The sequence below is a fragment of the Aquarana catesbeiana genome, linkage group LG09 (genome assembly GCF_042186555.1).
Source record: "Aquarana catesbeiana isolate 2022-GZ linkage group LG09, ASM4218655v1, whole genome shotgun sequence".
Taxonomy (NCBI): domain Eukaryota; kingdom Metazoa; phylum Chordata; class Amphibia; order Anura; family Ranidae; genus Aquarana; species Aquarana catesbeiana.
The window spans coordinates 320,907,011-320,979,099 of record NC_133332.1 but is presented as its reverse complement, the minus strand read 5'-3'; the positions used below and the strand labels follow the sequence as shown (position 1 = coordinate 320,979,099).

General features: G+C 45.5%; 2 protein-coding genes and 1 pseudogene across 3 annotated transcripts in view; all 3 read left to right on the top strand.

Moving 5' to 3' along the window:
• Positions 1 to 16,897: 16,897 nt before the first annotated feature.
• SLC7A3 (solute carrier family 7 member 3) lies at positions 16,898 to 47,420 on the top strand. The gene is made up of 11 exons (XM_073600791.1): positions 16,898 to 17,409; positions 22,414 to 22,572; positions 30,033 to 30,204; positions 31,777 to 31,886; positions 32,544 to 32,766; positions 33,340 to 33,479; positions 35,843 to 35,945; positions 38,277 to 38,488; positions 38,972 to 39,138; positions 40,098 to 40,206; positions 42,588 to 47,420. The coding sequence occupies exons 1-11, from the start codon at positions 17,040 to 17,042 to the stop codon at positions 42,725 to 42,727; spliced, it is 1,905 nt and encodes a 634-aa protein (XP_073456892.1). The 5' UTR covers positions 16,898 to 17,039; the 3' UTR covers positions 42,728 to 47,420.
• Positions 47,421 to 54,093: 6,673 nt separating this feature from the next.
• LOC141109057 (U2 spliceosomal RNA) lies at positions 54,094 to 54,226 on the top strand (annotated as a pseudogene).
• Positions 54,227 to 56,565: 2,339 nt separating this feature from the next.
• The window catches only part of LOC141108831 (serine protease 23-like), an 18,094-nt gene continuing 2,570 nt past the window's right edge, over positions 56,566 to 72,089 (top strand). Inside the window, exons 1-3 of one of the 2 annotated variants that reach the window (XM_073600789.1) lie at positions 56,566 to 56,680; positions 59,650 to 59,788; positions 68,519 to 68,586. The gene's annotated coding sequence lies outside the window, so the exon portion shown is untranslated. Of the gene's footprint in view, positions 56,681 to 59,649; positions 59,789 to 64,726; positions 64,865 to 68,518; positions 68,587 to 72,089 lie in introns of those variants that run through there. The other variant, XM_073600790.1, reaches the window with a different exon arrangement.

The following is a 72,089-nucleotide window of genomic DNA, read 5'->3' as shown; positions in this document are numbered from 1 at the left end:
CCATTCTATTTGTATCTATTATATTTATTTTGATTATTTCTATGTTATCAGATTTTCATTTAGAGTATATTTTTATCTATTGGATTTTTTTTTTTTTATTATTAAGCTTTTAAATTTTAAGATGCCAAATTTAAATGTAGGATACCAAAGCCTTTTGGGCATATCCAGGCTTATACGGTGTACACAAAAAGCAAAAGAGAAAAAAATAAACACAAAACCCTGCTTAACCCAACTATTCTTTGGCAACCAAAGTGTTTTTTTTTTTTGATACAGCCCAATGGCAATAGGCATAACCAAGGACAACATTGATCAATCTTCCTCCACAATACAGGTGCTCTCAATGGGACAATGTGTTTTTCTTTTTAATATATATTATTAATAATAATAATATTATTATTATTATTATTGTCTCTTATATTTTCAATTATATTTTATCTATTATATATATCTTTCTTTAATTTTCATTTTATTTATTATATTTATATTTGGATGGTATTTATTCCTCATTTTATTTAGGTTATATTTTTACCTAATTATTATATTTTTATTTAGATTATAGTTTTACTCCTCTGTTATATTTTTTTTATATATAAATATATAAAAAACATATTTATTTTTTTTGTCCCCTGTGATCGCTAAAGCTCTGTGAAGGATCTTGAGGCCCCTTTAACATTGTGCACTTGCTGCAACGCAAGGCAGTAGAACCCCCCCCCCCCCATGCACCTGGGCAGGTCCGCACAGGGCACTTGGACCATCTGTGCATTGTGGTGAACTACATACAAAAAAAAAAGTTCATGTCTATTTTTCTGTGCGTAAGGGTGTGCCGCCATCCCCAAATGAATGGGCTGCCCCAACACGGCATGTCACATTGCATCAACGTTTAGTGTGAATATGATTTTCGGCAGTGGAAGTTTTTGTATATTTTCCTGTCTGTAGGGGTGGTGTCCATCGGGACATAATTTTATAGAGTCCGGGAACATTAAACTTTCCTATAAATGTGGGTGAGTTCTATGTGTTCGGGGTGGGGGATCCTTGAGGAGATGTCATTATTCTAAAGAGTTCATTGTGTGGCCTGTTCTCTTTCTGATTGGTGGATTTCTCTGGTTACGAGGGAGCGCACCAGTCAGTGTGTGTGCAGTATGATGCAGTATGGTGAAGTTCTAAGTGGTGGTGGTTGGAGGCCCAGATAGGAAGTCACCTTGTAGTCATTGTTTGGGTTCTATCATCCTGGAGATTGGCCATGTTTGCCTTGGTGTTTGCAGGTGTGCCTCTTCTATGGGATTGGAGGGAGAGTTCCTGGTCCTCCATGCAGAGTGAAGAACCCAAAGAGTAGGGCTTAATAATGGCTGAATAAAGGCCTATGGTAGTTGGTTTATGTAGTGGAAGAGAACACGGTAACTGAGTCGACCAGATCTGGTGACCATCTTGGATAGGGCTGACAATGGATGAAGATAGAGCTAGGATGTTGAATTTAGAAGTCTGGGAACAAGCAAGGTGAAGAGAACATGGTGGAGTCCACCAGATCCGGGCACCATCTTGGATAGGAATTGTTAGGTTCCACCCCTGAAGCCTGGAGAGAGATGGATGGTTGATGTCCTTAACTAGAGTCATGAGAGGCAAGTATTGGGCCCAGGGCTTTATGAAGTTCTGCCAGTGAGGACAGAGGAAGCATTTGAAGTGGGGTGCACTGAGGGAAGGCTGTGTCCCTGGGGACCTGTGGTACCCATCCGTCGCTGCTGTTGTGAGGTGCTAATGAAGAGCATCCAGTGTGTGTGTTAATAAAGATCCCACTTTACCTTGGTAGGCCTTCTCCCTCTCTTGTGTAGTAAACTCCCTCTAAACCCCAATCACCCTCTGCATTATCCATATTCTCCTCACATATGTACTTGATCTCACCTGACATTCTTTGGAGGATGTTCCCGTTTTTTATTTATTTCAGAATTGGGATCCAGTTAACCTTCTTTAGCCTTTTCCTCTTGACCATTGTGGAAGCCTTCACTATGCCATACAGCCCACTCTGTCAATAGTAAATAACTCTCCAATGCAAGGTAAAAGGGGTTGACTACAAAAATGGACTGTCCTGAAGGTAAAGTGGGTAGGGGTTGACTGAATAAAGGCCTAGGGTAGTTGGTTGAGGTAGTGGAAGAAGCAAGGCCAAGAGAACATGGTAACCAAGTCGACCAGATCTGGTGACTATCTTTTGGATAGGGTTCAGAATGGATGAAGAAAGAGCTAGGGTCTGGGAAGAAGCAAGGTGAAGAGGACATGGTGATAGAGTCCACCAGATCCAGTGACCATCTTGGATAGGAATTGTTCCTTTGCACTCATGAAGCCTGGAGAGAGATGGATGGTTGACATCCCTAACTAGGGTCATTAGAGGGCAAGTAAGAGTGGTTTGGGCCTTTATGAGGTTCTGCCCGTGAAGACAGAGGAAGCATTTTGAAGCGGGTGCACTGAAGGAAGAGTGTGTCACAGGGGGACCTTTGGTACCCAACTACCACTGCTGTTGTGGGGTGCTAATGGAGAGCATCCAGTGTGTTGATAAAGATATCACTTTACCTTGGTAGGCCTTCTCCCTCTCTTGTGTAGTAAACTCCCTCTGAACCTCAATCGCCCTATTATCCATACTCTCCTCAAATATGCACTTGATCTCACCTGACATTCTTTGGAGGATGTTCCCGTTTTTTTTTTTTAACAGAAATGTTCCCGTTTTTTTTATTTCATAACTGGGCTTCAGTTATCCTGATAAATATCTCACTTTACCTTTAGTAGGCCTTCTCCCTCTATTGGGTGTTACTCCTCTGTGTGAACCCCAATCCCTATATCATTCATATTGTCCTCATATATATACTTGGTCTCACCTGACACACTTGGGAGGATGTTCCTCTACTCCATTTTGTTTGTGATACAGTTGTCCTTCTTTAGAATGTCCACCTTGACTATCCATTAAACCTTCATTATGTCATACGGCCTACTCCATCAATGGTAATTATTTTGCTTTTCAGTTATAATTTCCTGCTATACAATTTCCCTTTTACCTATAGCTGGACCTCATGGTGGAGGGCTTCTGCTGTCAGGCAGGATGTGGCTTTCCTGTTTAGCAGTAATAAGCCTCTGATGCCTTCATTTTTCCAGCCACAGTTACAGATGAGCTTCTGTTTCCTGTATGAGCTGCTCCTTCACCCGTTCTAGGCAGGAGATGTCCAGGATACATCCAGATGCAATTACCGCTTTTTGGCAATGACAGATTGCATCTAATTTTACATCTGTGCCGTGTTTCTGTTCCTCTGTATTTGGAACTGAAGATACAAATGGTATCCATGCCAGATATTCTGGTCCCCAATGTATGAGGGGACCAGCGATGTCCATTGCCTATTTCTTTCTATCTGTGTGATGTATGGAGAATGGATAGGCTTTAACCAGCGCTGCTAAAGTATAATTACCAGGCAGGTGGAACGGGCTCGGAGTTCTGGGATCTTTAATTTTGTTATTCCGTATCCAGTGCTAGATTACTAAAGCCTTCTGCTGCTGAAGTTCCGCAGAGCAGTGACAGCTGGATGGATGCTGACCGAGGCCCTCCCTTGTGATTTGTGCGTCTTATCTTCCTAGGATTTTGCTGCAGGGCTAAATTAAAGTGTATTTAACCTCCCCAATAAACTTCTCCTATTTACTAACTTTTGGTTTGTTAGAAAAAAACTCTTTCAGTGCTATGTTTAGTTGGTAAGTACAAAACATACTTGCTGATCCTGCCAGAAATCCAGTGCTGTGACTTGTGTGCTGTGTAGTCTGTGGGAGTTTGTGCCCATTTTTAGGTTTGGTACAGATGTGAGCTAGGTCTTCTCATCCAACATGTTGGGCTTTACGTTGGGCACCAAAAAAGACCTGGCTCACAATTGGCGTTCCTGTTGATCCCAAAGGTGTGCAGTAGGTTTGAGGTCAGGGCTCTGTGCAAGACACTAAAGTTCCAACACCCATCATACCTTTATGAGCTTGTTGGAAGTCCCATTCCAAAACCATGCCCATTAATATGGAGCTGCCCCTTGTAACAGGCTCCACTCCTATGAGAAGGCTTTCCACAATATTTTAGAGGGCGTTTGTGCCCATTTGTGAGATCAGGTACTAATGTTGGATGAGAAGACCTGACTCCCCATTGGCATTCCAATTCACCCCAAAGGTGTTCACCGGGGTTGAGTTTAGGGCTCTGTGCAGGACCCTTGAGTTCCTCCTCCCATCCCACCTACATAAGCTTGTTGGACATCCCATTCCAAAACCATATCCATAAATATGGTGTTTCCCACCACCTTCAAGTCCATTAATATGGCGTTTCCCCCCCCCCCCACCTTCAAGGCCATTAATATGGAGTTGCTCCCCTTTGTGACTGTACCATCCTACATTCTTCTTGGCAGGCTTTCCACAAGATTTGGGGGGGTGTCTGTGGGAATTTGTGCCCATTTGTGAGGTCAGGTACTAATGTTGGATGAGAAGACCTGACTCCACATTGGCATTCCAGTTCACCCCAAAGGTGTTCACCGGGGTTGAGTTTAGGGCTCTGTGCAGGACACTTGAGTTCCTCCTCCCATCCCACCTACATAAGCTTGTTGGACATCCCATTCCAAAACCATAGCCATTAATATGGTGTTTCCTACCACCTTCAAGTCCATTTATATGGCGTTTCCCCGCCACACCTTTAAAGGCCATTATTATGGAGTTTCCCCCACCATCAAGGCCATTAATATGGCATTTCCCCCCACCTTCAAGGCCATTAATATGGAGTTGCTCCCCCTTGTGACTGTTTTATCCTCCATTCTTCTTGGCAGGCTTTCTACAAGATTTGGGAGGATGTCTGTGGGAATTTGTGCCCATTTGTGAGGTCAGGTACTGATGTTTTATGGGAAGACCTGGCTCACTACCAGCATTCCATTTCATCCCAAAGGTTGTTAGTAGGGTTCGGGTCAAGTCTCTGTGCAGGACACTGGAGTTCCTCCACCCCAAACTGGTCACACCATGTCTTTATGGAGCTGACTTTGTACATGGGGGGTGGGGTGGGGGGACATAGTCATGCTGGAACACACCGGGGGGGGGCATAGTCATGCTGGAACACACCGGGGGGGGGGGGGGGCATAGTCATGCTGGAACACACCGGGGGGGCATAGTCATGCTGGAACACACCGGGGGGGGGGGCATAGTCATGCTGGAACAGAAAAGGGTCTTCACCAAACTGTTACCACAAGGCTGGAAGAGACCAATTGTCTACAGCAATGCCCTCAAGTACCCCCAACAGGCCATGTTTTGGGAATTTCTCTTAGATGAAATAGATGTCCAAAATACCAAGCCATTGACTCCGATTTTAAAGCACCTGTGCAAGATAAAGTAGAACCTGCAAACATGGCCTGTTGGGGGGGAAACTTGAGGAGAGGGTTGAGAACCACTGGTCTACAATGTCTTTGTATTGGGGAATATTCACAGGACCCATCACTGGAAACACCTGGACTTGGTCAATTGGGGGGGGGGGGGTTCAAGTTATTTTGGGTCATAGTGTGTGATGTCCCAAGTTGGGGGAAGAGTTTAGAGCTGGACCTTCCCTATGGTGTGACGGTGTTGCTTCTCGTGTATACAACAAAAACACACAAAATGTTGAAGCAGTTCAGCTTGCTGGAGATTTTTCATATTGAATATACCCCCCCCCCCCCCCCCATGGGGCACCTTCTTCTCTTTGTGCTTGTTCTATAACCAGCTGCCATTTTTGTGTGTTTTTTTTTTTTTTTTTTTTCCTATCGGTGTGCTGGTCATACACGATCTGGTGCTGAGGAGATGATTGACGTCTCTAGGAAACCGTGGGATGACATTTTTTCATCTGACGATCAGCGGCCTGCAGCCACTTTTTCACAGGAGGAGCAGAAGCCACGTAGAAATGATTGAATTTTTCAGAGACTCGAGGAGCCCAAAAAAACGCCGACATGAGATATTGAACGCCGTTCCATCCTCACATCTGTAACGTTTTATACACATTTCATAACCGGAAGAACTAGATGTTCCTAATTGGCAATAATTGGGTCATCTGGTACCACATTGTGAGCGTGGACTTATTATTTATTTATTTATTTATTTATTTTCTTAGTAAATTATATTCTACAATGGCTCCCCCCCCCCCCTTTTCTACGGCGATATTTTTCTTCCTGTCCAGAATAGGTGAAGTCTATTAGCCGGCTTATGACAAATTAGTCCGCCAAGCTTTTCTGCGGCTTTCCAGCTCATATCCCGTCTTCATTTACAGGTTCGGAATTCAAGAAATAAAAAAATGAGAAAACCTTTTTTACATGGTGGTGTTTTTATTTTTTTTTTTTCATTAGGTGCGTGTCCAGCCATTAAAGTGGAACTTCACTCTCTCAATCAATATTAACCACTTCAGCTCCGGAAGATTTACCCCCCCCCCCCCCGCCCCCATGACCAGGACATTTTTTGCCATATGGCACTGCGTTACTTTAACCACTTCCATACCGGGGCCTATTCTGGCACTCCTCTCCTACATGTAAAAATCATAATTTTTTTTTTGCTAGAAAATTACTCAGAAGCCCCCAAACATTGTATATGTGTTTTTTTTTTTTTTTTTTTTTAGCAGACGCCCCTAGGGAATAAAATGGCGGTCGTTGCAACTTTTTATCTCGCACGGTATTTGAGCAACAGCTTTTCAAACGCGTTTTTTTTTTTTTTTTTTTTGGAAAAAAAAACAAAACAGTTTCACGAATTAAAAAACAACAAAACAGTAAAGTTAGCCCAATTTTTTTTTTTGTATAATGTGAAAGATGATGTTGGGCCGAGTAAATAGATACCCAACATGTCACGCTTTTAAAATTGCGCACCCTTGTAGAATGGCGCCAAAGTTCGGTACTTAAAAATCCCCATAGGTGACGCTTTAAAACTTTTGTACAGGTTACCAGTTTAGAGTTACAGAGGAGGTCTAGCGCTAGAATTGTTGCTCGTGCTCTGACGCACGCGGCGATACCTCACATGTGTGTTTTGGACAGCGTTTACATATGTGGGCGGGACTTGCTTGTGCGTTCGCATCTGAGCGCGAGCTACCGGGGACAGGGGCATTACAAGGAATGTAAACAGCCCTTGTAATAGGAATAGTTGGTGACGTTGGTAAGATTCTCTTACCGTATATACTCGAGTATAAGTCGTTCCGAGTATAAGTCGAGGCCCTAATTTACCACAAAAAAATGGGAAAAACTTAGTGACCCGAGTATAAGACGAGGGTGAGAAATGCACAGCTACTGTAAGTGGAAAAGAGGGTCAACAATGCCCATTTGCAGTCTCACTGTGCCCATTTGCAGCCTCACTGTGCCCATTTGCAGCCTCACTGTGCCCATTTGCAGCCATAGGTCCCCTGAACTTCAAACTCAGTAGTTAAGGGTTCCTAGATGCCCCCCTAGCTGCAGCCAAAATTTGGGGTCTCTGTACCCAAAGGGTTCCGAAATGACATTGCTGCAGATGGACACAGTTAACCAACTTTGGGGCCCCGTATCTTTGGCACCCCAAATTTGGTGTGAAAACTCAGTGTAGCTAGCACCATACAATATCCAAATCTGAGGTTTTTCGCACTAGGTGTCTCCGAGATCCAGGGCCCCAAACATCGGTTCAGAAAATGTCAAGCACTTTTCTGCAGCAGAGAATGAGATTTTCCAAACCGACTTTGGGGCCCCGTATCTCGGGGCCACTTGGCTCTAGAAACCCCAGCTTTGGATATGTTATGGTACCAGATCCACTGGGTTTGCACACCAAATTTGGGGTTCCTAGCACAAAGTGGCCCTGAGATACGGGGCCCCAAAGTCAGTTCGGAAAATGAAATTTTTTGCTGCAGAAAAGTGCTTGACTCGAGTATAAGTCGAGGGGGGCACTTTCAACACAAAAAAATGTGCTGAAAAACTCAACTTATACTCGAGTATATACGGTAATTATTATTATAATACAGGATTTATATAGCGCCAACAGTTTACGCAGCGCTTTACAACATGAGGGCAATTATGGAGAGATGCGGGGGTCAATAAGACCTGGAGGTGGGGAAAAAGACTGCGCTAAATTAGAACACAAGCTGCTAACACTCAAACATACAAAGGTCAAAGTGAATAATATAATAATAGTGTAGCGCTACTAAAAAGTGAAAATAAATCACAAAAAATAGAAAATAAATAACACATCTAAAAAGAAACCAAAAAACAATATAAATTGGCTATGCTGAATATAAACCAGTGGGGGGTGTGAGAATGTAAATGGTATATTCCTCTGGTGAGAGTAATCCCAATGGTGAGATAATCAGTGTAAGGCTTGTCTGTAGTCAACAACAGCGGGACTCAAGATATAAATGGGGACTCTTACCAGCTGGGATGGACCCCAAATGCCATACGACAGAGGGATCAGACAGGCTTGGCATCTTATATTATGTATATCAGATGTTGTTGTATTGATCAGATGTCGCTCAGATACTGGACACAGATGGAAGAACCCGTTCAAGGTGGTATCCTCAGCTCCTGGACCGTGAAGGCTCCAAGTACTCCCCTGTTGAATAGCCGTCTTCAACGATGTTCTGTGAGGGCTCCAGGGAATGATCATTGCAGAAGGAAGGAGAAGGACTCCAATGGTGCCGGTCAAAAACCAATGAGGTTTATTTAAGAATAAAAGTTCAGATGATGAACGCCAATCAATAAAAATGATCACAGGAACAGGTAAAAATTAAATAAAAGCAATGTGGGATACAAGAAATGCTAGCCAGACCGGTTTCGACACTAAGGGGTCTTCAACTGGGGCCCCTTAGTTGCCCTGAAAAAAAAAAAAAAAAAGCTCTTGTGTGCCCGATGTGCCTTATGTGCTCCATGTACCCTGATGTGCCCTGATGTGCTGAATGTGCCCCATGGACCCTGAATGTACCCTGATGTGCCTCATGTGCTCTGATGTACCCTGATGTGCCCCATGTACCCTGATGTGCCTCATGTGCTCTGATGTACCCTGATGTGCCCCATGTACCCTGATGTGCCCAGATTGCCCTGAATGTGCCCTGAATGTACTCTGATGTGCCCTGATTTGCCCCATGTGCTCTGATGTGCCCCATGTACCCTGATGTGTTCTGATGTGCCCCATGTACCCTGCTGCCCCCTATGTCTCCAGAATGTGCCCTGATGTGCCCCATGTGCTCTGATGTGCCCCATGTGCTCTGATGTGCCCCATGTACCCTGATGTGCCCCATGTGCTCTGATGTGCCCCATGTACCCTGATGTGCCCCATGTGCTCTGATGTGCCCCATGTGCTCTGATGTGCCCCATGTGCTCTGATGTGCCCCATGTACCCTGATGTGCCCCATGTGCTCTGATGTGCCCCATGTACCCTGAATGTGCCCCATGAACCCTGACGTGCCCCATGTGCTCTGGTGTGCCCCATGTACCCTGATGTGCTCTGATGTGCCCCATGTGCTCTGATGTGCCCCATGTACCCTGATGTGCTCTGATGTGCCCCATGTGCTCTGATGTGCCCCATGTACCCTGAATGTGCCCCATGAACCCTGACGTGCCCCATGTGCTCTGGTGTGCCCCATGTACCCTGAATGTGCCCCATGAACCCTGACGTGCCCCATGTGCTCTGGTGTGCCCCATGTACCCTGAATGTGCCCCATGTACCCTGATGTGCCCTGAATGTGCCCCATGTACCCTGATGTGCTTTGATGTGCCCCATGTACCCTGATGTGCCCTGAATGTGCTCTGATGTGCCCCACGTACCCTGATGTGCCCCATGTGTCCTGAATGTGCTCTGATGTGCCCCATATACCCTGATGTGCCCCATGTACCCTCTGTTGTAGAAGTAATAGGGGGGGATAGGGATGAGATCAGTGGTGGGGGGATAGGATCAGTAAGAGGCACAGGTGGTGGTGGGAGAGGATGGCACCGCCACTGCTACCACCCCCCTTCGCGTACCACCACAGCCACCCCCTCAACATCACCGTTGCCGCCCTCCCTCAACTACCACAGTTGGTAGGGCCCCAGTGCACGGTATTGCCCAGGGGCCTATAATGCTCTTAAGATGGCCCTGGATTACATCCCTGTAATCTTTTTCCATGGACTATAAACTGAAGGATTTATGAATAAATGGTTTGTGGAGCGAATCATCTGAGTTTCCATTATTTCTTCTGGAAAAATTTGCTTTGATATACGAGTGCTTTGGATTACCAGCATGTTTGTGGAATGGATTCTGCTCGCAATCCAAGGTTTTGCTGAACTCAAGAAAAAATTCCGCCTGCATTATATGGAGGGCTATGCTCGGTGCGCTGCATGTCCATCACCTCTCAATGTTTGCTGAACAATGCCGGGAAAAGATGACCCCATCATAGAGCGGGCGGGGGATGGTGACGGCCCCCTTTTGTCTTCCTGTCACACGCATGGATCGCTCCGACACACTCCGACTCCCAACCTCCAAATGTAAAAATTACAAAAAGAATTCTTATTTGCTTATATTTTACATCTGTGTGATGGAGATTTGTATTATTCTTTGTATCCGTCCCGCGATGCAAACTCCTTTTCTTTTTATGGATCTCTAAATCATAGAGATAATCTGTTCTTCTAGAATCTATAGAGTGTGTGTGTTTATTTTTATTTATATAAATAGAATTAAAAATGATTATATATAATTTTTTTTTTAATTTATATTATAATTTCTTTTTTTTAATATATATATAGAGAGAGAGAGAGAGAGAGAGAGAGAGAGAGAGAGAGAGAGATTGAGATTAACAAAAAGAAAAATTATATATATCATTTTTATTTAGATTTATATTATAATCATTTTTAACTGTATTTACTTAGAATATGAATGGATATATATATAAATAAATACTGTCAGTGCCAATTGGAAATGAGGAAATGATGGTCAGAAATTGCAGTCAAGCAAGATATCTGGGGGGCACACCCTAAAAGATAATTCCTCAGCCAGGCTGTACATCCGCTCCAGGCAGGTGACACTTATTTCCTGGACCAGCAATGAAACTTTCTTATGTTACTTCTTCTTCAGCCTGATAACCAGACAATGAATGGGGTCTCATCACCTCTGTCCAATGTCCAGTCATCAGACAATGAATGGGGCCTCATCACCTCTGTCCAATCACCAGACAATGAATGGGGCCTCATCACCTCTGTCCAATGTCCAATCACCAGACAATGAATGGGGTCTCATCACCTCTGTCCAATGTCCAGTCACCAGACAATGAATGGGGTCTCATCACCTCTGTCCAATGTCCAGTCACCAGACAATGAATGGGGTCTCATCACCTCTGTCCAATGTCCAGTCACCAGACAATGAATGGGGTCTCATCACCTCTGTCCAATGTCCAATCACCAGACAATGAATGGGGCCTCATCACCTCTGTCCAATGTCCAGTCACCAGACAATGAATGGGGTTTTATCACCTCTGTCCAATGTCCAGTCACCAGACAATGAATGGGGTCTCATCACCTCTGTCCAATGTCCAATCACCAGACAATGAATGGGGCCTCATCACCTCTGTCCAATGTCCAGTCACCAGACAATGAATGGGGCCTCATCACCTCTGTCCAATGTCCAGTCACCAGACAATGAATGGGGTCTCATCACCTCTGTCCAATGTCCAGTCACCAGACAATGAATGGGGTCTCATCACCTCTGTCCAATGTCCAGTCACTATATATATATATATATATATACTTTTTTTTTTTTTTTCATTGTGCTTGTAAAGTGTAATGTAAAAATACACATTATTATATATTTACAATATCATTATTATAAATATACTTAAAATATATATTAACTCAATCAGGAAATCATCTCACAATCTTTAACTCATTAAGGTCATTTAATAATGGTATCTTTAGTATTTTCAAATCTTCAGCGCTAACTAAAATAATCCCCGGTGATCCTGCCATGGAGGTCCTTGTTCAGGCACTTCCTGTTACAGGGTGACAACGCTCTGTCCCTGTTTCTCTCCTGTGTTGTCACATGGACTTCTGATGGAGTCATTCCATTGCACATGACACTGATCTGATTGGAGGTCTGATCTGATTGGGGGTCTGATATCTGATTGGGGGTCTGATATCTGATTGGAGGTCTGATCTGATTGGGGGTCTGATATCTGATTGGGGGTCTGATATCTGATTGGGGGTCTGATATCTGGTTGGAGGTCTGATCTGATTGGGGGTCTGATCTGATTGGAGATCTGATCTGATTGGGGGTCTGATCTGATTGGGGGTCTGATCTGATTGGAGGTCTGATCTGATTGGGGGTCTGATCTGATTGGAGGTCTGATTGGATGTCTGATCTGATTGGGGGTCTGATCTGATTGGGGGTCTGATCTTATTGGGGGTCTGATCTAATTGAGGGTCTGATTGGAGGTCTGATCTGATTGGAGGTCTGATCTGATTGGGGGTCTGATCTGATTGGAGGTCTGATATCTGATTGGAGGTCTGATATCTGATTGGGGGTCTGATATCTGATTGGGGGTCTGATATCTGGTTGGAGGTCTGATCCGATTGAAGGTCTGATCCGATTGGGGGTCTGATCCGATTGGGGGTCTGATCCGATTGGGGGTCTGATCTAATTGGGGGTCTGATTGGAGGTCTGATCTGATTGGGAGTCTGATCTGATTGGAGGTCTGATCTGATTGGGAGTCTGATCTGATTGGGGGTCTGATCTGATTGGGGGTCTGATCTGATTGGGGGTCTGATCTGATTGGGGGTCTGATCTGATTGGAGGTCTGATATCTGATTGGGGGTCTGATATCTGGTTGGAGGTCTGATCTGATTGAAGGTCTGATCTGATTGAAAGTCTGATCCGATTGGGGGTCTGTTCTGATTGGGGGTCTGTTCTGATTGGGGGTCTGATCTGATTGGAGGTCTGATATCTGATTTAATGTCTGATCTGATCCGGTGTGATTCCCGTCTTCTTCTTTTTCATCCAGTTGCCTTGGATACGTGGAGTGGAGTGAAGAGTGAGGACCGGGTTTCAGTCTCCCCTCCCCCAGTGATTAGACTGTACATTGTAACATTGCTGTGTACAAGAGGCAGGGGCTGATCTGAGTCTGACGTTTGTAAACGCATCCTAGAACTGCACAGACACCAGGACTTACATAATTGTCATTTCAAAATGGGGATCTCTGTCTAGGAAGTATATGGTGGGTCTGGATGATGCCTGAACAAAGATGGCTCCGTTTTTTCTGGAGAGAAAAGCAGATGAATGTATTGTACTGTGATCCTTGTAATAATAAATTCCCGTTCTGGTGACAGGTCCACTTTGTTCATTTCTAATGTATTGATATTCGGGACAGTTCAGGATGAGCGCCCCCTCCTGGTGACAGGGATAAGTGATATTGATTACATCTGATGAAATCACTGAAGTATCATTTATTTCCTGTATTCCTCCATCAGGGATCTATCGATCGGCGGTTGGCGCTGGCCGGGGATTATGGCGGTTGGAGTTTTCCATATTACTCAGGAGAGACGCAGACCATAGATCATTGTTGGTGATGATCATTATCACCAGTCTGATGTCTCTCCTCTGTCTGCCATTTCTGATATCTATTGCTTATATCGTCGTCCCCCCCCCCCATCAACATTCTTCCCCACAATGTAGCTCCGCCCTCTCTTAGTTCTGGTGTCACCAACCCAGGAGGTGATAGGAAATGTTCGGGTTGTCACCAGAATAGGAAATGAAGGGAAATCTGTATAAGCCCCCTGAGTGTCCATCACAAGTGCTCTCCGCTCCTCCTCTTCTGGGGTCTCTACCAGCGCTCTCTGCTCCTCCCCTTCTGGGGCCCCCCACCAGTGCTCTCTGCCCCTCCTCTTCTGGGGTCCCCCACAGGCGCTCTCCGCTCCTCCTATTCTGGGGTCCCCCACAAGTGCTCTCCGCTCCTCCCCTTCTGGGGTCCCCCACCAGTGCTCTCTGCTCCTCCTCTTCTGGGGTCCCCCACCAGTGCTCTCCGCTCCTCCTCTTCTGGGGTCTCTACCAGCGCTCTCTGCTCCTCCCCTTCTGGGGTCCCCCACCAGTGCTCTCTGCCCCTCCTCTTCTGGGGTCCCCCACAGGCGCTCTCCGCTCCTCCTCTTCTGGGGTCCCCCCCTGGCGCTCTCTGCTGCTCCTCTTCTGGGGTCCCCACCAGTGCTCTCTGCTCCTCCTCATCTGGGGTCCCCCGCTGGCGCTCTCTGCTCCTCCCCTTCTGGGGTCCCCCACCAGCACTCTCTGCTTCTCCCCTCTGGGGTCCCCCACCAGTGCTCTCTGCTGCTCCTCTTCTGGGGTCCCCCACCAGCGCTCTCTGCTTCTCTCTGGGGTCCCCCACCAGTGCTCTCTGCTCCTCCTCTTCTGGGGTCTCTACCAGTGCTCTCTGCTGCTCCTCTTCTGGGGTCCCCCACCAGTGCTCTCTGCTGCTCCTCTTCGCGGTCCCCCCACCAGTCCTCTCCGCTGCTCCTCTTCTGGGGTCCCCCACCAGTGCTCTCTGCTGCTCCTCTTCGCAGTCCCCCACCAGCACTCTCCGCACCTCCTCTTCTGGGGTCCCCCACAGCACTCTCCACTCCTCCTCTTCTCGGAAGCCGCTTTCTATGGTGGCACAAGTGCCGACTCGATCCCAAGCTGCACTGCCTGCATCCACAGAGAAACACACAAAGGAGGTTGTATGGGCAAAGGATGGAGACCAGATAAGAGAATAGAGAACGGATGTAAAAAAGTAATACAAAATGTATTGATTACAAAAAACATAAAGATACAAAGAATAAATGATTGGAAAAGCAAAACGGATCGTCCTGCTCTAATGATAGAATACAGCCGGTTCTGGAACACATTGTGGGTCTCATAGGGGGAGGCCAACCAGAGCGCATTGGTACAGGAAACCCAACAGGTTCCGGAATATATAAAGAAATGTTTAATTCCTTCTTCAGGGGCTGATTTACAGCGAGCTGTATTATTATCTGGTGACACAACAGCAAAAGGTATGTATGAACAATAATCCAATGTATAGAAATATGCAAATATGTGAACAGAAGTATGCGGAGAACGAGACTTACTTAGGACTGCCAATGTGGCTGGACCTGCCTTCCCTGGAGGGTTGGGTGGTCCTTCCCTGGAGGGTTGGGTGATTTTTCCCTGGAGGGTTGGGTGGTCCTTCCCTGGAGAGTTGGGTGATCCTTCCCTGGAGGGTTGGGTGATCCTTCCCTGGAGGGTTGGGTGATCCTTCCCTGGAGGGTTGGGTGATCCTTCCCTGGAGGGTTGGGTGATCCTTCCCTGGAGGGTTGGGTGGTCCTTCCCTGGAGGGTTGGGTGATTTTTCCCTGGAGGGTTGGGTGATTTTTCCCTGGAGGGTTGGGTGGTCCTTCCCTGGAGGGTTGGGTGATCCTTCCCTGGAGGGTTGGGTGATCCTTCCCTGGAGGGTTGGGTGATTTTTCCCCGGAGGGTTGGGTGATTTTTCCTTGGAGGGTTGGGTGATTTTTCCCTGGAGGGTTGGGTGGTCCTTCCCTGGAGGGTTGGGTGATCCTTCCCTGGAGGGTTGGGTGATCCTTCCCTGGAGGGTTGGTTGGTCCTTCCCTGGAGGGTTGGGTGATCCTTCCCTGGAGGGTTGGGTGATTCTTCCCTGGAGGGTTGGGTGATTCTTCCCTGGAGGGTTGGGTGATTCTTCCCTGGAGGGTTGGGTGATTCTTCCCTGGAGGGTTGGGTGATCCTTCCCTGGAGGGTTGGGTGATCCTTCCCTGGAGGGGTTGGGTGATTCTTCCCTGGAGGGTTGGGGGATCCTGGCTGGAGGGTTGGGTGGTCCTTCCTTGGAGGGTTGGGTGGTCCTTCCCTGGAGGGTTGGGTGGTCCTTCCCTGGAGGTTTGGGTGATCCTTCCCTGGAGGGTTGGGTGAACCTTCCCTGGAGGGTTGGGTGAACCTTCCCTGGAGGGTTGGGTGAACCTTCCCTGGAGGGTTGGGTGAACCTTCCCTGAAGGGTTGGGTGATTCTTCCCTGGAGGGTTGGGTGGTCCTGGCTGTGGAGCAGGTAGGGGTATACCTGGGTTATTTATGGGTAGGAAAATCAAATAGTACAAGCCTCAGGCAGGTCCAATCCGTGGTGTGGGTGGACATCAGGTGATCCGGGAATTGACAAGCCTCTCCTATCAGCTGTCACAGGCGTGTCTGAAAGTTGGTCTATCAATCAGTTATGGATAATCCATAACTGATTCTATACTAATAGATGTCTCTATTGTTTTAATTTTTAGTTAATTTGCATCTGACTCCTGATGATTGGTAGAAAGCCAAGAAACGCGTAGAGTTACCAACTTATGGATGCACATATTGTTTTTTATATAAGAATAACAATATTTCTTTTTTCTGTAACTGCCTCGATTATATGAACTATGTCCATTGCTTTATTGCTTATATTGTGTCAAATCACGTTGTACAGTGTATTCTATGAAGCATGTTTTACGCAAACCGTATTAAAATATTTTGTACCATTCTACACTTCGAATGTCTTTGGAGATTATGGTATCCCAAGCTATATGCACATTTATGGTCATTACAATATTTTACCCATTACAGATATAACATCTGTTTCAGGTCAACCCCTTTTGATCTGGAACAACCAGTTTTTGCATCCATTGGCATGTCTCAAGTAAAGTCCCGCTATCATCCCCTCTCTCTTTGTCATAAATTATTGGGATGGAGACATGTCAGGGAAATCATTGGTGTGGTCAGGTCACAATTTTTAATTCAAATTTAATGTACATGGAACTTGCCCGATGCAATGTATTCAGGACAGGAACCAGGATGATGCCCATCTAAGGGGATGCAAGGGAGGCTGCTTGCTATGTTTAGTGATGAATGGGAGAGTTTGCAGGCCCCGCCCCCCTTGGAGGGAATATCTACATAAAGCTCTCGCTGTCAACGTCTAACCGCCTTTTTTTTTGCTGTCTTCCCTCCAGAATTCGTAGCAATAACCACTAACGCACATTCTTCTCCTCGCTCTTCTCAGGGAATTATTTGCTTTGTGTAAACCTCACTAATCGCCCAGAAGATGAGTGCCGGGGGATTGTTCAGGTTTGGGAAGAAGCTGATCCGAAGGAGAGTTTTGGATCTCAACAACCAAGAGTCGTGCTTCGCCCGATGCCTGACCACACTGGACCTGATCGCCCTGGGGGTGGGCAGCACGCTGGGCGCCGGGGTCTACGTTCTGGCCGGGGAGGTCGCCAACGAGAAAGCCGGTCCCGCCATCGTCCTGTGCTTCCTGGCGGCAGCCCTCTCCTCCGTGCTCGCCGGCTTGTGCTACGCAGAGTTTGGAGCGCGAGTCCCCAAGACCGGCTCTGCCTACCTGTACAGCTATGTGACCGTGGGCGAGATCTGGGCGTTCACCACCGGCTGGAACTTAATTCTCTCCTATGTGTTGGGTAAGCCGAAATCTCTTCAATCTTCCTTTTTATTCTGTTCCATTTTTTCCCTCCAGTCTGCGTGATGAATGAGAGATTTCCAGGACGTCTCGATGGCTCCTATGTACCTTGTGGTGACTACAGATTTCACCGCATGGTGACCACCGGTGTACCGGTACATAGGAAGTTATAGACGACCTTCCATAAAGAACATACATGCTTGTGATCATTGCCTAGAATTAGTTGGCCATAAAGTCCCATTGGAGGTGTATATACTCTTGTTACATGTTTGAGTTCAGTGCTGTGAGTCGGGTCCCTATAGAGAGTTCACTATACAAAGAATGAGTCACATGTATGATGAAAAGTTGCATCAGCAGGTCAACCAACCCAAGAGAAAACCTTTCACACTCTTTATAGAATGTATATTAACATATAAGAAGACATGTCTTCCAGTACAGAGTACATGGGAACGTAGAAGGGGACATGTCTTCCTCTACAGAATACATGTGAACATGGAAGGCGACATGTCTTCCTCTACAGAGTACATGTGAACATGGAAGGGGACATGTCTTCCTCTACAGAGTACATGTGAACATGGAAGGCGACATGTCTTCCTCTACAGAGTACATGTGAACGTAGAAGGGGACATGTCTTCCTCTACAGAGTACATGTTAACATGGAAGGGGACATGTCTTCCTCTACAGAATACATGTGAACATGGAAGGCGACATGTCTTCCTCTACAGAGTACATGTGAACGTAGAAGGGGACATGTCTTCCTCTACAGAGTACATGTGAACATGGAAGGGGACATGTCTTCCTCTACAGAGTACATGTGAACATGGAAGGGGACATGTCTTCCTCTACAGAGTACATGTGAACATGGAAGGCGACATGTCTTCCTCTACAGAGTACATGTGAACGTAGAAGGGGACATGTCTTCCTCTACAGAGTACATGTGAACGTAGAAGGGGACATGTCTTCCTCTACAGAGTACATGTGAACATGGAAGGCGACATGTCTTCCTCTACAGAGTACATGTGAACATGGAAGGCGACATGTCTTCCTCTACAGAGTACATGTGAACATGGAAGGCGACATGTCTTCCTCTATAGAGTACATGTGAACATGGAAGGCGACATGTCTTCCTCTATAGAGTACATGTGAACATGGAAGGGGACATGTCTTCCTCTATAGAGTACATGTGAACATGGAAGGGGACATGTCTTCCTCTATAGAGTACATGTGAACATGGAAGGGGACATGTCTTCCTTTACAGAGTACATGTGAACATAGAAGGGGACATGTCTTCCTCTACAGAGTACATGTGAACGTAGAAGGGGACATGTCTTCCTCTATAGAGTACATGTGAACATGGAAGGCGACATGTCTTCCTCTACAGAGTACATGTGAACATGGAAAGGGACATGTCTTCCTCTACAGAGTACATGTGAACATGGAAAGGGACATGTCTTCCTCTACAGAATACATGTGAACGTAGAAGGAGACATGTCTTCCTCTACAGAGTACATGTGAACATGGAAGGGGACACACACTATATTCCCAAAAGTATTGGGACGCCTGCCTTTACACACACATGACCTTTAATGACATCCCAGTCTTAGTCCGGAGGGTTCAATATTGAGTTGGCTCCGCCCTTTGCAGCTATAACAGCTTCAACTCTTCTGGGAAGGCCATCCACATAGTTTAGGAGGGTGTCTATAGGAACATTTGACCATTCTTCCAGAAGAGCATTTGTGAGGTCAGGCACTGATGTTGGATGAGAAGGCCTGGCTCGCAGTCTCCGCTCTAATTCATCCCAAAAGTGCTCTATCGGGTTGAGGTCAGGACTCTGTGCAGGCCAGTCTAATCGCTCCTCCATGTCTTTATGGACCTTGCTTTGTGCACTGGTGGGCAGTCATGTTGGAACAGGAAGGGGCCGTCCCCAAACTCCTCCCACAAAGTTGGGAGCATGAAATTGTCCAAAATGTCTTGGTATTCTGACGCCTTAAGAGTTCCCTTCACTGGAACTAGGGGGCCAAGTCCAACCCCTGAAAAACAACCCCCCACCATAATCCCCCCTCCCCCACACCATAATCCCCCCTCCCTTCCCCCCTCACCCCTTCATCCCCCCTCCCCGACACCATAATCCCCCTCTCCCTCCCCCACACCATAATCCCCCCTCCACCAAATGATTTGGACCAATGCACAAAGCTAGGCCTATAAAGACACGGATGAGCGAGTTTGGGGTTGGGGGAACTTGACTGGCCTGCACAGAGTCCTGACCTCAACCCCATAGAACACTTTTTGGGATGAATTGGAGCGGAGACTGCGAGCCAGGCCTTCTCGTCCAACATCAGTGCCTGACCTCACAAATGCTCTTCTGGAAGAATGATCAAACATTCCCATAGACACCCTCCTAAACCTTGTGGACGGCCTTCCCAGAAGAGGTGAAGCTGTTATAGCTGCAAAGGGCGGAGCCAACTCAATATTGAACCCTACGGACTAAGGCTGGGATATCATTAAAGTTCATGTGTGTGTAAAGGCAGGTGTCCCAATACTTTTGTGAATATAGTGTAGGTTTGATACATTTTTGCTTCCATTTCACTTTTGTTACTATTAAAGGACAACGGTTTGGCACCCTTTTGACTTTTTTTTTTTACACACACAGAGCGTTGTCACCTTATAACAGGAAGTGACCGATCATAGACTTTCATGGCGGGATCACCGGCGACTTATTTAAATAAAAGTTTCAGCTTTTTATAAAGACTTTGGAAGTGACATGAACACGTAACAGATGACATGAGATTGTAGCGATTGTTTATATCTCCTGCGACCAATACGATCGGACCTCCCCGCGTTCTCACCTCCTACTTACACTCTATAAACATCTTGTATTTGTTTTACTGCTGACTGCGGAATCCGGAAGTCACTGCTTCCTGGAACAGCGAGAGGTTTCCGCGTGTACTGGAAAGTGCGTCGCTGAGCACACGCCCCGCCGAGCCGCCCTTTCCGGGCGAAACCTTTGCAGATCCGCCGCCCTCGCCTCGTGTTTTCTTCATTCTCAAAGACAAAAAAAACGACTCGTCTTCATAAACGTGAACCTTTTTATCTGTGATCGCTTCCGACTCCCCGTGTTATAAAAGTACACAAACAAAAATAACACATAATAAAATATAATAAATAACAATACATTGTAATAATTTAAAAATAATGAATATTATAAAATATATACAAATATAACAAAAAATTGAGAAATGATCAAACAACAGGTCGATACTTCCCCCTCAGGGCTCATAGAAAAAAATGTTATTTAAAATAACATAAGCAGCTACTATAATAATAAAATGCTGAACCAGAAATACGTTGGAGCATGTGTCGCGCTCACATATTTCCGGTTCAACGTAAAATATAACATCTAATAAATTAAATATAATAAATAAAAAGAGTAACTATAATAAATAATTATTATATACAATAAATATAAAATAATATAAACATTTTTTAAAAGTTGAGACGGGCGGTTATTGTGTTTTTCGGTTCCATCTGTAAACCACTTGCTGACCCGGCCTTTTCTGCCATTTTTTGTTTACAAGTAACAATCCCTACTTTTTGCTAGAAAATGACTTTGGACCCCCAAACTTTTTAGCAGAGACCCTAGAGAATAAAATGGCGATCACTGCAATTTTTTTATGTCGCATGGTATTTGCTCAGTGGTTTTTCAAATGCAAAAAAAAAAAATACGAATAAAAAAAAAAAAACTTTTAATGAATTTTAATGCCAAAAAACACAATACATAACCTAATTTTTTTGGTAAAATATAAAGGCTGATGTTTCGCCGAGTAAATAGATACCAAACGTGTCACACTTTTAAAATTGCGCACGCCCGTCGAATGGCGACAAACGAAGATACTTAAAAATCTCCATAGGCGACGCCTCGCATGTGTGGGGGGAATACCGTTTACATGTGCGTGCGCAACTTACGTATGTGTTCGCTCCTGCGCGCGAGCATGGAGAGATGGGGGTGCTTTACATTTAATATATATATATATATATATATATAATAATAATATAAATATATATATATATATATTTCATTCATATTCTAAATATAGTTAAAAATGATTAGAATATAAATCTAAATAAAAATGATATATATAATTTTTCTTTTTGTTAATCTCTCTCTCTCTCTCTGTATATATATATATATATATATATATATATATATATATATATATATATATATATATATTAAAAAAAGAAATTATAATATAAATTAAAAAAAAAAACTATATATAATCATTTTTAATTATATTTAGTATATATTATATATATGTATGTATGTATGTATGTGTGTGTATATATAATATAATTTATTTTTTTTTACACTTTCCCCATTATTTTTATATATATATTTTTTTTAATCACTTTTATTTCTATTACAAGGATTGTAAACATCTCTTGTAATAGAAATAAGGGATGACAGGTCCTCTTTATGGAGAGATCTATAAGACACCAAATCTCTCCTCTACCTTTTTCAAAGCAAAAGATCAAAAAAAATAAAAATAAAATGTGATCTTTTGCTTAATTAAAAAAAAAAAAAAAATAGTTTCGCCCTGGACCGGAAATGAAGTCATGGCACCGCTCTGGTCCTCCAAAGTCATAGAGGTGGGGAGAGACACGATCTGGTCTTTGGCAACCTCTACGGTCAGCCGTGCCAACCATCAGATCCTTTCTCGGGCGCGCCGGTAAAAACGGTAAGCCCGAGAAACCCCACCAAGTATCAGATTCCTGGGTACCCCTACCGTGCGCTGTGGTTCCTCTCACCAGTCTCTGTGTTCTGGGTCAGTGGAAGGAACCATTATGCACATCGGGGGTACACAGGTGTCTGACACTCTGGGAAGTGTCGGATGTGGAAGACTCCTGAGCGGAGGCATTTGAGTTCTTTGATCGGTCACTCTAATGTAGATATGAAGGTTGGAAGCATTTTACCATTGATTGAAAACGGAATATTTTCTGATTTCAGGTACAGCCAGCGTAGCGAGAGCATGGAGCTCCACCTTCGATGATATCATCGGCAAGGGAATCAGCACCTTCTTCCAAGATCGAGTCGCCTTCCAAGTCCCGAATGTCCTGGCCAAATACCCGGACTTCTTCGCGCTGATATTGGTCATCCTCCTAACCAGTAAGTGGTCCCCATCCCAACTAGTTTTTGAACACGCTGTGCCCATTATGAGGGGTTCCCACCATCCCTGTGCTGAGTTCCCGGGTCTGTACACCCGCTGTGCCCATTATGAGGGGTTCTCACCATCCCTGTGCTGAGTTCTCGGGTCTGTACACCCGCTGTGCCCATTATGAGGGGTTCCCACCATCCCTGTGCTGAGTTCCCGGGTCTGTACACCCGCTGTGCCCATTATGAGGGGTTCCCACCATCCCTGTGGTGAGTGCCCGGGTCTGTACACCCGCTGTGCCCATTATGAGGGGTTCTCACCATCCCTGTGCTGAGTTCCCGGGTCTGTACACCCGCTGTGCCCATTATGAGGGGTTCCCACCATCCCTGTGCTGAGTTCCCGGGTCTGTACACCCGCTGTGCCCATTATGAGGGGTTCTCACTATCCCTGTGCTGAGTTCCCAGGTCTGTACACCCACTGTGCCCATTATGAGGGGTTCCCACCATCCCTGTGCTGAGTTCCCGGGTCTGTACACCCGCTGTGCCCATTATGAGGGGTTCCCACCATCCCTGTGCTGAGTTCCCAGGTCTGTACACCCGCTGTGCCCATTATGAGGGGTTCCCACCATCCCTGTGCTGAGTTCCCGGGTCTGTACACCCACTGTGCCCATTATGAGGGGTTCTCACCATCCCTGTGCTGAGTTCCCGGGTTTGTACACCCGCTGTGCCCATTATGAGGGGTTCTCACCATCCCTGTGCTGAGTTCCCGGGTTTGTACACCCGCTGTGCCCATTATGAGGGGTTCCCACCATCCCTGTGCTGAGTTCCCGGGTCTGTACACCCACTGTGCCCATTATGAGGGGTTCTCACCATCCCTGTGCTGAGTTCCCGGGTCTGTACACCCGCTGTGCCCATTATGAGGAGTTCCCACCATCCCTGTGCCGAGTTCCCGGGTCTGTACACCCGCTGTGCCCATTATGAGGGGTTCCCACCATCCCTGTGCTGAGTTCCCGGGTCTGTACACATGCTGCGCCCATTATGAGGGGTTCTCACCATCCCTGTGCTGAGTTCCCGGGTCTGTACACCCGCTGTGCCCATTATGAGGGGTTCTCACCATTCCTGTGCTGAGTTCCCGGGTCTGTACACCCGCTGTGCCCATTATGAGGGGTTCCCACCATCCCTGTGACGAGTTCCTGGGCTCCCCCTATAACTGTTATCACTTTTGGGTAGACTGGCCTTTAGTACCCCTATGTAGGCTCCTCACATTGGCCATATAAACAATATATTGGTGTTTCCCATGGTTGGGGTTCCTGGCACGGCTTCCTCCTGTTTGCGGTTGGTTTCATCGCTGACATTTTGTATTATGAGCGGATAATTGACAGAGGGACCTGGCTTGTTCTTCAGAGAGAAATAATGAGAAATAATGAGAAATAATGGCCTCATTAAGCTAATGAACGTTCATTTCTGGTGAGCGGAGCATGTGAGCAATAAATGACCAAAACTGCTCTGTCAGGAATATGACGGACGAATGTTCTGGGATATGAATACCCTTTTGTTGGTATCTGAAGGGGGGAGATACCAACCCCCTCCCCTCCACCTCCTTCCCAAATATCTGATGTAACAGAGAGGCTCCCAGTGCCCACATCTAGTACAGATGGGCCCCTAAGCCCCAGTGGGCCCTTCTGCAGCTCCACAATCTGAACATATTATGCCCACCCTTGTTCCCACCCATAGAGTGCCAGCTCTGCTCCTCAAAGCTCCATCGGGGCCCAGTGCAGATACCCGGTCCAGATGTGGCAATGATGACTGGACCCGGCGTGTTACGCACATTCCTGGTGAGGAGCTTCATGTTCTCTCTAGTGTTTTTGCAAGGAGCTTGGTTGTCCCCTGGTGGCTACAAAAATCGAACATAGGAGGGCGCACCCGTCTAGTGCAATACCCCATGATATTTATTAGAAGATAATCATTATAAAATATACTCATAAAAAGAAAAGGATTAAAATCACTCATCGAGCTACTCAACCGTAGTCCTGTAGTCCTTGGTACAACGAACTCCAAAATACACGAGGACCTCTCTAGGGTCCTTATAGGTTGCCACGTTTCTTCCTCAGAGACAAATTATACAGTTCCAGTTTCTAGTTTTGTGTTAGATCAATTGTATTCACCTTTTGTGTTCTTTGTATTTTGAGGATCGGTTCCTCCCTCTTCTGACCACTGATCCTGGCCCATCCAAGGGGTGGTGCTCGGGGTCTTCATGTCATGTATGGTAGAGTATATATTTTAGCCGAAGGAACTTGTATGATTTGCCTCTGAGGAAGAAGGCGTTGCCTTCAAAACGCGTCAGAAGTATGGACCCCAAAGAGGTCTCCCTGTACTTTGCAGTTCGTTGTACTTAGGATTACAAGGCTACAGCTGAGTAGCTCGATGAGCGATTTTAATCCTTATGTTTGTAGCTAAATTTTATGATTATGTCTTAATAAATATCATGGGATATTGCACTAGGCTGGTACACCCTTCTTTGTTTGGTTTTTTTGTAGTGACTTCAGGACGTCCCCAGTCTGAGAGGGCACCGGGGCTTGAGGCTTTGTCCCCCTGTCCTGAACTTATTCTCAACACCTTTCACTGTGATATCATACCTGGCCACCAAGATGTCTGACCAATCCCTCTAACCAGGCTGTTAAAATGGTAATAGAAGCTGGTGATGGTAGACCCTGTAAGGTTGGCAGTGCATGATTGGGTGCAAGGGGCAGGACATCTTCTACAATCTGTGGGCCGTAGCAGCCAACATGATACGCCTCTGTGCCCTCCTGCCTCTGTTTCCTCCAGCCTCTGCGCCCTCCTGCCTCTACACCTGCTTCTGCGCCCTCCTGCCTCTGCTCCTTCCTGCCTCTGCTCCTTCCTGCCTCTGCTCCTTCCTGCCTCTGCTCCTTCCTGCCTCTGCTCCCTCCTGCCTCTGCACCCTCCTGCCTCTACACCTGCCTCTGCGCTGCGCCTTCCTGCCTCTGCGCTCCTCTTGCCTCTGCGCTCCTCTTGCCTCTGCGCTCCTCTTGCCTCTGCGCCCTTCTGCCTCTCCTGCCTCTGCGCCCTGCTGCCTTTGCACCCCCCTACCTCTGCTGCCTCTGCGCCCCCTGCCTCTGCGCCCCCCTGCCTCTACACCCTGCTGCCTCTGTGCCCTCTTGCCTTTGCCTTTGCGCCCTGCTGCCTCTGTGCCCTCCTGCTTCTGCACCCTCCTGCCTCTGCGCCCTCCTGCCTCTGCTGCCTCTGCACCCCCCTGCCTTTGTGCCCTCCTGCCTTTGTGCCCTGCTGCCTCTGCGCCCTGCTGCCTCTGCGCCCTGCTGCCTCTGCGCCCTCCTGCCTCTGCGCCCTCCTGCCTCTGTGCCTTCTTGCCTCTGAACCCTCCTGCCTCTGTGCCCTCCTGCCTCTCCTGCCTCTGTGCCCTCCTGCCTCTCCAGCCTCTGCGCCCTGCTGCCTCTGCGCCCTCTTGCCTCTGCGCCCTCCTGCCTCTCTTGCCTCTGCACCCTCTGCTGCCTCTGCACCCTCCTGCCTCTTGGGTTTTTTAGGACCAGCGATCTCCCCCGCTCCCATCCAAAGTGGAGTCTCGCTACTATTTTTAGCCAGTATATAATTAGCTGATAGTTAGTTACTTTTTTTTTCCCCTCAAAGTCTGAACGTTCACCGAATGAACCTTCAAAGTAATTATCGGAGTCTTCCATTGCTCCGCTGCCTCTTACGCAGCACGGCCTCCATTATCGGAGCACCTTGGGAAGGCCGCCAGCTGTTATCACTTCGCTGTGATTAAGAGAAAGGAGCAGGTGGGATTAAATAAGAATCACGTATCCCGCAATTAAACGAGATCAATGGGTTCCGTTCTCACCGCAGAGCTGACACTCTATACGAGACGAGTCTTCTGTGGAAGAGCCAATCAAGAGTGAAAAGGATTCAATGTCTTCTAGAGAATAGAGAGTCACCAGTCAGCCGCCACTCACCCGGCCACTCGACCCGAACCGGGACACCGAAATGTCATTCTGAAGTGACAACTTCAATGAAGACGGGAAAAAAAACATAAATATGATGATAAAATAAAAAATCCGCAGATTAATGAGGGGGAGGGTAAAAAAAAGGAATGAAGAGCAACACATTTTAGCTAAATTGTAGTTGGTTTTAACTGACATCTTATGCTGATCACATGACGCCACTTCGTACTGCGTATGAAAAAAGGAGCGTAAATACAATGTAACAGTTATATGAAAGGAGAAGTGTAAATACAATGTAACAATTATATGAAAGGAGAAGTGTAAATACAATGTAACAATTATATGAAAGGAGAAGTGTAAATACAATGTAACAACTATCTAAATTACGTTTAAATACATTCTAACAATTATATAAAAGAAAGTGTAAATACAATGTAACAATAATATAAATACAGGAGTCTAATTAAAAAGTAGCAATTATATGAAAGGAGAAGTGTAAATACAATGTAACAATTATATGAAAGGACAAGTGTAAATACAATGTAACAATATTATAAATGAAGGAGTGTAAGTAAATAGTAACAATAATATGAAAGGAGAAGTGTAAATACAATGTAACAATAATATAAATGAAGGAGTGTAAATACAATGTGATGATAATATTGCATTCATTCTGTCTGCATATACTGTTTTCAGTTTTCAGTCTTTCTAAAATCTGCAGCTTTCATGAACCACTTGCCCACCGGAAGATTTACCCCCCCCCCCTCCTGACCAGGGCATTTTTTTCGCGATACGGCCCTGCGTTACTTTAACTGACAATTGCGCGGTCGTGCAACACTGTAGTTGAATACAATTTATGTAATTTTTCCCACAAATAGAGCTTTCTTTTGGTGGTATTTGATCACCTCTACGGTTTTTCTTTTTTGCGCTATAAACAAAAAAAGAGCGACAATTTTGAAAAAAAACAAAACAATATTTTTTACTTTCTGCTATAAAACATCCAATAAAAAAAATTGAAAAAAATCTAATTTCTTCATCAATTTAGACCAATATGTATTCTGCTCCATGTATTTGGTATAAAAAAAAAATCGCAATAACCGTATATTGATTGGTTTGTACAAAAGTTTTATCGTCTACAAACTATGGGATAGATTTACTTCTTTTTATTTGTTTATTATTATTATTATTATACAGGATTTATATAGCGCCCACAGTTTATGTAGCGCTTTACAATATAAAAGGGAGACAATACAGTTATAATACAATAAAATACAAGAGGATTAAGAGGGTCCTGCTCAGAAGAGCTTACAATCTAATATTATTTATTTATTTATTTTTTTACTAGTAATGACAGCGATCAGCGACCTGTAGCATGACTGGGATAATGCGGCGGACATTCTGACACTGACACTTTGTGGGAACCGATGACACATATACAGTGATTAGTGCTAAAAATATGCACTGTCACTGTACTAATGACACTGGCTGGGAAGGGGGTTAACATTAAGGGGCGATCAGAGGGTTAACTGTGTACCTAGCTGGTGTTTCATTGCTGTTCATAGATAGTTGAAATCAATTTCTCTGATCCGATCTCAGGGAAGGAAAACGCAATCACTCGCTATTTTTTTTTGCTGCACTTTGCATACGATCGGCCCTGATTTATTCAGCCCATTTGTTTTCATTAGAGCAGAGCTGAGCAAATTTCAGGAGTTTGTCACCAATTACACCAAACAGACCGCGCTGACTCCGATGCGGAATAATTCCTTGTCAGTGGAAGCGCAATAATCCCCTCCCCCTACAAATATTCATTACAATGGAGGGAATAAACACGGGTCCAGGAAAGGATCTCGTGGGGGGGGGGGGGTTCAACAAAATTCCTTTCCAAAAAAAATGCAGATCTGTTCTAAAAAGGCCCAGACCTGTCCACAGGGCCCCGCATCCATCAATAACACATCATAGGGCCACAGTGCTCCCAGGTGGCCTAGCATGTGTCATTTAACTTACAAAGACACTGTTTTGTCGTCATAAAAGGTTCCAGACTGATTCACAGCATGGGGAAGGTATTTATTTATTTTTATAGTTTTAGTTTTTTTTTTTTCTTAACACTTCAAGTTTATTGGTAAAGAGCAAAAAGAATACATAAAAATCGTTTTTATATCATTATTTATTTCATGCACTTTTTTTTTAAATACAATGCTAAAAAAAAAAAACGAAGCAATGATTCGAGCAAAAATAAAAAAAAAACGTTTGTGGAAAAAAAAAAAAGGAAAAATATGGTAATAAAATATGAAAATATGGTACTAAAATAAGAGATAAAATAGCGAAGGGTAAAAATGTGTTAATTAGGGCTTATATAGGAACTTTATAAAGGAATTGTCGAAAACTACCTCCTGTCTTTATTTATTTTTGACCCTTTGTTTAGGTGAATGGATAGGGGTACAATGTACCCCATACTCATTCATATAGTGGGTTAATAAGGGTTTACATAGGAAAATAATGTTATTTAAAAAAAAAAAATAATTAACTTGTAGGGCTGCAGGTCAAAGGACAACACTCTGATCTGCACATGAATGTAACCAGTATAAATAACATGTAACTTTATCACTGAATGAGTGCAAATATGATGTAACAATAATGAATGGATGGGTATAAATTTACAATGTACAATAATTATTATTATTATTATTATTATTATACAGGATTTATATAGCGCCAACAGTTTACGTAGCGCTTTACAACTTAATAATATGAATAAACAAGTGGAAATACGATGGGGCAATAAAAACAAAAAAAATGTAAATACAATATAACAATAATATATTTTGCAAGTGTAAATACAATGTAGCCAACAATATAAATGAGCATAAATACAAAGTAACTATAATATCAGTGACTGAGTGTAAATATGATGCACCAATATGATCACGTTGTTACAATGTATTTATCAGAGATATTTGTAAACACTCTTTTCAATGATGTAATAGCAATATAAATGAATGAGCGTCAATACGATATGATAATGTTGTTACATTGTATTTATCAGTGATATCTGCAAATACTGTTTGCAGGCATCATTTTTAAAGCGCATCCTCTGCAGCCATTTGAAGAGCAGATCATGTAAAAATATAAGCCGTGTCTTGTCATAAATAGCGGCTTAATGGCAGTGGTGGTGTAGAAGGACCGGGGCGTACGGGATACGTCCAATATACTTTAATGATTTTTTTTTTAAAGCAAGAAAGAATTCAAATTTGATGAGATGGTAAACGCCGTATTCTATACATTTGAGCTGGTTCTAGGGTCTTGTGTACTCGTAGCTCTTCCACGGACCTCCTATTTTAGTTGCTGTAGATCGGGATTTCTAGTATATTCTTCTATCTGTGTTGTCGTCTTCTCTGTATATAGACCCAGCGCTCTCCCTGCCCCCCTTCATGTATTCCATATAAGTGTCTCTTCTATTTGTGTGATTGCCGGTATCAGACTTTTCATGTTTTCTCTTCGCAGTTCTTCTTGCCGTCGGTGTCAGCGAGTCGGCCCTGGTAAATAAAATCTTCACTACCATCAATCTGCTGGTCTTGGCCTTTGTCATCCTGTCGGGTTTTTTAAAAGGCGACATCAAGAACTGGAAACTCACTCAAGACGATTATGACAACTTAACCAAAATATATAACAGCAGGTAAAAAAAGAAAAAAAAAAAATGCATCAGCGGCTACTTCTTCAATCCTTTACTTATATTCTACACTATATGGACAAAAGTTTGAGGACACCTGACCATCACACCAACCTATATGGCCAAATGTATGTAGGCCCACCTCTAAATGATGGAGCTCAGGGGGTCTCCAGTGAAGGGCTCTGGTAACCCTCCATCATACAAAGACATTGTAGACAATTGTGTGCTTCCAACCTTGTGGTAACAGTTTGGTAAAGACCCTTTTCTGTTCCAGCATGCCTTTGCCCCACCTCATGTACAAAGCCAGCTCCATAAAGACATGGTGTGACTAGTGTGGTGTGGAGGAACTCCAGTGTCCTGCACAGAGCCCTGACCTCAACCCTACTTTTGGAAGACCTTTGGTATAAGGTCTTCTCATCCAACATCAGTACCTGCCCTTAACTATTCGCAACACCTTTTGGAATGAGGCCTTCTCATCCCCCCTAATTGGTCCCCCCTAATGGCCATAGGGGGGACCAACCCCATAGTAATGGCCATAGGGGGGACCAACCCCATAGTAATGGCCATAGGGGGGACCAACCCCATAGTAATGGCCATAGGGGGGACCAACCCCATAGTAATGGCCATAGGGGGGACCAACCCCATAGTAATGGCCATGGAGGGGAACAACCCCATAGTAATGGCCATAGGGGGGACCAACCCCATGCTAATGGCCATAGGGGGGACCAACCCCATGCTAATATCCATAGGGGGGACCAACCCCATGCTAATGCCCATAGGGGGGACCAAGCCCATGGTAATGCCCATAGGGGGACCAAGCCCATGGTAATGCCCATAGGGGGACCAAGCCCATGGTAATGTCCATAGGGGGGACCAAGCCCATGGTAATGTCCATAGGGGGGACCAAGCCCATGGTAATGTCCATAGGGGGGACCAAGCCCATGGTAATGTCCATAGGGGGGACCAAGCCCATGGTAATGTCCATAGGGGGGACCAACCCCATGCTAATGTCCATAGGGGGGACCAACCCCATGCTAATGTCCATAGGGGGGACCAACCCCATGGTAATGGCCATAGGGGGGGACCACCCCCATGGTAATGTCCATAGGGGGGACCACCCCCATGGTAATGTCCATAGGGGGGACCAACCCCATGGTAATGTCCATAGGGGGGACCAACCCCATGGTAATGTCCATAGGGGGGACCAACCCCATGGTAATGGCCATAGGGGGGACCAACCCCATGGTAATGGCCATAGGGGGGACCAACCCCATGGTAATGGCCATAGGGGGGACCAACCCCATGGTAATGTCCATAGGGGGGACCAACCCCATGGTAATGTCCATAGGGGGGACCAACCGCATGGTAATGGCCATAAGGGGGACCAACCCCATGGTAATGGCCATAAGGGGGACCAACCCCATGGTAATGGCCATAGGGGGGACCAACTCTATATCAAAAACCATGATTTTGGAATGTGATGGTCAGGTGTCCACAAACATTTGGCCATAGAGTTGTATCTATGGAACTACAATTAGAAAAAATCTTTTGTACCATTTTGTTTCCTTTTTTTTTTAGCTCTCCTTTTGGTACGGGGGGATTCGCTCCTTTTGGATTTAGTGGTGTGGTATCCGGGGCAGCCATCTGTTTTTATGCCTTTGTAGGATTCGACTGTATTGCAACCACAGGTAATATTAATATTTGGGATTATCTGCACTCGTCCATCCCCTCTGTCACTCATTGATTTCCTTTGTAGGATAACCATTCCTAATTTCACAACAACCTTGAATATCCGCGCCCTTCTTATCTGTATGTTATGTGCGGTGATGTAATTTTGCTCGGTGTTGAGAAATGTGACTTCACCGATTGGTTGTTGGAGGTATGACTATAAAATGTACATTCTAGAACAGGAAGTTGCATCGTGTTCTAACGACAACCATTGCACAACATAGAACGGAGGTGTCAGTCCCACCAGATATTTCACTTCACGTGTACATTGAATTCCTGTTTTTTCAAATGCAGTTTTTTGGGGGAAAAAAAAATACATATATATATGTGTGTGTGTATGTATGTGTATATATATATATATATATATATATATATATATATATATATATATATATATATATAATCTTAGTATACTATTAGAAAATGCATGCTCACCCCCCTGCAGGGCCGTGACCACTGTTTTGGACTTGGCTTCTTTGTAAGTGGTTCTGAAAATATTCATATTTATTATAATATTATTTATATTATATAAATATATTATATTTATATTTTTATATATGATTTTTATATTAATATAAATATTTTTATACATTTTTAAAAAAAAATTTTTATTGCAGGTGAAGAAGCCAAAAACCCCCAGCGTTCCATCCCTATCGGGATCATCGTTTCCCTCTTGGTGTGCTTCGTCGCGTACTTCGGTGTGTCCGCGGCTCTGACCTTGATGATGCCGTACTTTCTACTGAACAAAAGCAGCCCCCTTCCCGAAGCCTTCAGACACGTGGGCTGGGAACCCGCCCGTTACGTGGTCTCTGTTGGGTCCCTATGTGCTCTTTCAACAAGGTAACAAAATGTAGCAACAATTTTTTTTTTTATATCACGTTAAACTGCCACTTCATATTTAGCCCCCCCCCCCACTAGTAATGATAGTTGTGTCTAACCAGGAATGCAAATGTGATTCACAATTTTACAATTAACTCTAATGACTCATTAATAAAATGTACGTACAGTCCATTCATAAAAAAAATGTGAATGGACTGTATCTCGTTCATTAGAATCTTAAGTTGTTGGAATGGAATGAGTAGACAATTTCTCCAGTTTTGCCATGCCAACATGGTGATCACATGGTTTTATTTATAAACAAAGGGTTAGGGCAAGTATTGGGGTTACCATTCTGGTTTTGTGCTTTTTTTTAGCACAAGAACAGATCCAGGAGATATGGAAGGAGCTTCCCCAACCCCTAAAAGCCAATTGCATCCTTTAAAAGCATTAAAACCACCACGTTTTGCCTTTCCCGTTGACTGCTAAAATTTCAGCAAGTGGACTATTCTGAAAACTGCATGTTGGTTTCTTGAGAACTATGGGGGGAAAGAACAAAAATTAGTCTGATGATCTTGTTTTTCCATCGCTCTCCAGTTTGCTGGGCTCCATGTTTCCTATGCCGCGGGTCATATATGCCATGGCTGAAGACGGGCTGCTTTTCAGGTTCCTTGCTAAAGTCAACAAGAGGACCAAGACGCCACTGATCGCAACCATCGTGTCTGGCATTATATCAGGTGGGAATACGTGGATTTACAAAAACTTGGCCCCAGGTCACACCCAGGCAACCCTTTATATGCTGAAAGCAACATACTAACATTGTGTTTTGGTCAAAATATGATGCTCACTCAGTGTCGGGATAGTCCTTTAGCACCCAAGGATGTATAAGGTTAAAATGCACCCTGTTTCTCTCCCACCTTCCACCACAAGCTGTAAACTTCCTCAGCAGCCTAGGTTGCAGGTCCTATTTACTTCCCCTTCCCCGGCTGCAGAGTCCGAAGCAGTTAACTCTTCTGCCCACCCTTCAGCCTGGCCCTGAGCTCACCACCCAAACCGGGGATCTCCATGTCCGAGTCTTACAGGAACAATTTACTAAGGACAAAAAAATGGATCCTTTTTATGGGTTACCTGAGCTTGGTCCTAGACCTCGACTAGGTAACCTGAGCTCAGCTCTAGACCTCAACCAGATAATCTCAGCTCAGTCCTAGACCACAACCAGATGACTTGTCTTGAGCTCAGCTCCAGACCCACCACAACCAGATGACCTAAGCTCAGGTCCCAGACCACAACCAGATGACCTGAGCTCAGGTCCCAGACCACAACCAGATGACCTGAGCTCAGGTCCCAGACCACAACCAGATGACCTGAGCTCAGGTCCCAGACCACAACCAGATGACCTGAGCTCAGGTCCCAGACCACAACCAGATGACCTGAGCTCAGGTCCCAGACCACAACCAGATGACCTGAGCTCAGGTCCCAGACCACAACCAGATGACCTGAGTTCAGGTCCCAGACCTCAACCAGATGACCTGAGCTCAGGTCTCAGACCTCAACCAGATGACCTGAGCTCAGGTCTCAGACCTCAACCAGATGACCTGAGCTCAGGTCTCAGACCTCAACCAGATGACCTGAGCTCAAGTCTCAGACCTCAACCAGATGACCTGAGCTCAGGTCCCAGACCTCAACCAGATGACCTGAGCTCAGGTCCCAGACCGACCACAACCAGATGACCTGAGCTCAGGTCCCAGACCACAACCAGATGACCTGAGCTCAGGTCCCAGACCACAACCAGATGACCTGAGCTCAGGTCTCAGACCACAACCAGATGATCTGAGCTCAGGTCCCAGACCGACCACAACCAGATGACCTGAGCTCAGGTCCCAGACCGACCACAACCAGATGACCTGAGCTCAGGTCCCAGACCGACCACAACCAGATGACCTGAGCTCAGGTCCCAGACCACAACCAGATGACCTGAGCTCAGGTCCCAGACCACAACCAGATGACCTGAGCTCAGGTCCCAGACCACAAACTAAGGTATATGTATGTAGCAATTTGTCTGGAGTTCATCTTTAAAAACTGGAAATTTTTCCACAACAGACCCGTATTTCCATGGGGTGTCAGGTCCAAACATTCTCACCTTTTCTACACTACACAATTTTTTTTAGTTTATCATTTTGGAAAGTCTGGGAACATGGGATGATGTTAATGTTTGGAATATTTTGCAGCAGATGGGGATTCTGAAATAATTTCTGCTTCATTAAATTTGCTGCTAAGCGGAGATCAGTCCTGGCAGAGTAAAATCCTCAATATTTGGGGTGTAAAAAAAAAAAAAAAAAAAAGACGAGCGCCTCTGAATATGTCTGAAATGCCGGAGGACGTCCATAAAAACCACAGTCAGTATCGCACCACGGCTGAACGATGAAGGCAAAGAGCTACATTGATATCATGCTGTGCAACACGCACAAAACTGCCAATATTGGCGTACCGAGTCTGAAATCTGTCCGGGCTCATTGTCCCCGCCGTCCTCTACAGAAATTACTCCAATATTGAGGTCTACAACACCCCCAAATCCACATCTGTCTTCAGGGATTAATATTATCAATATTATTATTAATCGTATTATTATTGCTTTTATTATAATTGGTGATTATTATTATTATTATTAATATTAGGTTTATTGTTATTGCAGTTATTATAATAAATATTATTTCATTATCAATATTATTCATCTTATTGTTGTTCTTGCTGTTATTATAAGTATTTATTATTATATTATAACAACAGCAACAATAACTAATAAATATAACAATCGTAATAATATTACCATTAGTTGTTGTTAATACAAAATATAATAATAAAAACAACAATAATAACAACTATAACTAATATTAATAATAAAGATAACTAATAATGGCTATTATTATTATTAGTAGCAGTAGTAGCCATTATTGGTTGTTAGTATTGATTATTTGTTGTTGTTATTATGCCATTATTGTTATCCTTGGTTGTTATTAATATTTTTATTATTATTATTATTCTTATAATTGAATTTTGGTCTGTTATTCTGACTGCTTTCACTTCCCCTCCCCCCTCACAGCTCTCATGGCATTCCTGTTTGAGTTGGACGCTCTGATGGAGTTGATGTCCATCGGCACTTTGTTGGCGTATTCTCTGGTTGCGGCTTGTGTCGTCATCCTCAGGTAAGGAATCATCAATAATGGCTCTGAAGCTGAAGTTTAATCTGCTTATATTTTGCCTTGGCCTCAGTCCTGATGGAAGCAGTGGGAGGAGTTATGCAAATATTAAAATGCCTTGATGGGTGGGTGTCAGTCTGGAGGAATGGGTGGTCCTAGGCAGGCTGTATTTGCATACAGACTGCCCTTGGGAGGAGTTATGCAAATGTGAAATTGCCTTGATGGGTGGGTGTCAGTCTGGAGGAGTGGGCGGTCCTAGGTAAGCTGCATTTGCATATTGAATGCCCTTGGGAGGTGTTCTACAAATAATGTAATTGCCTTGATGGGTGGGAGTAAATTTGGAGGAGTGGGCTGTCCTAGGCAGCCTGTATTTACATATTGAATGCCCTTGGGAGGAGTTTTGCAAATATGAATTTTCCTTGATGGGTGGCTGCCAGTCTGGAGGAGTGGGCATTCCTAGGTAGGGTGTATTTGCATAGGTACTACCCTTAGGAGTTATGCAAATATCGAAATTGCCTTGATGGGAGTAAATCTGGAGGAGTGGGCGTTCCTAGGCAGCCTGTATTTGCATGCAGACCGCCCACATGTGATGCTGATGAATGAAGGAGGTGGGGCCAGGGACAGTCAGGCTGGAGAGGAAAAGGCTAGATGATGCTGGATGTTCTCCAGCTAGGAAATGAGGTAGGGCTCAATCTGACTTGCACATGGTGAGAAGCTCACAGTATGCGGTGAAATCAGAGGTAGTCCAGGAAAGGAGACGGAACACCTGAAGGGGGGGGGGGCCGGAGGAAGGATATAATAAGAGAAGATGAGCCAGGCACAGTGCAGTTTCAGTAGAGTCACCAATTGTAGCCTCCATATTGGCTGGACTAGGGGCGAGGCTTAGAGATGCCATGGGCACTGACCTGTAGAGTGGGGGGCGAGGCCTAGAGATGCCGTGGGCACTGACCTATAGAGTGTGGAGGCGAGGCCTAGGGATGTCGTGGGCACTGACCTGTAGAGTGGGGGGCGAGGCCTAGAGATGCCGTGGGCACTGACCTATAGAGTGTGGAGGCGAGGCCTAGAGATGTCGTGGGCACTGACCTGTAGAGTAGGGGCGAGGCCTAGAGATGCCGTGGGCACTGACCTATAGAGTGTGGAGGCGAGGCCTAGAGATGTCGTGGGCACTGACCTGTAGAGTAGGGGCGAGGCCTAGAGATGCCGTGGGCACTGACCTGTAGAGTGTGGAGGCGAGGCCTAGAGATGCCGTGGGCACTGACCTGTAGAGTGGGGGGCGAGGCCTAGAGATGCCGTGGGCACTGGCCTGTAGAGTGGGGGCATGGCCTAGAGATGCCGTGGGCACTGACCTGTAGAGTGGGGGGCGAGGCCTAGAGATGCCGTGGGCACTGGCCTGTAGAGTGGGGGCGAGGCCTAGAGATGCCGTGGGCACTGGCCTGTAGAGTGGGGGCGTGGCCTAGAGATGCCGTGGGCACTGACCTGTAGAGTGGGGGGCGAGGCCTAGAGATGCCGTGGGCACTGGCCTGTAGAGTGGGGGCGAGGCCTAGAGATGCCGTGGGCACTGGCCTGTAGAGTGGGGGCGTGGCCTAGAGATGCCGTGGGCACTGACCTGTAGAGTGGGGGCATGGCCTAGAGATGCCGTGGGCACTGGCCTGTAGAGTGGGGGCGAGGCCTAGAGATGCCGTGGGCACTGGCCTGTAGAGTGGGGGCGAGGCCTAGAGATGCCGTGGGCACTGACCTGTAGAGTGGGGGGCGAGGCCTAGAGATGCCGTGGGCACTGGCCTGTAGAGTGGGGGCATGGCCTAGAGATGCCGTGGGCACTGACCTGTAGAGTGGGGGGCGAGGCCTAGAGATGCCGTGGGCACTGGCCTGTAGAGTGGGGGCGAGGCCTAGAGATGCCGTGGGCACTGGCCTGTAGAGTGGGGGCGTGGCCTAGAGATGCCGTGGGCACTGACCTGTAGAGTGGGGGGCGAGGCCTAGAGATGCCGTGGGCACTGGCCTGTAGAGTGGGGGCGAGGCCTAGAGATGCCGTGGGCACTGGCCTGTAGAGTGGGGGCGAGGCCTAGAGATGCCGTGGGCACTGGCCTGTAGAGTGGGGGCATGGCCTAGAGATGCCGTGGGCACTGACCTGTAGAGTGGGGGGCGAGGCCTAGAGATGCCGTGGGCACTGGCCTGTAGAGTGGGGGCGAGGCCTAGAGATGCCGTGGGCACTGACCTGTAGAGTGTGGAGGCGAGGCCTAGAGATGCAGTGGGCACTGACCCTTAGAGGGGACCGGCTTTGAGTGGATAGCCGCGGGCATCGCCGGCCTTTGTCTGACCGTTGTCTTTCGGACCCCTCAGGTACCAACCCGAGCTGATGATCCTCCTACGCAAGGACACCGAGATGGTCAAGCTGAACGATGCCGACAACGGGGCGGCAGAAATCGACCTCCAGATCACCCCGTACTCCACACAACCCGACACCTTCCTGGTGAAACATCTTCTGTTCCCGACCAGCAAGGAGCCCACCAAGACCTCCGGATACATCGTCTACGGATGTGTGACCGTCCTAAGTGAGTGTCTTTTGTCTCTAAGATGTACGAATGCCAAACTCCGGGCAAATATATAATATATATATATGGGAGTGGTTTGCATCTCTGTCCATCCAGTCCTGAGATTTTCATTCAGCAGTTCAGTAACATTTACAAGTCTTGTCCCTCCCCCAGCCTTTGATTGGACAGTGAAAGGAGAAGCGGCAGACTGATCAGCCCCATCTCTCTGCTCTTTCCTCCTATCAACATCCCACCTTGTTAGCAGCACAAGTGACTGGTGCCTTCTCCCAGTCCGAACTCTGCTGTGCTGGCGTTTGTAAGAGGTTGATACCAAGGTAGATTCCAGTACTGACGCTGCTTGCATTAAAAAATACATAAAATAATACATTTTAGTGTATATTGTTATTCATCTTCTATATCTGCCCAGAGTTTCGCTTCCATCGTTGCCTTTTTTTTTTTTTTTTTTTTTGCATTTCCCCTAATTGTTCCGTTTTTCTTGTACAGCGGTCCTGTTCGTTGCCCTGTGCGCTCTGCTGGCATTTAAAGTTGAAGATCTTCTCAACGGGTGCCCAGCCTGTATCGTGTCTTTAGTCGTCATGTCCGTGGTCGCCGCCGCCATTACCGGGATCATCTGGAGGCAGCCAGAATGCAAAACCAAACTGACCTTCAAGGTAGGTTCCATCTCCTCTGCACCCCCCCCCCCCCACCTGCCTGCCATGGATCTTCATATTTTAATCAACGTAGGCGACCAAACCCTGGCTGGTGCCGATATACAATGAAAGAACTGATACTAGTAACCTCCAGGGGCTGGGACAAGGGGTGGGCAGGAGGGGAGGCTGCCCTGGGCGCAATGGTTTATTACAGGGGTGGCGGCTCCCTGACCCTAACCCTAAAGGAAAGGGGGGGTGGATGACCTTGTCCCAGCACTGGAAGGGGTGCAATGGTTTATTGCATGGATGCACAGAGTTTTGTTTTGTTTTTTTACATCCACAGAGTTCACTCCTGAGGAAGTCTGTTCCACATTTACACAGCCAAAAAAAAAAACTTCCTCAGGAGCGAGCTCTGTGGATGTAAAAAAAAAAAAAGTCTGAATGTGATTTCTAAATGCACACAATATAATTGACTGTTAATATCATTAAGAAATACGATGTAGACAGATGATCTGAGACGTATCGGATTGGCAGGAAGGAGTTTTTTTCCCCCCACTAGGAACAAATTGATACATATATTTTATAAAGGTTATTTTGTCTTCCTCTGGGTCAACTTTGAGCTTAGGATTCTGTATACGAAGGTTTTATTTTATTTCTATCTTTGGGTTTAATTAAATGGACATGTATTATTTTTAATCTAACTATGAAAAGTAGACTATTATCTTTATGGGAATTGTATTTATTTATTTTTTTGGTGAAAGTGTTGCAAAGTCTTCATCAGGAGGTGGTTCTGGGCAACTCTGTAGATGTAAAAATGTAATCTCTATGGAAAATATTGTTTTTTTTTTCTTGTTTTTTTTTTTATCGTGAACAAAACGTTTTGTATCAGGTGTGTAGCTCTCTATATCTTATCTTTGTGGTGACCTCGATATGGGACGATAAACAGAAGTATAAATAGTTCAATGTCATTTCTCCACCAGGTGCCGGCCCTCCCCGTCCTCCCATTATTCAGCGTCTTCATAAACCTGTACTTCATGATGCAGCTGAAGTCTGAGACCTGGATCCGATTCGCAGTGTGGATGGTGCTAGGTGAGCATCGTGGACTTAGATAACAACAATATCTTCATATGTAAAGTTCTCTCTAAATTGAAAAAAAAAAAAATGATGTTACACGATATTTGCCATTTGTCAAATCAGGAAAAAATGCAGTAAGATTACATTTTTAGTGCACACAAAGACAATCCGATACCCAGTTTTTGGTAGAAAAGATGAGGTTGGGTCGACTAAATGGATACCAAATATGTCAACACTTGAAAATTGCATGCCCCCGAGAAATGACAGTACCTAAAACTTTTCATAGGGGGGCGCTTTAAGGTTACTAATTTAGGAGGTCATCGTGAATGGTGGCCCTAGAATTATTGCTCTCACTCTGATGTTCACGGTGAAACCTCACGTATGTGGTGCAATCACTGTTTACATATGCATGTGGGGGGGGGTACTTTTTTATTTATTTTTTTTTAAGTTTTTATTAAACAATATACATAATAATACATACATTGGGTATTCAATACATCAGATACATATAAACTACAAGGATATATCTGGGATACAAAACAGTCTCTAAACACAAACATTAGAGCAAAAGCTCCTGTAAAGAAAATGATGGGCGGTGGTGCTTTAAAATAGTTTTTTTACTATTTATTTTTTTTAATTTTTAATTTATATTATTTACACTTTTTTTTATTTTTTTTTAATTGTCTTTATTGCGACCACAAGGGGCTAGCAAGCCCCCTATTTGAAAGCTTTGGACAGGTTACAGGTCTTTATGAAGGACATCAAGAGTCTATTAGACCCCTGGTGTCTCCCATGCCCTCCAAAAGCAGCTGATCAAGCATTGATCATGCTTGTTTAGCTGCCTCCCTGGCTGTAACAGGTACTCTTTAGGAAGACATCAGGGGCCTATTAGACCCCTAACGTCTCCCCTGCCCTCCAAAGCAGCTAACCAAGCACAGATAGAGATATAAGAGGTCCGCGGCCCCATATACTGTATAGTAGACATGTGCACTGACAAAAAATGTGTTCGTTTTTATTCGTTTTTATGCTTTTTTCAGAAATTTGAAAAAATTCGGAAATCCGAAAATTCAGATTTTCGGAATTCGAAAGTTCGGAAATTAAAAAATTTGAAAATCTGAAAAAAAGAAAGAAAATCGAAATAATATAAAAATTCGAATTCGAATAATTATAAAATTTGGGAATAATAACTAATAATAACTATAAAATTATAGGTATTGGAATTTCCTTTCAAATTTGGCTGTTTGTGATCGTAACGAATACAAATTTATCTGAAGTTACGAATTATCCGAAATAACGAATGCCGCATCTAAACAAATGGAATGGAACAAATTAATAATAAATAATAAAAAGGTTTTATTATTATTATTATTATTATTATTATTATTATTAATAATAATAATAATTATTATTAGATCGTTACGTTCCATTCGCTTAGATGCGGCATTGGAATTTCCTTTCAAATTTGGCTGTTTGTGAACGTAACAAATACAAATTTATCTGAAGTTACGAATTATCTGAAATAACGAATTCTGCATCTAAACAAATGGAATTGAACAAATTAATAATAACAAAAAGGTATTATTATTATTATTGTTTATTATTATTATTAGATCGTTACGTTCGTTTAGATGCGGAATTCATTATTTCAAATAATTTGTAACTTCGGATAAATTCCTACTCGTTACGTTCACTAACAGCCAAAATGTGAAAGGAAATTCCAATACCTATAATTTAATATTTATTAGTTACTTCGGGTTTTCGAATTTTCAGATTTCTTCTTTCATTCTTTCTTTTCTTTTGAATTTTCAGATTTTCATTCTTCTTTTCGGATTTTCAAATTTCCAAATTTTAGAATTTCCGAATTTAGGAAATTCAAAATTATGAAATTCAAAATTTCATAAGTTCGAATTTCATAATTTCGAATTTCCGAAATTTTGAAATTTCGGAATTAACGAATTTGTCAAAGTTTGTTTAAAAAAAACTAATTCGGAACTAAACAAATTGCACGTGTCTTCTGTATAGTCACTCAGGCGGACTACGAGATACTAATATTTATAGGAAAAAGTTGATCCAGGGAACATCTGATCGCCTCGGGGATTAGGAAGGAATTTCCCCCCCCCCAATGGAACAAATTGGATCATGCTTTATTGTGATTCCTCTGGATCCCTGGATTTATTTTTCTATTTATTCCCCCCCCCCCTTTTATTGGTTGAGCTAGATGGACTTGTGTCTTTTTTCAACCAGACTATGTAACTGTGGGTATAGGATTGTATCATTTTATTTAGTTTTCTACCTTCTGTTGGTTGAACTAGATGGACTTGTGTCTTTTTTTCAACCAGACTAACTATGAAACATTTTATGATGATCTTTTCTTTTTCCTTTTTTTTATGTTTTAGGGTTCCTCATCTATTTTGCATACGGTATATGGAACAGCACCGAGGAACGCAACGATAAAAATAAGGACAGTCTTCTGAAAACAAAGGAAGCTCTTCCCGAATCGAAAGGCCAGGACCTCTCAGCGGCGGCCGTGTGTTGACCTCTTTGAGTTTGGAGACTGATGTCGTGTACAGTATATTTATTAGGGAGGAATCTGCCTTCATCCATTTTACAACATTATGGCCCCAATTGTTACATCCTCATTTCTGTGGTCTACAGGTGATATTCAGCGATGGCGACAGTCATCTGTTGTTCTTCCAATGCATGAGTCCTATTGTAGGGTGATATCATGAGACCTACAGATGGCTAGCTTTGCAGTCCAGGCTTCTCCTGCCTACAGCTAGCGGTCCTCAGATCTACTTGGTCGGCTTATAGTCTAAGGTGGATCTGGGCTGCACGCCTTGCAGTATTCGACCAATGTAAAAGGAGAGTGTTTGGAGTGATGGCGAAGGATGGCGCCGGGTGAGGCCCCAGTGAAAGAATGAAAAGTCACCAACACGCCATTAAGGATTCTCATGGATTTATTGGTGGAATGTCAGATAAGGTCGCCATCTTCCTCGTCACCATGAAGAAGGAACACTACAAGACCCTGAAATGTTGGCCTTATCTGGCAAATGTGACATTCCACCAATAAATCCATGGGACTCCTCACTGGAGTGATGGTGACCTTTCATTCTTCTCAGGCAGCTAGTGAAGTATTACATTGTCTCAACGCTCCAACATACGTTGGCAGTGTCATCTCAATCTTGTAGTGTAGTCCTCCGTGTTCCTCTCACGTTTTTTTTTTAATTTTATATCAGTTTCTTTTGTCTCATTTATGATGAGATACAAAATATAAACACAATCAGTGGCAGTGTTGTAACGCCGATGATACATTCCCGTTGCAACGTGCCAGAAGAGTTATTTATAACGTTTGAAATGAACTGAGAGCACAAGATTTCCCTGATAACCGGCTGATATTGTACTCGCCGACTTCACACAAGGAAGACATATTCTAGGCATTCCAGACTGAATGGATGAAGACTTTTAAAGTTTACAGATTTAGGAAATATTTATTGTATTTAACTTGTACTTGATATTCAGTGACTTCCCAAAGTGCTACTTGAACCTTAATGTTACCGAATAGTGGAGATGGATGGAAGTCTGAGAGATGCACATTTCATCCACCTTTCTCATTTTGTTTTCTCTTGTGTGAGTTTTCTAGAACATTGTTCATCCCATATTGGAGGATTGAACTTTATACCCAACCAGTACCGACTGTATGTATGATTTTCTGAAATCTGACAGCTGCTATCTCAAATGGAGCAGTTTATGAAGCTTGTAGGTTCCACATGTACTGTAAGGCCAAACGGTTGTGGACATCTGACCATCACACCTATATGAGCTTGTAGGACATCCTAGTCCAAAACCATGCCCATCCCCTTCACTATGGCCATTAATATAGAGTTGACTCCCTCCCACCCCACACCCTTTTCCATGGCCATTAATATAGAATTATGGCTATAAACTCTTCTGGGAAGTCTTTCCGCAAGATTTTGGAGAGTGTCTGTGGAATTTTGTGCCCATTTGTGAGGTCAGGCTCTGATGTTAGACGTGTTAGGCCTCATTTTGGGCACCAAAAAAACACCTGGCTCACCATCGCCATTCCAATTCATCCCAAAGCTGATCAGTAGGGTCAAAGTCAGGGCTCTGATGTGGAGGAACTCGAGTGTTCTGCACAAACTGGTTGAACCATGCAAATGCCCCCCCCCCTCCCCCTTTGTGTTCATACCATCCTGCATTCTTCTAAGAAGACTTTCCACAAGATTTTGGAGGGTGTCTGAGAAATTGATCCCATTTGTGAGGTCATTCACTGATATTGGATGAGAAGGCCTGACTCACTTTTGGCATTCCAATTAATCTCAAAGGTATTCAGTAGGGTTGAGGTCAGGGCTCTGTGCAAAACCCCAGCCGTTATTATAGAGTTGCCCCTCTTTGTGATGGGAACATCCTCCACTCTTCTGGGAAGACTTTCCACAAGCGTGTCTATGGGAATTTGTGGCCATTTGTGAGGCCAGGTACTGATGTTTGATGAGAAGACCTGGCTTACCATCGGTGTTCCAATTCATCCCAAAGGTGTTCAGTAGGGATGAGGTCAGGGCTCTGTGTAGGACACTGGAGTTCCTCCACGACAAACTGGTCACATCATGTCTTTATGGAGCTGGCCAACCCATGTCTTTATGGAGCTGGTCAACCCATGTCTTTATGGAGCTGGCCAAGCCATGTCTTTATGGAGCTGGCCAAGCCATGTCTTTATGGAGCTGGCCAAGCCATGTCTTTATGGAGCTGGCCAAGCCATGTCTTTATGGAGCTGGCCAAGCCATGTCTTTATGGAGCTGGCCAAGCCATGTCTTTATGGAGCTGGCCAACCCATGTCTTTATGGAGCTGGCCAACCCATGTCTTTATGGAGCTGGCCAACCCATGTCTTTATCGAGCTGGTCAACCCATGTCTTTATCGAGCTGGTCAACCCATGTCTTTATCGAGCTGGTCAACCCATGTCTTTATCGAGCTGGCCAACCCATGTCTTTATCGAGCTGGCCAACACCAATCAACCCATGTCTTTTTGGAGTTGGCTTTGTACACAGGGGAGGCACAGTCATGCTGGAACAAAAAAGGGTCTTCACCAAACTGTTACCATAGTCTCTTTGTATGATGGAGGCGTCCCAGAACCCTTCACTGAAGACACCTGAACTCCATCATTTGGAAAGGGGGGGTCCATATACTATATATGGAGGAGGGGTTGTAGGTGTGATGGTGAGGTGTATACAAACATCGGTCCTATAGTGTACCTGCCATGCAGTAGCTTTACACCAATTACTCTATGAAAGGGCAAAGAGTGTAAGAAAAATACATTTTCTTGATCTGTTCAGTAGAGCTTCATAGGACTTTCCTCTGCTCCAATTGATATATTAATTCAAGCACTTATTTCCATAATGTTTGAATACTGAAACACATTAATACTTGATCAGTGAGTGTTATTTATTGTGTTCAACTGCCGCCATGTGTGTGTGTAAGAGGTGGGAGCATGTACAGAATAAAATGATGTATATATTTTTTTGTGGTGAGGACGAACCTCAACCGCAGAAGGTCATTCATATTTTAAAGCGTCTGTCCAGCCAGAACTTTTTTTACAAAATTTTGGATAGAATGGGGAAAGTTTAGAAGAACCCCAATCAGTTTTTAGAACCGATATCTGGTTTATATCCCAACAGGAAACAGATTCCCAATTTTATCCAAAATAAAATCAAATATTTTGGCTGGAGATACATTGTAACTAGTTCAGTTTTATATCTTTGTGCTGCTGATTTTAGGTTACGTCTTTTTTTTTTTTTTTTTCCCCTCCTATGTTGTGTTTTTGATTTAGAATAGTGGTCTCCAAACTGCGGCCCTTTGCTTGCTTTTATCTGTCTATTTCATCCACACAGTGGACCAATGAGGCAGAATTTTCTCCCCCCCATGGACCCCAATAAGAGGAACAATTCCTCCCAATGACACCAATAATGGGTCAAAATTCCTCCCAGTGACAACAATAGGGCACAATTCCTCCCAATGACACCAACGACAGGGCACAATTCCTCCCAATCACACCAACGACAGGGCTCAATTCTTCCCAATGACATCAATGCTAGGGCACAATTCCTTCCAATGACACCAACGACAGGGTTCAATTCTTCCCAATGACACCAACGGCAGGGCTCAATTCTTCCCAATGACATCAATGCTAGGGCTCAATTCTTCCCAGTGATAGGGTACAATTTTTTCCCAATGACACCAATGATAGAGCTCAATTTTTCCCAATGACACCAATGATAGGGGACAGTTTTTCCCACTGACAGCAAGACCTTTTCTACTCCCAATGGCCAAAGTCCAGCCCCCCTAAAGCCCCAAAGGACAGAAAGTTTGGAGACCCCCTGATCTTGAAGACTTGTCTCTATTTCCTTCATTAAGGACCATTGACCATGTTTCAGATGTGTTACCCCACGTTGTGCCATATTTTTTATGTGCGTCATTTTAAGGCTGCTCATTGAAAACCATGGGCTGCCAAAATGTCACAAAATTTGTAACGCAGCACCCCATGGTGCATTGTTGCTTCAGTGCGTTGAAATGCTATTCAAAAAGAATGACAACACATAAGAAGTAAGGGGGGGGGGGTGCAAAATATGGTGCATCTGTGCCTAGAAACCAATCAGCTTCCAGGTTTTATTGTCAAAGCTTCATTGAAGAAGCTAAAACTGGAAGCTGATTGGCTGTCATGACCAGCTGCACCAGATTCTGAGTGCTCCAGTTTTAGCAACCCCTCCCCCCCCCTGTAATGTTTGCTGTGCATTGTTGTTAACGCACATAGGGCACAAAGATATAAATGGGCCCCTAGTGTGGCAGGTCAATAACAGGACATATTTTATACCCGTTAACTGTATTTATTGAGTTGCATACATTCAGTGCCATTTACATTTGCTGTTTTATTGCACTGTAACCCGTATTATGAATTGTAGGGATCAGAAAAGGCAACATTGTATTTTCCAGAGAGATCATCAGAAATGCACTTTGTTGCTCTATTTTTGTTTTTGTAATGTAACTCTTATATATTGTATTGTATATTTTTTAAATGGCCTTCCTGTTTGTTGTATAGAAAGTGATGTGTTTTTTTTTGTTTTTCTATGGAGATGTAGAATTCTAATGTTATGTACTCTATAATATCAGACATAATTATAACTGTATTTTTTTACAAATAAATATTGTGTTTTTTTTCTATTCTTGGATTTTCTGGATTTTCATTGGTTTAAAACTCACATGCCCTAGATCAGTGTTTCTCAACCTCGGTCCTCAAGTACCCCCAACAGGCCAAGTTTGCAGGTTTTCCCTCCTATTGCACAGGTGCTTTAACCACTTAAAGGCCGGGACTATTTTTCAAACTTGTTTATAAGTTAAAATCAGTTTTTTTTTTTTGCTAGAAAATTACTTAGAACCCCCAAAACATTATATAATATATATAATTTTTTTTTTTTCAGACACCCTAGATCAGGGGTAGGCAACCTCGGCCCCTCCAGCTGTGGTGAAACTTCAAATCCCATCATGCCTCTCTGCCTCTGGGAGCCATGCCTGCTATTCTCAGGGTCCTGCAATGTCTCATGGGACTTGTAGTTTTCAAAACAGCTGGAGGGCCCGAGGTTGCCTACCCCCCTGCCCTAGAGAATAAAACGGCGGTCGTTGCAATACTTTTTGTCACACCGCGTTTGCGCAGCGGTCTTACAAGCGCAATTTTTTTGGGGGGGGAAAAAAATACACTTGTTTTGAATTTAAAAAAAAATAAGACAACGGTAAAGTTAGCCCAATTTTTTTCTATATTGTGTGTGGCAGTGTGTGTGGCAGACGCTTATTCTAAAATTATAATTGGTATTGCAAAATTACGAGTCTCCCCCCGGCTCGGTCTTTTAAACGGGGGTGGTGGCAGTTAAAGGGTTAATTGTGTAATTAGCCCAGTGACAATCACTCTAATGCCGCGTACACACGGTCGGACTTTACGGCGGACTTTGCCCGGCGGATTTTTCGACGTACTTTCCGACGGACTTTGTGAATGAACGGACTTGCCTACACACAATCCACCAAAGTCCGTCGAATTCGTACGTGATGACGTACACTGGACTAAAACAAGGAAGTTCATAGCCAGTAGCCAATAGCTGCCCTAGCGTGCCTTTTTGTCCGTCGAACTAGCATACAGACGAGCGGACTTTTCGACCGGACTCGATTTCAACGGATAAATTTTAAACAAGTTTAAAATCTAAGTCCGTCCAACTTTTGAGAAAACAAAGTCCGCTGGAGCCCACACACATCGAATTGTCCGACGAAATCCAGTCCGCCGGGCAAAGTCCGCCGTAAAGTCCGCTCGTGTGTACGCGGCATCAGGCTGCTCGCACCTAGATTGTGGAAATCTTTGTGCTGGGCGCAGCTGAGAGTGGCATTGTTACATAAGTGACAGCGTGGTGTGAGGTTGGCCGGTCCTTTGTCGCGAGTTAGCGAGGAGGGCAGGGATCTGACACCTGCGTTCGTCACATATCTGTCACAATTGCACTAATACGGCTACAACAAATCAAGTTTCTATATTGTGAAAGATAATGTTACGCCGAGTAAATTGATACACCCAACATGTCACGCTTCAAAATTGCGCCCGCTCCTGGAATGGCGCCAAAACTTTGACCCTTAAAAGTCTCCGTAGGCGACGTTTAAAAATGTCTACAGGTTGCGTGTTTTGAGTTACAGAGGAGGTCTAGGGCTAGAATTATTGCTCTCGCCCTATTGATCGCGGCGATACCTCACATGTGTGGTTTGAACACAGTTTTCATATGCCGGCGCGACTTACGTATGCGTTCCCTTCTGCGTGCGCGCTCGGCAGGACGGGGCGCTTTTACTTTTTTTTAATTAATTTATTTTTATTTTTTTTAACAGTGCCTCTTAAAAAAATAAATAAATCTGGGTCACTTTTATTCCTATTACAAGGAATGTAAACATCCTTGTAATAGAAAAAAAAAGCATGACAGGTCCTCCTTATATATGAGATCTGGGGGTCAAAAATACTTCAGATCTCACATTTACACTTAAAAGCGATAACATAAATAAATAAATGTGTTTTTTTTTTTTTTCAATAAAAAAAAATTCCCCTTAAACACCATTGGGCAGAAGTGATGTTTCACGTCACTTCTGTCATCCAATGGTATGGAGCCTGAGTGGGGGGGGGCATCTTTCCCTCACTCCATGCCTCAGAGGGGAAAGGACCCAACCATCTCCGCCGCTACCAATGGCTCCGGTAAGCGGCTGAGACCACTGGGGAGCCGCGGGGGGGCACCTCTCCCGCTGCCGATAAAAGTGATCTTGCGGCGAATCCGCAGCAGAGACCATTTTTTATCTGAAAGCGGACCGCCCGCCGTTTAAAAAGATTATGGCAGCTATCTGCTACCGTAACAACGGTACTCAACGTCAAACAGCCGACGTAGAACGACGGCGGGCGGTCCGTAACTAGCTAAATCGGAGTCAATGGCTTGGTATTTTTGGACAGCTATTTTACGGAAGTAAAATTCTCAAAACATGGCCTGTTGGGGGTACAAGAAGACAGGGGTTGGGGGTACTAGAAGACAGGGGTTGGGGGTACTAGAAGACAGGGGTTGGGGTACTAGAAGACAGGGGTTGGGGGTACTTAAAGACAGGGGTTGGGGGTACTAGAAGACAGGGGTTGGGGGTACTTAAAGACAGGGGTTGGGGGTACTTGAAGACAGGGGTTGGGGGTACTTGAAGACAGGGGTTGGGGGTACTAGAAGACAGGGGTTGGGGGTACTTGAAGACAGGGGTTGGGGGTACTTGAAGACAGGGGTTGGGGGTACTAGAAGACAGGGGTTGGGGGTACTAGAAGACAGGGGTTGGGGGTACTAGAAGACAGGGGTTGGGGGTACTTAAAGACAGGGGTTGGGGGTACTTGAAGACAGGGGTTGGGGGTACTTGAAGACAGGGGTTGGGGGTACTAGAAGACAGGGGTTGGGGGTACTTGAAGACAGGGGTTGGGGGTACTTGAAGACAGGGGTTGGGGGTACTAGAAGACAGGGGTTGGGGGTACTAGAAGACAGGGGTTGGGGGTACTAGAAGACAGGGGTGGGGGTACTAGAAGACAGGGGTTGAGAACCACTGCCCTAGATCCAATCACCAGCATTAAGTTAAAGCCCAAGTCTGGGAAATGTTAAAATTTTAGAACTTGGCCCAGCCCCACTGCACAGGTTAATTTCTCGGTTAGGTCTTTGAGGATATTAAAAAAGATCGACTTACCTGATCCTCGGCTCCTCCACGCTGCTAGACCTGTTCCCACAGCATCTCTCTCCATCAGGGCCGAGACAAGGGGTGGGCAGAAAGGGGCGGCCGCCCTGGGCGCAGTTGTATACTGCAGGGGGGGGGGGGGGGGTTGCTGTTCTGACCATATGCCTGATAGGAGTAGTGACGGCAGCATCACTACTCCTGTCAGCGCCAAGCCCACCATGCACAGCCTCAGTTCTTGCAATGACTTCATTTTGACTGCTGGGGGTAGGATCATCCCCAAGCTCGCATATATAATGGGGTGGGAGGGGGGAGCAGTTTGGGATCTTTGCCCTGGGCGCTGGATGACCTTGTCCCGGGCACTGCTCTCCATGCTCCAGCAGTCTAAGGTCCTGACATCATCACAACCAAAGCAAGTTCCATAGCTCTGCATTGAACACCGAGGGACAGTCCACCACCTGAGCATGGGGGGAGCGCTATTGCCAGAGGAGGGATCAGGTCAGTTGCTTCTCCTCTCCCTTAGACTTAAATGATAGCCCTTTAAAACCTTAATAAAAAACAAACTATATATATATATCCACTTTTGCTGCAACACTCACCTTTAATCCAGAGCTGTCCCTGCGGTACTTATTTTCTGGATGTCCTCAGGCTCTCAGGATGAATAAGAGCCAGCAGCATTCAACTCACTTCCTCTGAGCCCAGGCTGTCACAGGCCCGTCCTAGCCTCTGACTGGACAGTGCTCCTTATCAGCAAATTAACTGATTGGCTCCTTTGTACTGCTTCTCCCTCCCTCAATCTGAGCTCTGCTGTACAGGGACTGCAAAGAGACTGATACCGAGCCAAAGCTCATTTCAGAAGGGCAGATAACTTCATGGAGGGTTACACACAGATTTTCCTCCCTCTCTGTTCTCAGTCCAACTTCACACCAAAACAGCAACCCCCCCCCCCCCCCTCCAAAAAAATTAGATAAAAGCATTTTTTATATTTACAGCTCCGGGTTTCGCCTTGCTTGGAATTGGCAGACATTATCGGATTGGGTAGAGTTCTGTGCTGCATGGAGCAAAGGGGCTAACCCATAGCCACCAATCAGAGCTTGCCTTTCAGAAGTCAGACTGTTAGAAGATGGATTCTGATTGGTTGGTGAGGGCACTGCGCTCCGCCTTCTCTGCTCCTATGTCTCACCCTGCTTGAGTGTAGGTAACCCTCAGACATTAATCATCAGGAACCGGCGGAGTCCTTCTCACACTTGTAGGACACCTTGAGGCTCTTCCATGGTAGTGAACGAGCTGAGGAATGTAAAGTTATTCAGCAACCCAACCCTTGTGTGAAGCGTTAAATATTCTGAAAGTATGTGCGGCCCGTAAATTACTCAGGATGGGGGCCTGGGGGTCAAACCCATTGTACACCAATTGTGGCTTTAAAAAAAGGTGTAAACCCTGAATGGATGACATTGAAGGTGAACTCCAGTCTGGTCACACATTTTGTGGTTTAGTTGACCTGACCAGAGTTGGGTTTTAGGTATGATGAAGCACCTTTGTATCGTGAAAAGTTGTCGCAGTATTTGGCAATGGCAGCCATGGGAGATGGAATGCTGCTAAGGGAGTGTTAGGTGGAGGGGGCAGAGCCCATCACTTTAATTTGAATGGATGAGGTGACAGGGTCTCCTAAACAATTATATCCAGGCATTATCTCCGTATTATCTGCCACCATCATATGGATAACTTACAAATGGTATACCATTGCCTGGGGGTGAGCAGAACCGAGAGATCACATTTCTCCAAAATGTCTTGGACAACCAGATTTGGTAAAATTGTGGCAATGTGGGAAAGGTGAAGTTAAGGTTTTCGTGTTTTTTTTAAATTTTTTATATTTTTTTGGGGGAGTTTCATTTGGCTTTAATTGGCTCCTGAGAGTTACAGAAGCTCCTTTCACCTGCACAAGGCCAAAAAAGTCCCTCATTAGCCTGTCAACAAGAGAAAAGTGAAGAAGAGAAAGGGGGGAAAAATGGTGGGTCCAAGATTTGCCTGCCATTCAAAGAGTTAACAAGAAGTTATTTAGAACAGTCAGCCACAACATGCAAGTACGTTGTCCAAGGCAGCCAAACTCTTTAGTGGTTGTCCATCAAGGTGGCCATTACTTTCTCATTATGCCATTGATCTGTTTTTTTTTATTTTCGTGTTCTAGAGCAGGGGTCTCTAAACTATGGCCCTCCAGTTGTTCAGGAACTATAATTCCCATCATGCCTAGTCATGTCTGTGAATGTCAGAGTTTTACAATGCCTCATGGGAGGTGTAATTCCGCAACAGCTGGAGGGCCGTAGTTTGAAGATGCCTGCTTTAAGTCATGGGCAACCTTCAGATCAAGCTTTAAGCCGTGCTCATGGTTTTAAGTCTTGGTCAAGCTTGTGTTCAAGCTTCAGGTCGTGGTCATTCCCATCATGCCTAGTCATGTCTGTGAATGTCAGAGATTTACAATGCCTCATGGGACGTGTAGTTCTGCAACAGCTGGAAGGCCGTAGTTTGGAGATCCCTGTTCTAAAGGGATGGGGCTTTCCAGGTTCTATTGATGGTCAACCTGTTGTTGCCATAAAATTATAGGTGGTGAGGGTTCACCGTTAGCTTGTTAACAAGAGCAAAATGAAGAAGAGAAAAAGGAGATGGTGGGTCAGAGAGCCGTCTGCCGTTCAAATAGTTAACCAGAAGTTAAATTGAGAACGATCAGCCGCGACATGCAAGTATGTTGTCCAAGGCTGACAAACTCTCCATAATGAAGTGACAGGGTCTCCTAAACCATTATACACACTCCATGTATTGTCTCTATATTATCTGCCACCATTATATGGTCCACTTGCAAATGTTATACCACCTTGGAGGGTGAGCAGAACTGGCAGATCACAAAACTTTCTTGGACAACCAGATTTGGTAAAATTGTAGCAATTTGGGAAAGGTGTTTTGTTTTTTTGTTTGTTTTTTTAGCGATGAAATGGTCTTTAAATGGCTTCTGAGGGTTACAGAAGCTCCTTTCACCTGTCCAAGGCCAAAAAATGTCCCTCAGTCTGTTAAAGAGAAAATGAAAAAGAGAAAGGAAAGAAATATGAGAGGGGGTCCGGGGTACAAGAGTCGTCTGCTGCCAAATAGTTAACAAGGAGTTACTGGGAGAGGTCAGCCGCGACATGCAAGTACGTTGTCCAAGGCAGCCAAACTCTCCATCATTTTTAGTGGTTGTCCGTTAAGGTGGCCATTACTTTCTCATTTGTCAATATGCCACTGATGTATTTTTTTTAATTTTGGTGTTATACAGGGATGGGGCTTTCCAGGTTCTATTGATGGTCAACCTGTTGGCCATAAAATTATAGGTGATGAGGGTTCACCGCTAGCCTGTTAACAAGAGCAAAGTGAAAAAGAGAAGGAGGAAAAGGAGATGGTGAGTCCAAGAGTCGTCTGCCATTCATATAGTTAACAAGAAGTTATTGATAACGGTCAGCCGCGACATGCAAGTACATTGTCCAAGGCTGACAAACTCTCTATAAAAAGGAGGGGACAGGGTCTCCTAAACAATTATACACAATATGTATCCACACTCCATGCATTGTCTCCATATTACCTGCCACCATTATATGGGTAACTTGCAATTGCTTCTCAGCCTTTTGGCTAAGATCAAGTGTAGTATCTGTTCTTATCAGTTTCCAGGAGGTGGCGCTTGCTTCCGTCCCTGATCTATGGTGAGATAGAGATGGGATGGCGGTTGCTATGCAAAACCTGCTGGAGTAAAGGTGACCTGGAGCGGTTTGTAGCCGAAAGGGAAGCCTTCTGATGGGGATGGAGAACCACAGGGTCTGATCTGGAGGGTCGGGACCCTGGCCTTCTGGCCTGGATTGGGGCGGCTCTAGCTCCGGACAGTTATTTGAGAGAGAACGCTGGCTCCCCTTACTCCCACTGGGGAAGCGGCCAGTATTTCCCGAATGTAATTAGGTAGGAGGGACGGAACGACGGTGAGGCCTGATGGTAAAGGGCTCTCACCAAGCTTCCATAACTCCATGCCTTCCTGCCTGGGGTGGGGGCTGCTGTGGTCCGGGCCGGTGGCCAGGGTTAGTCTTGAAAGCCTATGGAGTATGTGCACCTGGAGTGGCAGTCCAGGGGTGCCAAAAAATCACTGTGAGTGGCAGTCACTGCACCATAGAACACGCTTTTTTAGCACCTGCCTCTTGAGAGCGGTCAGTCGTGACATGCAAGTGCATTGTCCAAGGCTGCCAAACTCTCCATCATTTTTAGTGGTTGTCTGTTAAGGTGGCCATTACTTTCTCATTGATCATTATGCCATTGATCTTTTTTTTTTAGTTAGTCGTTACACAGGGATGGGTTTTCCAGGTTCTATTGATGGTCAATCTGTTGGGCCATAAAATTATAGGTGGTGAGGGTTTGCCATTAGCCTGTTAACAAGAGGAAGGGGGGAAAAAAAAAAGAAGATTGTGGGTCCAAGAGTCGTCTGCCGTCCAAATAGTTAACAAGGCTGAGAGTGGCTAGCCGCGACACGCAAGTACATCGTCCAAGGCTGGCAAACTCTCCACAATAGGGTGATAGGGTCTCCTAAACAATTACACACAATAGGTCTCCATATTATCTGCCACCATTATATGAGTACCTTGCAAATGGTATACCACCTTGGGGGGGGGTGAGCAGAACTGAGAGATCATATTTCTCCAAAATTTCCTTAACAATCAGATCTGGTAAAATTGTGGCAATCTTGTTTCTCCAAAATTCCTTTGACTTGGTAAAATTTGGTAAGATTTCGTAAAATTTTTGGGAGAGATTTGGTAAAGATTTGGTAAAATTGTGGCAATTTGGGAAAGGTGTTTTTATTGCTCGATTGGCTTTAAATGGCTCCAGAGGGTTACGGAAGCTCCTTTCACCTGTCCAAAGCCATAAATATCCCTCATTAGCCTGGTAAAAAGAGAAAAATAGGAAGAGAAAGGGAAAAAGAAATATGGGGGGGGGGGGGTCCAAGAGTTATATGCCGTCCAAATGGTTACCAAAGAGTTATTGAGAGCGATCAGTCCCAACATGCAAGTACATTGTCCAAGGCTGCCAAACTCTCCATCATTTTTAGTGGTTGTCCCTCAGGGGTGCCCATTACTATCTCATTGATCATTATGCCATTGATGTAGTTTTTTTATTTCATCGTTATACATGGATGGGGTTTTTCCAGGTTCTATTGATGGTCAACCTGTTGGCCATACAATTATAGGTGATGAGGGTTGACACCAGGAATAGGCCTACTGAGGAGTGCCTTCTATGGGTTTGTTCGTAGATTTGTATTGAGGAGAGAGCGGGCGAGACTGATACCCTTATAATAACCTAAGGGCAGGTCCACCAGATAAGAGCCATCATGCCCTGTTGGGTACAACCCCTAAAGCATGTAGATAGGCAAGTGGGAATGTATTTGGCATCTACTTGATAAAAAAAGTCTATAAGAGTTCACAATGGTGGCTGCATTTGTTTTCTTTTTTTCAGACTAATAATTTATTTTTTTCATGCAAATGAAGTCTCCCTAGGACTGCCCACGCCTTAGGGGAACGCCCATAAAGCCATTCCAAGATTCGCATAGCTCCTCCCACTCTTCACATGAGGGCTTTTTAGAGGAGTGCTCTGATGTTTTCAGGAAACCATGTACAGCATCCTGCCAGTCCCTCCCACCAGCCATGATCTGCCTGCCTTACATAGAGAAGCACAGAGGCCCAATAATGACATCACTGGGTAATAAAATAATGTATATAATGGAATTGGAAAGAATTTATTTAAAAATTTAAATTGGTCATGTTGATGGGAGCGGGGAACCAATAAAGCCAAAATACAAGCTTCAGGTTTAAATTGGCGGGGCGGGGGAGGGGGGGTTCTTTAAGTGAAAGTAGCCCTGGGGCCCATGATACAATTAATCCACCACTTTGCCTAATATGTGTACTATTTATCGCTTTGATCTCTTCGTCTCAAAGTCATCCAGCAGGTGACTGGGCCCTATCCCTCCGCTCGCTGTCAGTATGGAGCGCGCATTCCTGTCGTGCAGGAGCTTGTCCAACCTCCAATCCCCCCCACCCCCACCCCCTCCGAACACTGAGTCTACCTGTACAAGGAGGGAGCTGGGAGGCAGAGCAGAAAGGAAAAGTGCGTTACAGCTTTCACTGAGCGGGACCTGCGTGCCACCAATTACCTGGCAGAGTCAGGTAAGCTGGGCAATTAGGTGGGAGCAGACTTGGGTGGAGGATCAAATAAAATGCAGATGAATCATTCCCAGGTGGTGAGATTTTGTTTTTGTGAGATTTATTACGTAACTCGAATGAATGATCCGCTCTGGATTAATTTGGGGAGGCAGCCTAAAAAAAATAATAATCCAACGCTGGACTTGTCAATCTGCAGTTTATAAAAGGGGGGGGTCACAAGCCAAAAAGGCTAAAGAGGGTTCTGGAAATGATAGATTAGTATAAGAAATGATGATGCGTTATATATTAAAAAAATTAATTTTTGCTGCATAGACAAGATCCTTAACCCTATCTTCATACTTACTGTAACCCTAACCTCCTACTGACTCTGAGCCCTTACCCTAAATTCATACTAACCCCAAACACTAACTCTAAACGCTAACCCTAAATTCATACTAACCCTAAACACTAACCCTATCTTCATACTAACCCTAACTTCATACTAACCCTAAACACTAACCCCAACCTCATACTAACCCTAAACACTAACCCTAACTTCATACTAACCCTAAACACTAACCCTAACTTCATACTAACCCTAACCCCTTACTCTAAATTCATACAAGCCCTAACCTCATACTAACCCTAACCCTCTACCTTACATTTATACCAGCCTTAACCCCATACTAACCCTAAACACTAACCCTAACTTCATACTAACTCCAAACACTAACCCTAAACGCTAACTTCATACTAACCCTAACTTCATACTAACCCCAAACACTAACCCTAACTTTGTACTAACCCCAAACACTAACCCTAAACGCTAACCCTAACTTCATACTAACCCTAAACGCTAACCCTAACTTCATACTAACCCTAAACGCTTACCCTAACTTCATACTAACCCTAAACACTAACCCTATCTTCATACTATCCCTAACTTCATACTAACCCTAAACACTAACCCCAACCTCATACTAACCCTAAACACTAACCCTAACTTCATACTAACCCTAAACACTAACCCCAACCTCATACTAACCCTAAACACTAACCCCAACCTCATACTAACCCTAAACACTAACCCCAACCTCATACTAACCCTAAACATTAACCCCAACCTCATACTAACCCTAAACACTAACCCCAACCTCATACTAACCCTAAACACTAACCCCAACCTCATACTAACCCTAAACATTAACCCCAACCTCATACTTACCCTAAACACTAACCCTAACTTCATACTAACCCTAAACACTAACCCTAACTTCATACTAACCCTAACTTCATACTAACCCTAAACACTAACCTTAACTTCATACTAACCCCAAACACTAACCCTAAACGCTAACCCTAACTTCATACTAACCCTAAACACTAACCCCAACCTCATACAAACCCTAAACATTAACCCCAACCTCATACAAACCCTAAACACCAACCCCAACCTCATACTAATCCTAAACACTAACCCCAACCTCATACTAATCCTAAACACTAACCCCAACCTCATACCAACCCTAACCCCTTACTCTAAATTCGTACAAGCCCTAACCTCATACTAACCCTAACCCTCTACCTTACATTTATACTAGCCTTAACCCCATACTAACCCTAAACAGTAACCCTATCATATTAACCCTAACCCTGAATTCTAACCCTAGCATCACACTAACCCTAATACCAAGCCTAACCCTAAACATTAACTTCATACTAATCCTAAATTCCTAATCCATAACCCTAACCCCTTACTCTAAATACTAACACTAAGCCCTTACCTTAAATCCTAACCCTAACCCAATACCAAGCCTAACCCTAAATTCATCCTAAACTCTAACCCTAGCCTTATACTAAGCCTATCCCTAAACCCCAACTTCATACTAACCATATCCCCTTTACCCTTAATTTATACTAATCCCAACATACTAAACCTAGCCCCTTACCCAAAAATTCATACTAACTCGAATCCTAAACTCGAACACTATTCTCATACTAAGCCTAAGCCCTAACTTTATACTAATCCTAAGCGTGCCAAGCACGTCAAGTATACAAAATAATAAAACCATTTCAAGGTGTACTCTGGATTGTAGCAGGGTAAGAAAGTGGTCCAGGGTTGGAGAAAAGCCCATGGTGTATGTGCCCCTGGAGAGGCAGTCCAGGGGGTGCCGTAAGATCACTGAGCGAGGGTCACTTTGATTTATGGCACCACAGTCACTGCACCATACCACTTTTTTTTTTCTACCTGCCTCCTGGGCCGGGCCTTTTGGCTGGGACTGGAGGAATTTTTGATTCTTGGCCAGAGGGCCTGGTCATTGTTTTACACAATGACCACTTTTCACTCTCCTCTCCACTTCCTTCTCCCCCCACTTTCTTTTATTTAATGCCCTTCGTTTGTCACTTTTTTGTATTTTTATGTTTGTACATGGTTTTTGCACGTGTGACTGGTAGGGTGTAGGTCCTCTGGCCTGCCCTGGAATTCTTGGGAGGGGGTGGACATGGCCTTCTGGCTTGGTTCGCCCTCTCTCATGGGGTCTCCCTTCGGGGGGGGGGAGCCCCACCTAGTGCTTGGATGGGTCTGTCTCTGCAGACCCTCCAGAGAATGGAGTCCATCTGGTTTCGGCCAGATGGACCAAGTGTAAGTACCCCAGTCCCCGTCTGGAGTCTAACGCCCCGGGGGATCAGGACAAAGCCCTCCAATTTTAGAGGACTTGTGTACCCGTTTCACGTTTTTGTGTTTCACGCTTTATGTGTGTGCACATTTTTTTGGCACCGGGTGAAGTTTTTCAGTGTGTTTTACACTCCATGGGCTTTCAAAAGGGTAAAAAAAAAAGATGACTTCGATATTCAAATCTTACAAAATGGTAACAACCGCAATGTTTCCTTAAGCTGTATGAACAGAAGGAAATTTTGATTAGGAGGATGAAAACTGCTCAGACAGCAGTAGGTGCTTTTCATGAACCTGACCACCAATTATTTTCTCCTTGCAGCCTATATTTCCATGCCGGGGTCTGTGTGAGGTCCATTGTCATCACTACAAGTCGTTGTGTCCAAAAAAAAGTGAGCAGAACAAGATGGTGAGCCCATGGCAGTATGGGATTGTAAATGCTGCTAACAGAACTGAAAGGGGTAAGTGTGGCTGTAAATGAAGGACATTCCAAACAGTGGCCCTGCAAGGCTTGGTACCAAGTCCCGCTCCGTATATTTTATATGGCTAAACGTTGTGGACACCTAACCATCAACCAACCTATATTTCTAAAAGTGCATGGACCTCCTCCAAATGATGGGGTTCAAGTACAGTGATGGCTGCCATTTTTTTTTTTGGGGGGGGTGAAACAACCACTCCCCCCCCGAGCAACCGGTGGCATTTTGCACCCCGAGTCCACCCTTTTTTTAAACCAATTAGAGCCTCTGGCTGTAATCATGTGCTTAAACCCCTCCACCCCCCAATGGAATCCATGGTCCGGTACCCTGTATGTAGATCATATGGACGGGCCACTACTGTTCAGGTGTCTCCAGTAAAGGGTCCTGGTAATCCTCCATCATACAAAGACATTGTAGACAATTATGCTCTTCTAACCTTATGGTAACAGTTTGGTGAAGACCCTTTTCTGTTCCAGAATGACTGTTCCCCCCCTCCCCGTGTACAAAAGTCAGCTTTGTGTGACCAGTTTGGTGTGGAGGAACTCAAGTGTCATGCACAGAGCCCTGACCTCATCCCTACTTTTGGAAGACCTTTGGTATAAGGTCTTCTCATTCAAAATCAGTATGTGCCTTTAACCCTACAGAACACCTTTGGGATCAGGTCTTCCCCTCCCAAATGTGTCCAGTAGGTCTGAAGCCATGGGAGAAACCCCAGTGACCTGCACAGAACCCTGACCTCAACCATAAAGATATGGGTTGACCAGCTCCATAAAGACATGATGTGGCCAGTTTGTCGTGGAAGAACTCCAGTGTCCTACACAGATCCCAGACCTCATCCCCACTGAACACCTTTGGGATAAATTGGAATACCAATTGTGAGAGTCAGATCTTCTCATCCAACATTGAGGTTGTATGGGCTATGGGGGTACCTCATCCTTTATGGTATTTTTAAAAGATAGGACTGTTGTGACGGACTTTTAACGGTACCAGTGAAGGACATTAAAACAAAGTAATGCTAAATAAGTTTATTACAAATTATCTAAAAATTATTTTTCAAGTAAAATCAATTCAATTGCCCTTCACTGGTACCGTTAAAGTCCGTCACATCAGTCCTATCTTCTAAAAACTTCTCATCCAACCTCAGTACCTGACCTCACAAAATGGGCCCAGATTCCCACAGACGCCCTCCTAAATCTTGTAAGAAAGCCTTCCCAGAAGAGTGGAGGATGTTATAATATTATTATTATTATACAGAATTTTAATAGAATTATACAGGATTTATATATTATTATTATTATTATTATTATACAGGATTTATAGAGCATCAACAGTCTGCGTAGCACTTTACAACACGAGGGAAGACAGTACAGTTACAATACAATTCAATACAGGAGGAATCAGAGGGCCCGGCTCATAGAGCTTACATACAAAAAGGAAGGGCCAAGAAATAAAAAAAGGTAATAAATGTTGGGGATGAGCTGATGGAAAAAGGGGGAAAAAAAAGTTGATAGGTGGAGGTGGGAAAGGCTTCTCTGAAGAGATAGATTTTCAGGAATCATCAAGTGGACAAAGTAGGAGATAGTCAGATTGGGGTAGGGAGTTCCAGAGGATGGGAGAGGCTCCGACACGAGGTGATCATGGGAGGAAGTGACAAGGGAGTTAGAGAGCAGGAGGTCTTGGAAGGAATGAACAAAACAATTAGGTTGGCATTTTGAGACTAGGGTAGTGATGTAGCTGGGGGCCCCGAGTTGTGGATTTTTTTTATTTCAAATTTTTATTTGTTTTATATTATATATTATATTTTATAATATATTTTTATTAGTAATTTTAATTCAATTTGTTGGCAGAGAGGGGTGGAGGATACTGAATGGAGGCCAGTGGAGGGATTGGCAGAGAAGGGTGGAGGACACTGAATGGAGGCCAATGGAGGGATTGGCAGAAAAGGGTGGAGGACATTAAATGGAGACCAGTGAAGGGATTGGTAGAGGGGGGTGGAGGACACTGAATGGAGGCCAGTGGAGGGATTGGTAGAGAGGGGTGGAGGACACTGAATGGAGACCAGTGGAGGGATTGGTAGAAAGGGGTGGAGGACACTGAATGGAGATTAGTGGAGGAATTGGCAGAGAGGGGTGGAGGACACTGAATGGAGCTCAGTGGAGGGATTGGCAGAGAGGGGTGGAGGACACTGAATGGAGGCCAGTGGAGGGATTGGTAGACAGGGGTGGAGGACACCGAATAGAGACCAGTGGAGGGATTGGTAGAGAGGGGTGGAGGACACTGAATGGAGATCAGTGGAGGGATTGGTAGAGAGGGGTGGAGGACACTGAATGGAGACCAGTGGAGGGATTGGTAGAGAGGGGTGGAGGACACTGAATGGAGACCAGTGGAGGGATTGGTAGAGAGGGATGGAGGACACTGAATGGAGGCCAGTGGAGGGATTGGCAGAGAGGGGTGGAGGACATTGAATGGAGGCCAGTGGAGGGATTGGCAGAGAGGGGTGGAGGACACTGAATGGAGACCAGTGGAGGGATTGGTAGACAGGGGTGGAGGACACCGAATAGAGACCAGTGGAGGGATTGGTAGAGAGGGGTGGAGGACACTGAATGGAGATCAGTGGAGGGATTGGCAGAGAGGGGTGGAGGACATTGAATGGAGGCCAGTGGAGGGATTGGCAGAGAGGGGTGGAGGACACTGAATGGAGACCAGTGGAGGGATTGGTAGACAGGGGTGGAGGACACCGAATAGAGACCAGTGGAGGGATTGGTAGAGAGGGGTGGAGGACACTGAATGGAGATTAGTGGAGGGATTGGCAGAGAGGGGTGGAGGACACTGAATGGAGCTCAGTGGAGGGATTGGCAGAGAGGGGTGGAGGACACTGAATGGAGATCAGTGGAGGGATTGGCAGAGAGGGGTGGAGGACATTGAATGGAGGCCAGTGGAGGGATTGGTAGAGAGGGGTGGAGGACACTGAATGGAGACCAGTGGAGGGATTGGTAGAGAGGGGTGGAGGACACTGAATGGAGATCAGTGGAGGGATTGGCAGAGAGGGGTGGAGGACATTGAATGGAGGCCAGTGGAGGGATTGGCAGAGAGGGGTGGAGGACACTAAATGGAGACCAGTGGAGGGATTGGTAGACAGAGGTGGAGGACACCGAATGGAGATCAGTGGAGGGATTGGCAGAGAGGGGTCGTGGACACTGAATGGAGACTAGTGGAGGGATTGGCAGAGGGGGATGGAGGACACTGAATGGAGGCCAGTGGAGGGATTGGCAGAAATAGGTGGAGGACAATGAATGGAGATCAGTGGAGGGATTGGTAGAGAGGGGTGGAGGACATTGAATGGAGGCCAATGGAGGGATTGGTAGAGAGGGGTGGAAGACACTGAATGGAGACCAGTGGAGGGATTGGTAGAGAGGGGTGGAGGACACTGAATGGAGATCAGTGGAGGGATTGGCAGAGAGGGGTGGAGGACATTGAATGGAGGCCAGTGGAGGGATTGGCAGAGAGGGGTGGAGGACACTTAATGGAGACCAGTGGAGGGATTGGTAGACAAGGGTGGAGGACACCGAATAGAGACCAGTGGAGGGATTGGTAGAGAGGGGTGGAGGACACTGAATGGAGATTAGTGGAGGGATTGGCAGAGAGGGGTGGAGGACACTGAATGTAGCTCAGTGGAGGGATTGGCAGAGAGGGGTGGAGGACACTGAATGGAGGCCAGTGGAGGGATTGGTAGAGAGGGGTGGAGGACACTGAATGGAGATCAGTGGAGGGATTGGCAGAGAGGGGTGGAGGACATTGAATGGAGGCCAGTGGAGGGATTGGTAGAGAGGGGTGGAGGACACTGAATGGAGACCAGTGGAGGGATTGGTAGAGAGGGGTGGAGGACACTGAATGGAGATCAGTGGAGGGATTGGCAGAGAGGGGTGGAGGACATTGAATGGAGGCCAGTGGAGGGATTGGCAGAAAGGGGTGGAGGACACTGAATGGAGACCAGTGGAGGGATTGGTAGACAGGGGTGGAGGACACCGAATGGAGATCAGTGGAGGGATTGGCAGAGAGGGGTGGAGGACATTGAATGGAGGCCAGTGGAGGGATTGGTAGACAGGGGTGGAGGACACCGAATGGAGATCAGTGGAGGGATTGGCAGAGAGGGGTCGTGGACACTAAATGGAGACTAGTGGAGGGATTGGCAGAGGGGGATGGAGGACACTGAATGGAGGCCAGTGGAGGGATTGGCAGAAATAGATGGAGGACACTGAATGGAGACCAGTGTAGGGATTGGTAGAGAGGGGTGGAGGACACTGAATGGAGGTCAGTAGAGGGATTGGTAGAGAGGGGTGGAGGACACTAAATGGAGACCAGTGGAGGCAATGGCAGAAAGGGTGGAGGACACTTGAGCGATAATCAAGAGTCAACAAACTTCCTGTAACCGAAGATTCAGTGGGCAAGGTATACATCTTTTTGCTGATGGCACAACGGTGTGTAAAAAGTGCTGAAGGAAGTCCTGGAGGAGTCTAACATGGGATAGATTTTAGCACCGATGTAAAAATCGGTCAAAGAGCGAGACAATGCAGTTCTAAAGTAACGCACTTAGAGTTACAAATCCTCAGATATCTTCCAATATTGGGGTACAGTGTTGGCCATGAAGGGATTTTCCCTATGATGTCAAGATCAAGACCACAGGGGACGTGTCCTCCAACTAGCAGGAGGAAAGTTCAAAAACTAACCGTAGAAAGAATTATTTTACTGAAAGAGTAGTTGATGCTTGGAGCAGACTTCCAGCAGAGGTAGGTGACTGTATAGGCTGAGGTCTATGCTCAGACAAAAACAGGTTCCTTTCTATAGAAAAAGAGAAGACTGGTTGGAAGTCAGTGAAGTCAGGTCTGAATACAGAAGAAAAGGTCTCCTCTCCCGGGGGGGGATTCGATATTCTGTGCATGTCGGGCTCGGAGTTGGGTGGAGTGACTGGAACAACGGCAGCTTTGTGAGCGGAGACAATTATTTATTAGCTCAGAAATCTGGTATTCTCCACGGGGAGCCAGTTGTGATTCCACTTAGGAGGTGAGTACAGCCGCTGATCACCGGAAGGTGGGGACTGGACTTGGGACAATGCAGACCCCCAAGCACCTGGAGTGGCCCCCTTGGTGTGTCCTCCTCACCAGGACTGGAATCCAGGGGATTCTTCTCCATGTTTTGTACTTCACGGTGACACCCCGGCAGCGAAAGGGTTTTACGAATGTTATCGCCACGGCTTCTGCCCCACCCATTCACCGACTGCTTACCAATGCACTGGGTGACCTTTAGGTTTCTTTTGTGCTCAATGTAAATTTACAATTTAAATCTTTTTTTTGTTTTGTTTTTCCGCTTTTATCTCTTTTTACTCCTTTGTAGCACTGCTGATCTCCTGCAGCCTCTTTGCAGCCACCTTCTGTCTGTGTGCACTCCAGTGATGGCGGCATGGCGTTTCTCATTGAGGGTGACAATGTAGGAACACAAATTGGTAGACAGGGAAGGAGCGTTGTCACCCTATGACAGGAAGGGTCCAAGCAAGGGCCTTCATTGCGGGATCACTGGGGGGGGGGATGGAATGTTGTAGGTTTAAAAAGATTGAAAATTATTTTTCATATGATATTGAGCTTTTAGGGGTGGTTAGTGATAGGATGACGGCTGTGCTCGGGGCTTCAGCCGGAACGCGGGGGGGAGTGCAGTTCCGGCATCTCCAGCACTGAATGTATGTAATGACAAGAGGAGGCCCTGAAGTGTGATAGATGGTCTATTGATGCTGCTGGGGGAGTCTGTTGTTGCTGGTGAAGAATTTGTTGTTGCTGGTGAGGGATCTGTTTCTGGTAAGGGATCTGTTGCTGCTGGGGGAGTCAGTAGTTGCTGCTGGGGGAGTCAGTAGTTTCTGCTGGGGGAGTTAGGAGTTGCTGGTGAGGGATCTGTTGTTGCTGTTGAGGGATCTGTTGTTGCTGGTGAGGGATCGGTTGCTGGTGAGGGATCTATTGCTGCTGGGGGAGTCAGTTGTTGCTGGTGAGGGATCTATTGCTGCTGAAATAGTCTGTTGTTGCTGATGAGGAAGTCTATTGCTTCTGGTGGAGTCTACTGTTGCTGGTGTGGGATCTATTATTGCTGGGGGAGATTATTGTTGCTGGTGAGGGATCTATTGTTTTGGGGGAGTCGGTTGTTGTTGAAGGATGTACCGTTGAGTGAGGGTTCTATTGTTGCTGGCTGCTGAGAGATCTGTTGTTTCTGATGGACAAATCCTCTCAGGGTGTATGTTTGGATCTATTGTTGCTGGGGGTATTTTGTTGTGAGGGGTCTTTTGTTGGTAGAGTGGGGGTGGATTGTGCTGTACTGAGGGTACATTCATACCAGGAGGTGCGCCCCGGTGCACACACATGTCCCCCCCCCCCCCCCCCCCCCGTGTGTTGTATTTTAGGACTGCGCATTCATTTCAGTGGGCTACCTTATGTACGTAAAATGCGCAAAAAAAAAGGGTTCCTGCGGGGTTTTTTAAAAATCACGCTGATGATCCTGCAGTACCGTGTGGTCTGGCGGGGGGTGAAGGGGCGCGGTTGCTAGATGTATGGGGTTACCATTAAGAATTAAAAAGGCCCCCGCAGGCATCTGCAAAAGGCAATGCACTTTTGTGCAGTGCAGGAAAACGCACCTATTCCTGCACCCCACCTGGTGTGAATGAGCCCTGAAAAAAAAGGGGTGCAAGGATCACAAAATGGCCATGTAGGGGACGAGGCATTTTGCCCAGTCTTGCGGTGGGACTGCACTGGAGTATCCCCCCCAAACGTAGTATTACAGTGCCTTGAAAAATATTCATACCCTTTGAAATTCTCCCACATTTTGTTACAACCAAAAACATAAATGTATTTTATTGGGATTTTATGTGATAGACCAACACAAAGTGTCACATAATTGTGAAGTGGAAGGAAAATGATAAATGATACAAATAAATATATGAAAAGTGTGTGGGGGGGGGGGACATTTGTATTCAGCCCCCTTTACTCTGATACCCCTAACTATAATCTAGAGGAACCAATTGCCTTCAGAAGTCACCTAATTAGTAAATAGAGTCCACCTGTGTGTCATTTAATCTCAGTATAAATACAGCTGTTCTGTGAAGCCCTCGGAGGTTTGTTAGAGAACCTTAGTGAACAAACAGCATCATGAAGGCCAAGGAACACACCAGACAGGTCAGGGATAAAGTTGTGGAGAAGTATAAAGCAGGGTTAGGTTATAAAGAAATCTCCCAAGCTTTGATCATCTCACGGAGCTCTGTTCAATCCATCATCGGAGAATGGAAAGAGTATGGCACAACTGCAAACCTACCAAGACATGGCCGTCCACCTAAACTGACCGGCCGGGCAAGGAGAGCATTCATCAGAGAAGAGCCAAGAGGTCCATGGTAACTCTGGAGGAGCTGCAGAGATCCACAGCTCAGGTGGGAGAATCTGTCCACAGGACAACTATTAGTCGTGTTCTCCACAAATCTGCCCTTTATGGAAGAGTGACAAGAAGAAAGACATTGGTGAAAGAAAGTCATAAGAAGTCCTGTTTGTAGTTTGTGAGAAGCCATGTGGAGGACACAGCAAACATGTGGAAGAAGGTGATCTGGTCACATGAGACCAAAATTCAACTTTATGGCCTAAAAGTAAAACGCTATGTGTGGGGAAAACTAACACTGTACATCACCCTGAACACACCATCCCCACCGTGAAACATGGTGGTGGCAGCATCATGTGGTGGGGATGCTTTTCTTCAGCAGGGACAGGGAAGCTGGTCAGGGTTGATGAGAAGATGGATGGAGACAAATACAGGACAATCTTAGAAGAAAACCTGTTAGAGTCTACAAAAGACTTGAGACTGGGGAGGAGGTTCACCTTCCAGCAGGACAACGACCCGAAACATCCAGCCAGAGCTACAATGGAATGGTTTAGATCAAAGCATATTCATGTGTTAGAATGGCCCAGTCACAGTCCAGACCTAAATCACATTGAGAATCTGTGGCAAGACTTGAAAATTGCTGTTCACAGACGCTCTCCATCCAATCTGACAGAGCTTGAGATATTTTACAAAGAAGAATGGGCAGAAATGTCCTCTCTAGATGTACAAAGCTGGTAGAGACATCCCCAAAAAGACTTGTAGAGAAAGGGGGTTCTACAAAGTATTGACTCCGGGGGGCGCCATACAAATGCCCCTCCCCCACACTTTTCACATATTTATTTGTATCATTTATCATTTTCCTTCCACTTCACAATTATGTGACACTTTGTGTTGGTCTATCACATAAAATCCCAATAAAATACATTTATGTTTTTTGGTTGTAACAAAATGTGGGAAATGTCAAGGGGTATGAATACTTTTTCAAGGCACTGTATGTGAGTCAGCCCTTAGTGATTGGGAATGTATACTAGAATCATATCAGATGTTGACTTTTATATATCTGGCTTTTTTGTGTGTTTTGTTTTTATTGTTACATTTGAGTGAATGTTTATGCACAGAGTTATTGTAGGAGTGCCGGGCCCATAAGGCGACACGGAGCACTGAAGCGTCTCGGTGACCTCAGCGCCTTCTGAAATGTCACACCGGGGGTGTCAGGCGTTCATTGCAGCTCTGCTGGCTCCAGCACCGATCTCCCTCCGATGTCTCCTGCGAGAGGCTTTTCTAATATCCCGGCATCTGTTATTTGTTTTGTGACAGAGTGATCACCGCCCGACCTTGGCCGGCGTGAAGATGGAGTTCCATTAATGCGGGGACCTGTCATCGAGGTAAGGAAGCGTCTATTGCGTGGGAAATGAATGAACTTGTCAGCTGAGGCCAGACGGAGAACATATCATTGTCAGTGCCGGGAGAGAGAGAGGAGGATAGAGAACGATCGGTGTCATTGGAGGAGAACAGAGGACCAGGGTGTCATTAGAGGAGAACGGAGGACCAGGGTGTCATTAGAGGAGAATAGAGGACCAGGGTGTCACTGGAGGAGAACAGAGGACCAGGGTGTCATTAGAGGAGAACAGAGGACCAGGGTGTCATTAGAGGAGAACAGAGGACCAGGGTGTCATTAGAAAACAGAGGACCAGGGTGTCATTAGAGGAGAACAGAGGTCCAGGGTGTCATTAGAGAACAGAGGACCAGGGTGTCATTAGAGAACAGAGGACCAGGGTGTCATTAGAGGAGAACAGAGGTCCAGGGTGTCATTGGAGGAGTACAGAGGACCAGGGTGTCATTGGAGGAGAACAGAGGACCAGGGTGTCATTGGAGGAGAGCAGGGGACCAGGGTGTCATTAGAGAACAGAGGACCAGGGTGTCATTAGAGGAGAACAGAGGACCAGGGTGTCATTAGAGGAGAACAGAGGACCAGGGTGTCATTGGAGGAGAACAGAGGACCAGGGTGTCATTGGAGGAGAACAGAGGACCAGGGTGTCATTAGAGAACAGAGGACCAGGGTGTCATTAGAGGAGAACAGAGGACCAGGGTGTCATTGGAGGAGAACAGAGGACCAGGGTGTCATTGGAGGAGAACAGAGGACCAGGGTGTCATTAGAGAACAGAGGACCAGGGTGTCATTAGAGGAGAACAGAGGACCAGGGTGTCATTGGAGGAGAACAGAGGACCAGGGTGTCATTGGAGGAGTACAGAGGACCAGGGTGTCATTGGAGGAGAACAGAGGACCAGGGTGTCATTAGAGCAGAACAGAAGACCAGGGTGTCATTGGAGGAGAACAGAGGACCAGGGTGTCATTAGAGGAGAGCAGAGGACCAGGGTGTCATTAGAGGAGAACAGAGGACCAGGGTGTCATTGGAGGAGAACCTAGGACCAGGGTGTCATTGGAGGAGAACAGAGGACTAGGGTGTCATTAGAGAACAGAGGACCAGGGTGTCATTAGAGGAGAACAGAGGACCAGGGTGTCATTAGAGAACAGAGGACCAGGGTGTCATTAGAGGAGACCAGAGGACCTAGGTGTCATTGGAGGTGAACAGAGGACCAGGGTGTCATTAGAGGAGAACAGAGGACCAGGGTGTCATTAGAGGAGAACAGAGGACCAGGGTGTCATTGGAGGAGAAGAGAGGACCAGAGTGTCATTAGAATTAAAGTGTTTCTCCGGGCCAGGATGAAAATCCTTCTTCTCCAGGGTGAGCAAGTTCGATGGATTGTAGTCGTTCCTCATACAGTACCTTGAAAAAGTATTCATATCCCTTGAAATTTTCCACATGTTACAACCAAAATGTAAGTTAGAAGGCTGGCCATTGGCTAGCCTGTATTTGTAGGAGGAGTCGGGGCCATATAATCCCCCCTCCTCCCCTACGTACTCGTCGGCTTGCATTTCCGGGTTTCCTCCCGCCCATTCCCCATTTTTTTCCATATTTTATACGCTTTTAAGCTTGCTCTCACGGGCGACCATGGCACACCTCAGGTTGCCAAAGTTGGGGTTACGTCTCCTCCAGTATCATGACTCTGACTACAAATGTATTTTATTGGGATTTTATGTGATAGACCAACACAAAGTGGCACATAATTGTGAAGCGGAAGGAAAATGATAAATGATACAAATAAATATATTCACTAAATACATTTACGTTTTTTGGTTGTAACATGACAAAATGTGGGAAATTTCAAGGGGTATGAATACTTTTTCAAGGCACTGTAACTGAGCTCCTCCATCCTCCAAAACGGAGGTCCTTTGTCCCCTGTAACTGAGGCCATACTCCACCCCCCATAGCTGAGGTTCTCCATCCCCCATAGCTGAGGTCCTCCATCCATCCTTCATAACCAAGCTTCTCCATCCTTCATAACCAAGCTTCTCCATCCCCCAAAACAGAGCTCCTCCATGACCCATAGCTGAGCTCTTCCATGACCCATAGCTGAGCTCCCCCATGACCCATAGCGGAGCTCCTCCATGACCCCTAGCGGAGCTCCTCCATGACCCATAGCGGAGCTCCTCCATGACCCATAGCTGAGCTCCTCCATGACCCAAAGCTGAGCTCCTCCATGACCCAAAGCTGAGCTCCTCCATGACCCATAGCGGGACTCCTCCATGACCCATAGCGGAGCTCCTCCATGACCCATAGCGGAGCTCCTCCATGACCCATAGCGGAGCTCCTCCATGACCCATAGCTGAGCTCCTCCATGACCCATAGCTGAGCTCCTCCATGACCCATAGCTGAGCTCCTCTATTCCCCAAAGCTGAGGTCCTCTATTCCCCTCATTAGCCTTGTTGCCCTTTGTTGTGTTGTTATGCCTTTGATCTCCAACAACACAATATCAGATAGATAACCCGCCCAGCGTTGTTGGGATCTGAAAGCTTTCCCAGTTATTTTATCGGTGGATGACGCCCAGTCCCGCTGATATTCTCCATCCCCCACCCGCAGCAGGAGGTGTATAAGACTCGGTTCAGACCTTTGTGTGCCAGGAACGCGCACAATATTGCACACTTCCGAGACACAGAAACACAAGCTGCACTTTCCCAGATGTGCGGTGGTGAAATTCATTAATGGCGGCCTCCACGCATCTGCAAATGCTTGCGCTTTCGCGTGTGCCAAACCGCGTTCGATTTAATTGGCTGCCTTACATGCGAGATACACGCCGCACTTTAGCAGATGCCTTTCATTATTGGCGCCCCCATGCATGTGCAAATGCACACACTGGCATGTGCGTCAAACGCTGGGGTGCGTTTTTTTGGAGAAGAGTCAGGGACTTCCCTTAGTTGCAGGACTTGTCCCTCCCCCAAGCCTGTGATTGGACAGTGAAAGGAGAAGCGGCTCATCTCTCTGTCACTCTGCACTTTTCTCCTATCACGATATCCCTTGTTAGCACATGAGCGCTGCAGCATACCCGATTACTACCCAATGCTGCTTCTCCCTCCCCCAGTCTGAGCTCTGCTGCACAAATAAAACAAATAAACCTGGCAATAGATTTGCATATAAAAGAGGAGATCGAGCACAGGGAAAGGAGTCAGGAAATTCTGGTGTGATAAAAATGATTCTTCAGAAAATATTTCCCTTCCAGAAGATGAAAGAATTCTCCTGAAGCCAAAATACTTGTAGCAGAAATGCACATTCCTGGTGAGGAACGCTGCTGGAGGTCGCTCCCGGGCATTGCTGAGCGATCGTTCTCCGGCTCGTCTATCACCTGCGGCCTCCAATTTCCCTGAAATTCTATCCCCCGGTCATGTGTGATGGGCGTCCTCCGGTATACAGCCAGAGTCTGAATACATGAGAGGCATCTGATCGCAGGCCTGGTGGCACTTACATGAGGAAGTCCTTATTTAGGCCATC

What these genes read in the sequence shown, in the direction of transcription:
- SLC7A3 (XM_073600791.1), top strand. Translation starts at nt 17,040, where the DNA reads ATGAGTGCCGGGGGATTGTTCAGGTTTGGGAAGAAGCTGATCCGAAGG. An exon ending in CGACTGTATTGCAACCACAG is followed by an intron (nt 31,887 to 32,543) that starts GTAATATTAATA and finishes TTTTTATTGCAG; the next exon opens with GTGAAGAAGCCAAAAACCCC. An exon ending in CGGATGTGTGACCGTCCTAA is followed by an intron (nt 38,489 to 38,971) that starts GTGAGTGTCTTT and finishes TTTCTTGTACAG; the next exon opens with CGGTCCTGTTCGTTGCCCTG.